General features: G+C 42.2%; 2 protein-coding genes across 7 annotated transcripts; both read left to right on the top strand.

Annotated features, from left to right (window-relative positions):
• Nucleotides 1-27,288: 27,288 nt before the first annotated feature.
• Nucleotides 27,289-40,345, top strand: TOP3B (DNA topoisomerase III beta). 3 transcript variants are annotated; one of them, XM_065646061.1, is made up of 18 exons: nt 27,289-27,326; nt 27,587-27,752; nt 28,502-28,633; nt 29,636-29,742; nt 30,123-30,197; nt 31,075-31,271; nt 31,695-31,851; nt 32,932-33,045; nt 33,922-34,012; nt 34,326-34,480; nt 34,720-34,825; nt 35,593-35,739; nt 36,445-36,618; nt 37,404-37,532; nt 37,779-37,928; nt 38,376-38,476; nt 38,721-38,922; nt 39,824-40,345. In XM_065646061.1, exons 2-18 carry the CDS (start codon nt 27,683-27,685, stop codon nt 40,303-40,305), a joined length of 2,589 nt encoding a protein of 862 aa, XP_065502133.1. In that variant the 5' UTR covers nt 27,289-27,326; nt 27,587-27,682; the 3' UTR covers nt 40,306-40,345. The 3 variants fall into 3 exon arrangements, with proteins under 3 accessions (XP_065502133.1, XP_065502132.1, XP_065502134.1); XM_065646060.1 differs by having other exon boundaries at nt 27,297-27,752; XM_065646062.1 differs by lacking the exon at nt 30,123-30,197 and having other exon boundaries at nt 27,297-27,752.
• A 2,733-nt stretch (nt 40,346-43,078) lies between these two features.
• PPM1F (protein phosphatase, Mg2+/Mn2+ dependent 1F) lies at nt 43,079-69,501 on the top strand. Of its 4 annotated transcripts, XM_065646065.1 has the most exons (9): nt 43,079-43,334; nt 53,843-53,973; nt 57,240-57,439; nt 58,052-58,240; nt 59,415-59,558; nt 60,020-60,113; nt 61,240-61,364; nt 61,815-61,906; nt 65,250-69,501. In XM_065646065.1, exons 1-9 carry the CDS (start codon nt 43,159-43,161, stop codon nt 65,365-65,367), a joined length of 1,269 nt encoding a protein of 422 aa, XP_065502137.1. In that variant the 5' UTR covers nt 43,079-43,158; the 3' UTR covers nt 65,368-69,501. The 4 variants fall into 4 exon arrangements, with proteins under 4 accessions (XP_065502137.1, XP_065502138.1, XP_065502136.1 ...); XM_065646066.1 differs by lacking the exon at nt 61,815-61,906 and having other exon boundaries at nt 65,250-65,359; XM_065646064.1 differs by lacking the exon at nt 61,815-61,906 and having other exon boundaries at nt 61,240-61,641; nt 65,250-65,317.
• The last annotated feature ends 1,033 nt before the right edge of the window (nt 69,502-70,534 follow it).

Raw genomic sequence — 70,534 nt, 5'->3', positions numbered from 1 at the left:
TCTGAAGCAGCAGCAAACTTGCCCTGGCTGTAATCTGGGGAAAATTTGAGAAAAATAGTGAGATCTGGTCAGTTAAGGGCAGCATGGTGCTTGGGGACAGAGTTGTGTTAAACATGAGATGCTGTTCTGGGCTGACGAGACAGCGGCTGCCCTCGTCCGCTGGAGCAGAGACCCTCAGGCTGCTCTCTCTGGTTGGCTCTGCCTCGGTTTCTCTCTTGGGAAAAGCAGGGGTGACATCGGAGAGTCTTCATAAGGTGTAATTAATGAAGTGCTGTAAGATACATGTGCTCCAGGTGACCCTGGAAGGTGCCCGTGTACGTTAGTTGTGGGGATGGCAGGAAGAGGCAGCCGGTGGAATGAGCGGCGCAGAATACTTGGATGGAGGAGGCGGTGGGAGCGCCAAGAATGACTGCAATGCGAGTACGAGCCTGCTCGTGCATTGCTCTTTTAATAAAGCTGGCAGCGTGTTATCTGGAAGCTGCAATGGGTTTCCTAATAGATTCCTTGGAAGTCTCAGGTTGGAGAGCTCTTCCAGGGGCTTTGCCAACAGCACAACAAAGTAGAGGATGAGCTCAAATGTTTTTGTAATTAGGAACAGAGTATTTCTTGCAATTAAAAAGATCTTCTAGGAATACAGGAAATAAAGCCCGTCTTTGAAGGAATCGTGCTTTCTAGACATTAAAAGGGTAAAGGTAGCTTTAATCTGGACTTTGCTATGAAGAAACTGAAGGAGATTTCCCCACTGGAAGCCTCGAAAAGAGAACTTGCTCAGCAGTACAAATGAATAAAACAACAAGGCTTTGTGCTTGAGGATCTCAAAGCGTTTTCTGCTCTGCACCAGGAAATGTAATACCTCCTGGGAGCTGTGCTAAATTGGAAACAGGGACCTTCTAAAAGCCAGCTCAACTCCGCTCCGGCTGAGCACAGCCATGCTTCCATCAGCGTTGGTGGAAAAGACAAGTGATGTTTTGACAACTTGAGTCTTCAGTCGTGACTTTTCTACAGGGATGCAGGAGATTAGCAGGCAGCGTAGATTTAGTGAAGAAGCAGTTAAGAGAATTAAATTTGCCACCTTGGATTCTGCCAAGCCAGAGGCTTTCCTTGGACTCAGAATGACAGAAAAAATCATCACTTCAGGTGTTTGTTAACAGTGAATCTCCTTGCTTCCAAAAAATGGGGGTAACCTTGAGATGGCAGTGAGGGAATGCACTGGTTGAGGAGGCTCTGCTTTGGACTGGCACTTTCTTCACTCTATTTCAGAAAAAAAGGTAGAACTGAAGGAAGTTCTAACCCTGGTTTAGCTTGTATGAATCATCTCCTCTGCTTCTGTTTTCTTCTAGTCACCAAAGAGGCATTAGGGAAGAAATGACTGAACAGTAGCAAAGGGCAGGCAATGTGACTGTGAAAGTGGAGGGGAATGATTAGTGGAAGAGGCAAGTACTGTAAGCAGCAACAGCAACCTCAGCCTTTCATTTGGGGGAGGTCAAACATTTCCCAAGAACCCATTTGGGTTCAAGTGATGCTGAACAAAGAAAGCCTGGGAGGTGGCTGCTGGAAAGGAGGTGTCTGTAACAAAGCAGATGGATTAATGGAGGAAGCTGTACCTGTATTGTGCCCTCCTAGGTGAATGTAAATGGTTTGTAGCTTTTTTTGGTCTACTTTTGCAAAATAATTTACTGAAACTATTTATTTAAAGAAGTCACAACTAGAGTAAGTAAAGGAAGGTAACCCAGGTGCACTGCCAGACCTCCTGGTAACCCGGGTTTTATCCAAACTGGGCACGGCCAAGTGGTCATGGTCCTGTGGAATTACCCAGAGCACTCGGTGAAGTCTTTGCCGGCTTTGCTGTGTGACACCTGGCACAGAAACAAGAAAATGGCACAGACAGATGTGGTGTAAAACTTCTCAATATGAGGGCTGCCCTGTCAAACTGTTATAAATTAAGAATTCTTAGGCTGAGTTTATATCAAAGCAAAGATTTTTATCTGGTTGTGGCTTTTCTGAACCAATGCTAAAAACCTCCTAAGTAGTTTCCACTAGATTACTGACTTATCTAAGGACTGATTAGCCTTTGGGTTCTGCTATAAATTTATGTGTTCAGAGGTACATTACATCATCTCAGTTCTCTGCCACGGAGATGGTGTGAGGGTGTACCAGCTAAGGTGTGAGATTGTGACTCATTACCACAGTGTTTTTGTTTGTTTTAGCATGGAGAAAAAGCCTGTTATGCTCTTCCACAATTTGGAGTATCCACACTAACGAATGTAATTGTGAACAAGTCCCAGCAGTGTGTCAGCGATGCGTGTGTTTGTCTCCAGCCTCTGATCATACACCGTTTGTGACACATGCAGGCTAACGTGTCCCTATAAATCGGTCCTCATATGACTCAACTCACACCAGTCAATAAAAGATAGTCCATAAATCTGATGGGTGGGAGTAACAGAGCAATAAAGAAAGGGAGAAGAGGTGAACCAAGACTGATTCTGGTATTATTTTTTTGTTTCCCTTTTTCATGAGTGGGTGAGCATCAGAGGGAAAGAGGTACAGTCTTTGGGATGCAGTGATGGAAAGATTCTCCCATTGTCTGATTTGACTCAGGAAACAAAATCCTTCTCCACATGGAGCCATGGAAAGCAGAGAGCACAGAGGGAAAGAAGTGATAGTAAAGCTGTGCTCAGCCCTCTAGCAGCAGCAAAACCAGATACAGAAATTGTTCTCTGAGCAGATAGAACCCAGAGTTGTTCCTTTAGCTTTCCTTTGGCTCCTTTAATTTTTTCTTGCTGTTGGGAAGAGCTGGGTGAAAAGGGTGGGGAGGCGGATGATTTGTGCAGTTCTTCCACTTGAGCGTAGAGAACAGAGAGCAGAAGGTGTGGTAAGAAGCCTTCTAAAGTGGCCGTAGATGTGTGGGGTCCGATTCTGTTTTCGAAAACGTATCTGCTAGATGTAAGTGCATGGGAGGTCATCAGACCTCTGCTGCTTTTTGGGCGGTGCGGCAGGAGGGAGCTGGGCTGCAGAACGGGAGGGCAGCAGCATCGTGCTGCCGGCAGCGAGAGCCACTGTGCGATCAGCAGCTCTGGCAACAGGGACTAGAGGGGAAAGAGGCTGGTTTTTACTCTCCGCTAATGTCATCGCTAGCCACGGCCGGACGCTTGTGTTTAAAATCACGCCAGTTGTTTGTGATTATGCTAAGGGTTACTCTGGAGATGAGTACAGCTAGCTGGCAGGGTTTTAAACACAGCAGTCCCCGTCTTTGGTGATCACCTAACATCCTGCTGTTTACTGGATCTAAAAATAAATTGTGTTTTCCCAGAGCAGAGAATCTAGCCTGTACAAAGACAGGTATTTCCGAATTGCTTTCCTAATGGTAGGTATCCCTGGTTCATCCAGCCACTCTCACTTCTTCCCTAACCCTCCTCAAATAACTGCTCACCTTGGATGGATGGGGGCTGGGGGCTTGTCGTGTAGTTTTTCATGCAATAGGGAAAAACATACTAGTAGCTGTGTGTAGATTTATTTCTGAGGGAAAGACAGATGTAAAAGTCTGTGTGATAGTTTTCTGAGGTTATAGGAATAGATATCCCCTTGGACAGAAAGAAATGGTCTAATGCTCACCCTGCATGGACATAGTGTCTCACCAATAACCATGCCGCTCACTAATATTAAGATTCTTGTTGCATCTGAACTAATTCATGCTGCGTCTGCAATGGGCCACAAGTGAAGACAAAAAGGGACAGATATGAGAGATATGATAGTGTCTCAGTTTAAGGCTGGCCATGGACTATATATGACACTTTTGTAAGTAAACTGACAGTGTCCAGGTTTATAATAGCTGAACTCCTCAGTTTCCTTTACATAAACATTTCACTCTAATGGAACATTATACCCAGGACCGTGCTTCAGCAGACATGCATGTATATGAATTGCATAAAGATAGACCAATAGATAAATAGATATCTGGATTTAATAAACAGTCACATTCTAACACTAATAGGCTGGTGAAATCTTACAGAGAAGGAGAAAGACTGAAGGAAAATACAAAATACCATTGAGAGTTTACAGACTGGCACAACTGGAAGCACTCAGCATCAAAGGCTGAGGGGAGGGAAAGGCCTAGATGGAACAGGCAAACTCTGCATTAATAACGTTCTCCCATCTTGCAGCGAGGGATGGTGAAGGAGCCAGTGGGGTGGGCGCCTGCTATTTCTTCAGAGGTGAAATCATCATCATCCAAATCAAAGCATTTCACTTATGAACTATGGAAGTAGAAGGATTCAGATATGTTTTTCCAGAGCCACAGGATCTCTAGAAGTTTATTTTCCTTGCAAGTCAGGTAGGTGCTTTTGAAAATGTTCTTTGACTTCTCTTGAAGGCAAGATGCTTTTCCAGAAGGGAGAGATGTTCTTCAGGTTGGTTGTAGCCCTGTATACACTTCTTGATGTTTTCCCCACTATCATTCACCAAAAAAGGTGGCGGGGGGGAAGGCATGCAAAAATATTCCTCCATTCCCTATTCCCTCCCAAACAAATATCTCTTCCAATTTTTACTCTGGGAACCAAAATCCTATAACAATAGCAGCTCTCTACAGAACTTGCTGAAATGGTGTCACTTGACAGAATATGGCCCTGATGGCCAGCATGGAAAGCAAGAGGCTCCTGCCTCCAAGAGCCTGTGTGGGAGGGCTCAAATAATCCCTGTCAGTTATTTCCCGTGACTTCAGAATTCAAGGTAACTAGGTGAGAAGAAGGAAGAACTTTCTGACAGTAAATGAGCAATGAATCAAACAGACAAAAAGATGGACTTAAACTGGGAAAATTAGGTTGTAAGTTCCAGCTTGCCCATTCCGGACTGTCTTTTAAACTAGTGTTGTCTGTTACCCAAGTAAGGTCAACGCAGCTATTACCTCAGCCCAGACACCCTTTTTCGCTCTGTTTTTACAGTGCCTGGGTTTATTTTTCTTCCCTTTATTTGGCTCTGTGCCACTTCGTTGGCTAACGTGCACCTTGGCTGGATACACCGAGGCAGGGCTGTTGGCCGCTCCATCTGCGGCGTGTCCAGCGAAGCCCACTCTTCCCAAATGGCTCGTGCCATTGATCCTGTCTGCCACCATGTCAACCTGCTGCATTTTGGGGAGCAAATGCCTTCAGAAGCAAGCCCCCTTTTTGGCTGTCTTTAATTATTGTTCTGAGAAAAGATTTCCCTCCTTTGCAAAGAAAAAGCGATAAAATAAAGGGGGCGGTGCAGCGCAAAGCAGCCAGGGGAAGAGCCCAAGTGGAGCCCCCCCACGCGCGGGCGCCGCGTTCTCTCCCACCAGGGATCTGCAATCTTGCATGCATGAGTTGCCTTGCAACGGCCACTCGGCTGTCATTCTGTCAGGCCCATTTACAAATCGCATAACAGGTTTAATTTTGAAATCTCTCTCTCTCCCCTCCCTTATTTTTGCTGAAATGGATTTACAATGAAAGTATTTGAAAAGGAATAATTATCTATATGAGCAACCGCAACACAATGCCTGCAGTGTGGGGGTGGGGCACGATCTGAAGAAATGAGTCTTAAGTCTGAAATCTGCTTTTATACATGTCTAGATATTTACAAAGAGCTAGATATTTGTAAATACCTATAAAATATTTTATCGATACGACATGATTTTAAATTGTATGTGTATACATCAGGCATGCGAAGCCCGATTTCAGCTTTTGTTTTTCTTGTGCTAAACATCACATTTTAAAATAAGCCTCCAACCATCTGATTGTGTGCGTTTTATATCTGAAGTGATATTCATCAAGAAATTGGTTACCAAAACCTTAGAAGTGCTTTCCAGAACATTCCAGTGCAATTTATATTTTAAAAAGGACGACCAACTCGCGCTCTCAAAGTGCAGGAGAGCCTGTTTTATGCAGTAGTGGACATGAAGCCGAAGCTTTTTCTATAGTCTCTGTCCATTTCTCTCAGTGAATTGAATCCAGTCAAAGGTCAAACTGGCCAGAGGCACTTTTATTGTCATGGTAACCATGACTTAATCAAACAATCCTGAGATTCCAGGTTTGTGGGAACAGGCAAAGATCTGAAGAGACTGGAATTAATCAATCAAAGGGGGCAGGGAGGAAAATCCTAAGATATATGACTTATCCTTCCAAATCTATTACTCTGTCCTTAAACACACAAGAATTATGCCTTGGACAAAGCCTCTTTTCAGATCGAATACCTCTGATTTTTGTTTTCTTGTCCTTTGCATCAAATTTCCTAACATACCCCTGTCCTACAGCATTCAAACCTCAGCCCAGATTTCACCAACAAGAGAGAAAGAGGGAAAACAACTATTTAGGAAAGATGAAGATTATTTTGTGAAAAGCTACTTAAAGGGAAAAAAAAAAAAAAAGAGGGAAAGGAAAACCATGGGCAAATGCAATCAACCACCTTTGATTTGAAAACCTATTTATCTTGTTAGTAGTGTTCTAGTGCAGATCTACAGGCAATAAATGCATTTTTAAGGTTGCTCTGATTGATTTCTGGCCAATTTCTGCGTGTTCTTGGGATCCCAAGGCTGTGGGACCTGCTCACGTCTCGGGCCCTGGAGTCACTCAGCAGTGCCGAGTTCATCCAGGCCCTGGTCTTTTCTGAGAGTCCAGCTGCTTCCAGACTGTTTTGAGGTACCTGGCGAGCACTGGGGGTTGGTTAACCTGGAACTCAGCTCGGGCTAAGGCTCCTCTTCCAGAAGGATATTTTGTCTATCTTTGTTTTTATTTTAGAAGCCATTTGCATATGTCTTACCTCCTGTATTTTGCTTGTGAGTCTAATGGCTGTTTCTTGATTGGAGAACAAGGTAGACCTGTAGGCTCTGCTCCACCACCATACTAACGGAGGGAATGTCTTGTGGTTTTTGGGGCTATCCAAGCTATGTCCACGTGCCGTTAAAACCCCCAAATAATTCTTGCTTTGGCTTCTAATGAAGTTAATCTCCTGCTTTGGCTTTCTCTGCCCAGAGAAGTGATATGTAACATCATGGGAGTATGACAGGAGCAGGAGGACTTTGCTAAAGCATTAGTCGTAGTAGGTTTGAATTGTTATGCCTGGTTAAGTGGAGGCATCACATGTTGTTTTCCAATTTTAGAGAAGAATTAGCAAGAAACCTGAAATACATTTGCCCTTGGAGACTTTGCTGAAGTCGGGTATCTGGAGGGTGGGATTGGTTGCATATTATGCATGCTCATTAACACACTTACAGTCGTGGAAGGACTGAAAAGCTGTTGGCTGCTGTGCCGTACTGGAAGCCTTGTTTTGTAATGTCATATAGAGATGTTCACCTTTCTGCTCTGCTCTCAAATGCAAGGCAGGCTGAGAGGCAGCTGCCTATTATCTGGTGACTGCTCTGTCCTAGGGACATTGCTGCTGAAATTTTGTTATATGAATGTTGTATAAGGAATGCAGGTAATTACTTGCAAACCCCAAACCTAATTATTTTATTGGCATTCAGAGCATGAAGAGAACTGATTCCATCTTGGTGTAGAGGTGTCCTTACAACAAAATGTATCTTCTCAATGCTATTTGGGATGATCTCAGCAAGGAGACTAATGGGTGAACAGGGGCTGGAGCTAAAGATATTGGTATCAACAAAATTGAGGAGAGTTTGGATGTTTTTTGATGGGGAAAGGCTTTTCTTCATTTCTTGTCCAGTGTCTCAAATAATCTTTAAAGACCAGGGCAAAGAGCAGCACTGATAGAGATGAATTGCTGCCTCCTGCAGAAGTGCTGAGCGCCCTTCCTATCAAAACTGCTAGGAGCCGCAGGCACTCAGCACCACTGTGAAAGAAGCCTTAAATCCTCTTTGCTCTTAATCTGTTGATCCTCTCAGGACAAGACTGAGGAAATTGGTGAGACGAGGGACCACGGGCAGGTTATACACAGAGCCAGCACCGCACGTGACCCATGCCAAAATGAAATGCAAGTCTGGGAGGTATAAGCTCCTGTAAACTCCTTCCCCTTTGCAAAACTACACTCCAAGCTAGCTTTAACACTTGAGTACCATGGATCCTGAATGCTACCTTTAAAGGTTAAAGCATTTAAACTATAGGAACAGCCAGGGGCAAGGAGAGGCCCATTTCAATTTGATATGTTGAAGTCCTGCAGGAAAGACAGACTGGGGAGGTGTCTGAGCTCTTTGTGCCTTCCTTCCCTCCTGAACCTGAGATGGCTCTGAGGCCCAGCCTGGGCTGTCGTTCAGTATCCTTCTTTCTTTCTCTCTCTCTCTTTGTAATAGTAAATTAGCCATTTCCAAAAAGCCCAAGCAGAGGGAGGAATTCTCTATCCCTGACTTGCATGCTGCACAGGGCTGCTTTGCAGGAACAGGAAATGCGTCAGGAAAGACTTTGGTGCATGAAGAGCTGCACTTCTGCCGGGGGTTCAAAGCTTTGTGGAGATAAGCAACATCCCTCTGCCCCGGTGGGCCCTGCCAGAGGGCGGGGGCTGGCCACAGGCAGCATTGCTGTCTTCTCAGGAGATGCTCATCTGCCTTTTGTGGTAGATTACAGGACACTTGCTTTCTCTGGAGGGACCAGGGTCTGTCCCGGAATTCTGTGATGGACAGCAGTTTTTTCCAATTTCCTAACTTTTGTCTTGTTCCTGTTCTTTGAGGCAGGCGCAGGCCTGACTCTTGCTGTTTGACGCTGTGTTTAGCAGAGGCAGCCGCGCTCCCGGTCAGGCTGTGAGGTGTTACTGCAATACAAATAGCAGAACTGTCCTGGTGTGCACTGAATGTTTAGCTTGCAGAGATATGAGAACACCCCGTGGACTTTACCTCACACTGTAATCAAAAGAGTACTCCTCAGTTTACTCTAGCCTAAGCCTTTCTGCAAGCTGCTGCCTTTTACTGAATTATCTGGTACGATAGCAATGATATTAATAGCAGGAACCTTCCTTGCAGAGAACCAATTGCAGCTACAGCATGGCTCCCATTGCCTCCTTGCCTGCACTGCTATCTCTCTGTACAAGAAAACACTTCCAGGTTTACTCCAGCGGTTACAATTAATGGAGATCTCCATCCATTTATCCTGCATCCGCATAAACAGTCCTATCTATAGGTGGTGCCTGCTGTCAGCTCCCAGCCTCTAAAATGGTGCTGGAACTTCCTTGTACTCAGAGATGCGAGCGAAGGTCTCCAACACTTTCTAGGCAAGGGCAAGGCTGAAGGTGACTACTGGGGAACAGAAGTATAAAATCTGGGAGTCCTGCCATGGAGAGGTCTTCTACCATTGTGCTTCACTTTTTTAAAGACATCTCTTTAAAAACATTTACAAATAGCTGGAGGGATTTGCAAGTGATCATTTAAGGGATCAGGAAAGCCCAACTACTTGATGAAGTTCTTTTACCTTTAGTAAACGAATGTTAATACTGGAAGGGGGCTGTGTGCTCTCACAGGGTTGTCCTTACAGAGAGATGTCTTTGAATAGCTGCTTTTCAGGAGTGAAGAATAGCTGTGTCTGACCAGGAAAGCTCTCTGAGGGTCTCTTCCAAGGCTTGGTCTTTTTCATAGAAGGAGATAAAGCTCTTAGAACAACTCCTCTGTCACCATGGTAGACCTCACTCCTGTTGTTATAGCTGTGCAAAGACACATGGGCAGGCTTCAGTCCTTTGTGAGGTAGGTGAGTATTTCTGGTGGTGAGAAGTCTGAATAATGCTGACTATTAATGCTTAATAGCATACTTTCTGGATTTTTTTTTTTTTAGGGAAATGTTATCTGCACCAAGCAAAGCCTGTAAACTGCATGTGTACCTTAAGAAACTTATTGTCCAAGAACTTGGAAGAGACCACTTGGAGTCCTACCAGATGAGTTTCATCCTGTTCTCTATCAGACATTCAGTATCTCTGTTCTGCCCTCTGTGCAGCTGGGGACTGTGGCTTTGCCAGGGAACTCTTGAGTTCCACAAGCTTCTGCTTCCAGGTTATTTCCAAAGTGATGTTTCTCAATAGCATCATTCAGAACAAGATCATACCAAGATATGCTTTTTTTTTTTTTTGGTCAGTCTTCATTTGATTACCAAACTAGTTTTAAATCACAACAAATTCTGATATATAGTGTTGAATTGTCTCTCCCAATAGATCCTACAGAAGTCTGCAATGGACTTTTTGTCAGATGTATGAAGGTGTAGAAGCATCATGTGAAGATGATTAGAAAACTTTGGCATGGAGTTGGTTTTTTTCCAAGTGATAGATTTGCAGAATTTTCTTGTTGTGAATCTTGAACTCCCTGAGAAAGGACTAAGTGGATATGTCCAAGATGTCTTGTCAGCTGATGTAAGGAGAAAGCTCTAAAACTTAGTTCCAAAACTCTTGTGCGTGAAGGCTGAGGTGGGAAGCACCTGATTTAGTTCAACCAGAGGAAAATGACTGATGTGTAAATATAAATAAATTCATCCTCTTAAAAAAACCAAAAACCCCAAAAAAACCCACCCAAAAAAGCCCAAAACCAAACCAAAAAAAAGCCCAAAAGAAAACAAACAAAAATGCATTAAATTTTTCTAGAAAATAGAACTAATTAAGTAATTCTATCTCTCTGCACTTTTAATAAAAAACAAACAAAACAAACAAAAAAGCCAAGCCACACACAAAACTAAAAATACCTTCCAAGCTCCCAGAAAGGGAATCATATTGCTAAATGAAGCCCAAAGTCTTATTCCGACCTCACTTTACAACATCACACGAATATGAAGTTCTGTAGAAGTGTCCACTTGTGGAGCATGCATGTATCGAATCGGAGCACCAGCGGTGCGGCACACGCAGGCAGGAAGCTGCATCAAGCTGCTTTTGAGGAAATCACATTTCTCAGATAAATATCAGTCAGCTGCAAACATTTTTCTCTCCAGGATGTGTGTGCTTTTCTAATGTTTACAATAAAAATGTGGTGCTAGGAATTGGGAATATAGTTTTCAGATATTTGATTACTTCAGCATTTAAGCAGCATGATAATATTAGTGGTAGCCTTTAACATGAACCTTGTTCTGCAACTTCCAGGCTTCAAAAACTAATGAGGAGTAAAACCGGGGAAAAAAGAGTCTTCCGACAGGCTGGTCTTCAGCACCTTTTTAATGGATAACAGATCTGCCGTCATCACATATCACTTGGAATACGTTATGACAAGACACACAGGCTAATATGCATTGCCTACAAAAGGCTACAATAAATGAGGGAATTTCTCTTTCACTTGATAGAGAATAAATCAGTTCCTGTTACAGAAGGTTTAGAACAGTTTTCTCTGAAGAACCTCATACCCTAAGTCTCCCAGTGCTGTAATCAGACAGCATCAGTTACTTTGTTACAGAAGTTGCAAATTGGTCTCTTCGCATCTGTGAAATCTGGAAAGCAAAGCATGAAAAGAGTTTCTAACTTTCGGCACTTAAGAACACGTTTTCAGGAAAGCACAGGACCCAGGTAGGCAATAAGAAACACCAGGTTTTCACTGTGCCGAATTCTGTTTCCAGGGGTACAGGGAGTTTGCACCCTGAGTCTGGCTTATTTTCATTCCTAGTGTTCAGATGTGAATTCTGGATGGGTGTTTCTCAAATCTTTTGACTGGCAGACTGCTGGATGCTTGCCACTGGCAGGGCAGTGCTTTAGAGAGGGTAACAACATAAAATGTTCCTTCCCATACAGGGAAAACAATGAAGAGATGTAAACCTAAAACTTAAAACCAAATACTTTGTGTTATTAAAAGACTAGTACATGCAAAACATTTTTTAAATTAAAAAAAGATGTTTGATCACCAGAGCAGTGTTAGTTGATGTGAACGCATGCTTCCCCTCAGCAGGCACCACTGTTTCTCTAATCAGCTACTGCCAAGACTCCCTCTTCTGCTCTGTTTCTTCCCCAGCTGTAAAGAGCAGTTCTAGAAATATATCCCACTTCCTTGCCCTGGTTTTGCCTTTTCAGTCAAGAAAGTATAGTGCACACTTAAAACATTTTTTAAAGTGCTCTTCAAACTTTTCCTGGTGGGTCGATGGGTAGCTGAAACTGGAATGACCCAGGAGCACTGAGTCATCTGCTGACTTTTTTTCCCCCCATCTCCGCTTCTATAAGCAATGATTTGTTTTCCTCCTTCTTGATTAGCTCTGTAATACACTCAGATTGTAAAGTGAACTCAATTTTGTGTCTCTTATATTATCTGTAGTGTCTCATTAGTCTTGGTACCATTATAACCCCTCTCTGAATCATCATTTGTATGTGGATGTTTGACATATCAGCTGATTGTCCCCTTTTCTCTCTCCTTTCCCATCTCTTCTGAAAAGCAATGAAGCTATTTCTGTTGATACTTAAACATCGCAATTTCTCCCACTAACACTAACAGCATAATGGCATTATGAAGAACCTTCCTGCAGTACATTTTTGTGTGACATAACGCAAACAAGGTGGAACTCAATGAAAACATCACTAAAGTTACCCTCTTAAAATTCATTCAAATAAGAATAAGCAAGAAGTTTAGATCAAGCAAATGCTGTTTTTCAGGGATTAAGTGTTGAACAAAGTATTCCCAGAACAGTTTCAGTTGGGGCAGATTTGACAGGGGAGAAGGTACCATAATGTTGATATGCACATGACCATCCAATAGGCTCTAGTGCACAGAAAATTGGTGCCTACCTGCCACTGCAGATCACCATGTCACAAAACTTGTCCTGTTTTCACCATTTGCACAGGCTGTGGTGAGAATAATTTCCCCAGGGCTAATAAACTTTTCTCCAGATTTATGCTAAAATGGGATTTAGTGTCTTTTGCTCCTGTATATCGGACAGTCAAAGTACTCTTAAGCTCCCTTGGGCTTTCTCTGCTCTATGTAATACAGCATGAGAGTCTTGCATCTATATTGCTTTATTTTTGTTTTATTGACACTCATAGTTGCAGCCTGTTTTTTTTTCTTCTTCTGGAAACCTTTGTACAGGGAGCTGCCACTTTTTAAAAATAAAATAATTAGAAATATTGTTACTTTTTTTTTTTTAGTTAACCCAAGATAACAAATTTTGGCAGGTTTTCAGTACTTGATATCCCACAGGAACAAGCACTGTTTTGCAAACATCCTCAGATTTTCAAGACCTTGTTCCACCAAATATGACTTGCATTTTTCTAACATTTTTCTTTGCTCAGCTTTGCTGTTGTCTCATTCCATGTGGTCTCACTTGTCTCTTGCTTTAACTATGATCAGTTATTTCGTTTTCCTATTCATATTATCTTCACAGCCACATTTATTTATCCTATCCAAAGCCAGGCAAAAATTTCTTAGTGTTACAGTGTTCATGGAATGGTATCCAGAAAGCCAGAAAGTGCTTCTCAAGAAGCATGGCTTACATGTACAAGCGGAGTTCTGTGCACACACAGGTGGCACTTGGTTGAATCGGGGCTCTTCCTTGATGCAGTTTTGCAATGTGTTGGAGCAGTTGTTTTGCTGCAGCAATGGGATGCTGAGCTGTCAGGCTTCCCTCATTCTGTGGGCTCCTGAAAAGCTGTATGATTAGGAACCATTGTAGAAAACTACAGTTCTTTGCTCTACAAGTCTAGCGAATGTTGTGTTCAATTGGTATCCTCGATGCAGAAGTTTGTTCTTGCAAGTAAAAAAAAGACGTCTCTAATACTTAGGGCTCAGTTAGGGGCTTAGTTGAGAGAAGTAATGCTTGGGGATGTCAGCCTGCCTGGGGTTATCGCTGAAAGACCTGTTGGTGCTGCAGATCTGCTGCAAAGCAGCTCGGTGGCCCCTGTCAGGCTCTGCCCCGTGCTGGCTGGCGGTGCCCGGGCAGCAGAGTGTTGGCTGCTCTGTTGGTGCTTGGGGAGGCAACGGGCACCTCTGCAGAAAAATGTACTGCCCAGCACCTGCCAGGCTTCATTTTCCTCTCTGTGTGTCCTGGAGAAAGGAAAAGCACTGACAAACAGGACAGTGGAAGGCGGCAAGCAGCTCATCTTCCTTTGCGTGCTGTGAAAGCGGGTGGCGGGCTCGAGTCCGCGCTTTTCCAAATGCAATAGTTTTGTCAATGCATCCCCTAGCAAGTAGCTCATTGGGGAGACACGTGTTCTTATTTGGTTAATTAAACATTAACACGCAAGTGTTACGTTGCACAGGTAGGTCAGGACTTGCACAGAAATTAGAAGGCTCCATCAATTGCTTTATTTTAGCTTTTGGAATGGGTGAGGATTTGTTTTCCTCTCCTGAGTAGTCACGCTGTTATGACTGAGCGGCTGAAGGGCCTAATTACCTGCCCTGTGCTGTTGTTTGTGAAGCCATTAGAACTGACAGAGTGTGATTAAAACCAAGAAGTTATCACTTTTTTCTTGAGGCAAGAGGGGTGACTGTTTACAGATGAATACACACCAAATCTACAATGGGAATAATTTCCTTACCCACTATGTAATCTCCTCTACTTCATTACTGGCTGAATGTATATAGCTGTATAGGGGTTTTTTTGTGCATGAATTAACACTTGTAGCTAATAGCAGTAAACTCACAAATGGACTATTACTTTTTATAGCCTTTTAGCAGAGTCAGCCTAATGGAGCAAAACTGTTAACAAATTAAGATACATTTGACAGGACTTCAAGCAGGACTCATAACATGGTAGTCACTGTTTGGGATGCAAATGCAAAGCTATTTGCAGAAATAGCCTGTATCTCAGCTGGTGTGTGGTGGCAAGTGCTAAACCACACACACCCCCCCAAAAAAAGAGTTGAAGCAATAGTTTTCTTGGTGAGATTTTCAGAGCAAGGAACTGACTTCCTTTAATGTTTGTAATGAGCTTGTCACATTTGTAGTGCTACAGGATATAAAATAATAACAATAGTAATAGTAAATAGAAGTAATATTTGCCTACTTATGGGACTGTGTATATTTAGATATGGTACAATTTTTAGCCTACAGGAACATCTGATCTTCTGGAGAGAGTGTTTAAGCCATGGACAGAATGTATTTGACAGTGTGAATGAAGGGCTTGTGGAGTTGGTTACCTGAGCACAAAACAAACTGGAGTAAGAATGGTTCTAAGAACGATCAAGTTTGTTCAAAACAAGAAACCTGCTGTAGCCTAACGGGGTGTGAGGTTTCTGGGCTTCAGCTCCATTTGGTTTCTTTACGGAGTGCAGAGGCAGAGGTGGCCGGGCAGAGGCGGTGCTGGCGGAGCGGCCGATGTGTGTTGGCTCCACAGAGTAGCCGCCCACCTCAGAGCTTTCTGCTGCTTTGTGGCTTTCAGCCCTGTCATTCTGCTTTTTATTAGAGGTTTCACAAAGAATCTAATCTCATTTACCTCATCAAGCCCCATCTCAAAGGCAATTTTTCAGTCAGCTTTAGCTCCTCCCTTGTTTTGGAGCTGGCTGATGGGTGCTTCCAGATGACATTAGTTCATTTTCTGCTTCACCTTTCCACAGCTCTACAATGCATTTGGTAAGACAGAGATGCAGCATGTCTTGAAGCTCCAGCATAAGATGTACCCCACCAGAAGGATTTTCTCCAGTGCATTATTATTATTGAAGCTTGTTGACTATATGCAGCATCACATCATGCACCTGCATATATATGCTCCTATTGAGGAGTTCAGTCTATACCACCAGGTCCCCAACTGCTATGCTAACTAGTAACTCAAACCTAGAGACATTCAGGTTGGTTTTACTCCTCTGTCTTGAACCTTTGCCCCCCCTGCCCGGGTTTGCTAAAACTTCATTCAACGTAACATGAAGACTTATTCTTCTCCTAACACCTTGTGATATTTTGCTAAGAATATCCAATGTTACAGTTCCAGCATAATTATATTTCCCCATAGGTGTAAAATGTGTCTGCATCAATAACTTTTTGAAAGAGTGTAATAAAAATTATTACTCCCCAATTCTGCTATTAATATAACAATTCAGAGCCAAGAAAACTCCCTGATCCTTCTTATGCATCTGCTGTAACATGGTACAAGAACAGAACACCTTAAGCCAGTTTAATCCCTTCTTTTCACCCTGTAGCAATATACATTGGCCCAAGAGAATAACATGAATTGAAGGTTTAATTTATTAATATGCAACAGTGATAATGTCAAAAGAACAATATATAAAACGCACACAGAACAGGATTACACAGTACATAGGTGAAAGCCTAGAGCTAATATTTAATATAGTAAAACACAGCCAAAAATAACTTCACATTCAAGGGGCAAAAGAGGGAGAACTCTGCAGGTGTGAGAGTGGAGGAGCTGCGACAAGCGGCCTCTGCCTGCAAGCGCACAGCTGGCCCCAACCAGCTCTGGCAGAGCATCCTCCGTGCTGGGAACCCACGGGGATCGCGGTGCTTTCCAGGAGCACCAGCTGTTGGGGCAGTGACTGAAGTTCCCAGCTATCACCTCGCCTGCCTTAAAGTCTCTCGCCATTCCAATTTAACAGTGCACACAAGAATCGGAGCAGCAGACACAAGTGGCACACGTGGAGGATGAGCCACAGCAACCTGCAGCGGAGAACCTCACAGGTCAGAGCATTTCAGTAAATGAAGCATGAAACCAAATGTTCAGCTAAACTGTTCACTTACGCTTGGATGATTGAACTTTCACCATCCGCCAAAGGACCCTGTAGCCTTAGCAGGGGTACAGACACATTAACATTCCACTAGCTTTGCCATAAATGAGCAATTTGCCCTATAGTCTTAAACCAGTAACACTTGTGTGAGTGGAAAATGTTTCAGCCTCCAAGGGACTGGCAGGTTTCAAACACTTTCTGGAGTTTGCTTTCCTGACTCTTGCCTATAAGAACAACAGGGGAGGAAAGAACAAATGTGAAGGAATAAAGCTCAGTACTTTCCTAGCACTATTGTGCACGCAGTGTATGGCCTCTATCAGGAGAACAGAACTCACTCTTAGAGGGCAAGCTGAGAGGGATGGGATGGGGGGTTGATGCCAGCCAGGACTTGTCTGTCCTGCAGGTTTCCTGCTCTGACGTGCATTTTTTGGGTGATGGGCTGAGGTCCAAGCTGACCATCTAGCCTGCCTGCTGCTCAGCACTGGCACACCCCTGTATGCACACTCCAAAAACTGCAACAGCTAAGAAGTAGGTGGTCAAAATATGGGACTTACTTGTGTCTGATTGAAGAGTCTGAGTCTGGCAGCCAGGGCTCTGTTAGCTATTGTGTCTGTAGACTCATCCCCCTCTAATTTCTCTTCTAGCATTGTCCAGCTCCGATCTACTTGCTGCCCTTCCTTTTGCTGGAGTTGTTTGCTCCCTTCATGGCACAGTCTAAATTAGAAGAGCCAGGTCAGCTCAGTAAAGCTCTGCTGCTTTAAACTAACTCATCTCCTCTTGAATGCCACATGAGATACTGAGCTCTCAAATAGCAATGATCTCTAAAAGGCAGGAGGAGGCTGTGGAGATGAGAAATGAGGGCAAATCAGGAGAGCTACCTCTTGGCTGAAACACTGGCAGCTGGAAGAGTTTGTGTGCACACAGCCTGGCTCTGCTGTGTATTGCGGATCAGAGTCCACGAGCACAATGGAGGAAGAAAAGCAGAAGAAAAGCAGTTGAGATTGCCCTTCCAGCCCCTTCTTCCCTGAGAGAGGTAGATAGAAGAGGATGCTCATAGCAGCAGTTCTCTTATGAGTTAGCAGCCATCTCTCAAACTTTCCTCACTGGCGTTTCTCAAGTGCCAGAGCCTGGACGGGTTAATGCAGGTCACAGCTGGCCTGTGCCGAGGTTTCACATTTTGCTGCCTGCTCTTACACGTGGGGCTTCCATGAGTTATTTGATAGTTCTTTCGAAAGCTTTACTTCCAGCTAGTTGGCTAAATCAATGTATGTGTTGTCATCCAGAATGGGTGACTGTCTGCAGGCTGGGCCCCCAGCTGAGCAGAGGAGGCACATTTTCCTCCTCCTGTGAGGACGGAGGGTTCAGGAAGAGCTGTGTCCTGGCCTGACCACTGCAGCCTTTCAAGGTCTTTGCGGTAATCTCCTGCTTTTCTCCTGTGGTTGCCATTGCTCTGCGATTTCCTGTATTGTGGTAGTTTTTTTGAGTTTTATTTTGATACTTGTTAAATCAGTGATTATATTTTGCTCCACTCAAAGCTTTGCGTGGTGCACGCCAGGGATTTATTAGCAATAGCCTCTGTGTTGTGCTGCCACTTACCCAGGGGAAAATAGGGGCTGCGAGGGCAAGGTCTGCACAGGGTTTTGCAGGTGGGGTGTGGGCCAAGTCCCAATGTGGCTGTGGGCCACCACAGGACCAAGTCACCTTGAAAGGGCAACCGTGAGTGTTGTGTTCACAGTAATGCAGTTCAGAGCAGGATGAGAGGTCGGGCAGCAGAGATATGCCCAACAGCAGAACTGTATGGAGCAAAAGACAACAGATCCCTTGGCCTCTGAGCCCAGGCACTCTTAGGTGACATGCCCAGTCCCCGCTGTGACCTTATACAGCGGGTGAAGCAGTTGCTGGAGTGCAGACAGAATGGTTGCACCTGCTCCATGGCCTCATTGACCAGAGGAACACAAGGCTGGAGACAGGTAAGTGAGTCTCGCTGGTAAAACGAGTTTTACGTCAATGTCTCCCGAGCTGGTTTCTGCTCTGCTGTTAGGTAAGGGGGAAAAAAATTCTGGTTTGCACAGTTTCTGTGGTTTTAAATATCTCATTGTACTACATCAGCCAAATCTGGGGATATGATAGATGGGGTGAAAAAGAAAAGCGAGAGACAGAAAATGAAGAAAGGTACCATCCTGTTCAGTACAAATGATTCTGCCCTGGGCTGAACAGGGCAGAAGGAGAGAATGACAGACAAGTGCTCAACCCGCAGTTGGAAGGCAAACCTGAAAAAGAGCTGAGAGGAAATAGGAGGGAGTGATTCTGCAGTAAAGGAAAAAAAGATTAAGATCTGACCTAGATACAAAGATCACTCCCGTCCTGCCCCCCATTTGCAAGGTCAGGAGAGGTGATGAGGAGAGGGAGGTGTCCCAAGGATTGCTACCAAATTCCTCCCAGCTTTGGAGCCCACATAAGGAGGCTCAGCAGGAAACACAAGGTCTCTGCTGCACCACGTGGGAGCTGGTGTGTACCTGGGTGCTGGTGAGGCTGAGTGCAGGGGAAATGATCTTGTTCATGGTGTGTCCCAATTCCTCAACTCCTCACCACATCATATAAAAGCCATGAGATGGAGGATGGTGCATGTGGAGCAACGGGCGAGCATCGTGTTAGCCTGTGAGATGCTTTTACTCAATGCCTGGCTTTGCAGCAGCAGCTCAGCTCCCACTATATGCAGAATCTGACCTCCTCAGTTCTTTTTCCGTGCTTTTCTCCTGCCCTGTGAAGGGTCAGGCTCTTGCTGTCGTCCATCTCGAAATAAGTGGGTGTAGCTCAGCTGAACAATGTAATCTAATGACAATCTGCCAGTAGGTGAATGGTTTAAAAATATCAAGAGGTATCATGAGAAACAGCAGAAGAGTAGAATTAGGAGTAATAAAGTGAGGTTGATAAAGGAAGAGTCACCTGAAAAGTCTTCTGGGAGGTCTGCTATGCCGAGGCATGGCCTCTTGGGGTAAATGTGAGCCTTCCTATGAAACCATTCATAAATTATGCGAACTGTTTGCTTTTAAAAGCCTTGTAGCAGAGACAGCCATCCATATAAAGTCACCTGTTAACTCTTGATATTTCCAGCCTCTTTTCTTTGCCTTTTTCCAGTACCTTGATTACAAGGCCTTCTTACACTGATGACTTTTACAGTCTTATGCCTGCCAGCAAGGCTTGCTCTGTGTGGAGCTTACTCACAAGAAATTCAACAAAAATATTTCTTGCTCAAAAATCAAGCTATTTCACTTGGACACTGATGTCCCATGTTTGTATCCTGGACTTGCAGTAAATTTTAAAAAGTGTTTGAAGTGACTGTTAAATTCTAGCTTAATTTTTAAGAGTGATCTGGGCACCTCACTCGTGGGGAGTTCAACCCATTTGAATTTGTGTCCATTTAAATTCTGGACAAAGTTCGGATGACATTCCTGTGGCCAGGCTTGGACCTGTGATTGTAACTGAATCCAGACCTTTGTGCTCAAACTCTTTAATGTGAACTGTGAAGGAAGAACACCCATGTGGACTCTGTTGATAAAACCTTTGTGTACTTGTGTGAGATATACTTAAATAATGTTAGGCGGTGTGTTTGTTTTTCGTGGAAAACATATTTAAGGTTTGCTTTTTACTGGTCTTTGGAGACTGACAGTGAACACAAAAAACACCACACGTAACATGAAAATAAATCTTTTATCTGCTGGCTTTCATAACCATGGCACAAAATGCTTTTTTCCACTTCACAATTTGAGAAAACGTTGATTTGATCCATTTAAGTGATGAATGCTCACAAAATAAAACCTTTTTTTCTGGAATGATGACCTTTGGCAGATTAAAGCAGCTAGGTAAGAAATCCGGCAAGTATTTATCAAAGGCTTCTAAGACAGTGCAAACTCTAGTGAGTTCAAAAGCAAGAGACTTTTAGTCTTCATACAACTGACAGGGTCATAACGTCTCAAGAATGCCAGGAATCCGTGTGGCTGTTCCATTAAACACCCCTGATTAGTGAACGTGCTGATAAACTCCGGGAGTCAGAGGTCAACATTGTGGAGCCGAAGGTACCCCAGGTATCTGAAAATGTCTCCAGAATTCATGCTTCTCTCGCCCAGTTAACCCCTTCCATCACTCCACTCATGGACACTCAAAAATGGAGAGTGTCTTGGACACTATTTTCCAGATAATTCTGCAGAGATGTTGAATAGTTCTGAAAACTACGGAAAAATGACCTCTGGCACCTCCCATGGAAATATTCTTGACAGCTGGTTGTTCTTTGATTTCAGCTTGAGCCTCATAGCTAATATTTGTGTATAATACCACGTTGCTACTGGCTCATCCAGCCTCTCTCTCCTCAGCTCCAGGTGATGCAGTGACAGCAGCAGGCTGTGCACTAAAATACCTCCAGAGCTCTCAAACTGCAAACACAACCGCGGTTTCAAAATGCTCAGATAGGACCAGTCGCACCACGTTGTCACGGCGCAGAGCTCTCCACTTTGCTAAGGTTTTGTTGCAAGAGCTACAGCTCCTGCCAAGTGCCTGTAGCGAGCAACTGGGAAATCCATGAAAACATGGGCTGTGTGCCCGATTGTTGCTTCTGCAGGGCGTTGGTTTAACTGCAGCACAGTCCAGAGGGTCCCAGGAAGGCTGAATTACCCCAGCAGCTCCTGGGGGCTGTAGCCCATTTTTCAGGCAGTTGCCCTAACTGGCAAGTCCACCCCAATGCAGTATGGACGTTGCTTCTGCCTCGATCTCCCAGGCAGCAATGCAAGGCTCAGAGTTTAACCAGTCCTGCAATATATGGCTTTTCATTCCGTGCTCTGATTATGAGCTGCTGGAGGTACTGAGGATTCATTTCTGTTGGGGGCCACAGCATGACCCCATCAGTTTCTTTGAAAATCAATAGGAAAAATGTCGGAGAATGCAAAGGAAGCAGGAACAGTCAAAGTAAAGACAAGTGATGTCCTTTAATGGCTGTAATGATTCTGAAACATGCAAGGTCACAGATAATTAGGAACCTAATTCTCCTTTGAAAGAATCTGTCAAGTTACTTCCCTACCTCAAAAACCATTGCTGATTGATGTTATTTCTGGGCTAATAAACTCATTGAAGGTAGTCTGAATGGAGGTTGTACAGCCTTTACTAGCCAGGTGGAGTTAGGTAGCCACAGCTGTAGAAGAAAACACAAGTAAAGAGTTTTTCATTGTTGTAGTAAAATAGTCTTGATGGGACACGTTTCGCAAAGGTGCCAATGCTGCTGCAAGTGACAGCCACAGTGCAGCAGTTTTGTGACTCAAACCCTCCACATTTCCCACTATAGAGCTCTTCCCATTTGTGTGCTTTACTGCGCTGCAGTTGTTCAGAAGTGCTGTGAAGTGGGGAGAAAGGACATGGGAATGGTTGGAGCTGCCTTGGGACCAGGCAAAAGTGTGTAGAGAGCCCAGAGCAGGTGGGGAAGCTGAGCGGGCACTTACATGAGTTTTACAGCAGGTGCCAAAGTTCGGGGACTCTTTCTCAGTGTATATCATAGTTAATGCTTCAGGAGGAGGATGTGGAGCTCTCTAGGCTGCATCTGGTAGGACTTTGAAGCCAGTTCCTACCAATGTAGACTACAAGGTCCTGCTTAGAGCTGCAAAGCAGGAGAGTCAGTAGCTAACACTAAATGTCACACTCCTTCCTCTAGACCACATTTTTACCTGAGTGGTTTTGGTTTTCCTTCTAATTGTGAAGAGCAAGGGAAGCGCTGGTCTCCTGTAGGAGAGGTAAAAGGTTTTCTGACAAGCAGTTGGTTGAGAAGCGAGGCTCTTTTCCCTGGACTTTGTGTGCCGGGAGCTATGGCATGGGTCCAGCCCCAAAGCAACTTCCAAACAGCAGAGACACAAGGCAAATTTGGACTTCAGCACAAGCGTAGGTGTTAGCTCAAAATGTACAATGCAAAATCGACTCACAGCTCAAAGGCCAGGGCCACAAGCAGTGAAACAGCAACCCCACAACTCACAGACAAATTTTTGGTATTAGGCTACATGGCTAAGACCACCAAGAGAAGGAAGAAGCTATATGAGGCTCTCGTGTAGGTGTAATTTTAAACACACTGTAACTGCGAACTACATTCTGAGAGGCTTCTGATAATGGGGGAGGTCTTAGTTTTGTTTGGTTTTTGGTTTTTTTTTTTCCGAAGTCGGTTATTCTTTTTTTTTTTTTTTTTTTCACAGCTGCTTCAGCCTCAGTAAGGTCCTAGACTTGAGGGGAGACAGGCTGGTCCTTCCCAAAGAAAAAGCAGCAGAGCTACAATTGTTTGGATCATTTTGACTTTAGAGATGTGGGATAGCAAAAAGCCATCAGAAAATGTGGTTGCAACAAGGAGGATACAACATATAAAAATATGATTAAATTTTCAAAGTCCTGAATTCTGCCCTGGGTTGAGTGAGATGTGAAATTCAGGCGAAGATGAGTTTTTGGCTGGCTCCACCTGCGTTCACCTGGCGGAGCGCTCTCAGCACTGAGGGTTCAACACAATGCAAAGCAGAAATTCCAAGTTCCACACCCAATAAAAACTCTGGTTCAAAAACCAGCTGAGATTTCTGCATAGTGAGAGCCAAGAATTTACCTCACCCCTAATTTACACAACTCAGACATTTAGAAAGCAAAGACATGAAAGATTAGGTATACAATAAACATGACAATGCTGTCTAAACCTTCCCACGTGGTTATGAATTATAAATTACATATTTCCTCCCATCCAGGTATTATTTTTGGCAATGGGGATGTTTATGGCATGCTATTTTGTTATCTAGATTTGTATCATTTGAATGAGGACTTCAAAACTGCAAATATAGTCAATACCAAGTACAGACACGGCATGGCCGGAGCACATGTGAGTCTGTTTTGCCAGACTACTGCTGGTTTTCTGACAGGCCAACTTCAGTGTCTCTGTGTTGCAATATTATAGTTGGGAGTACAGTGTACTGATAGGTGAGGGGACATGGAGCAGACACGAGCAACTCTGTGCATGATCTAGTTCAGCTGGGCAGTTATGGGCATGGTCTCGGTGCCAGCCCTGCTTGAGCTCCTGTGAGGGAGGGTGGGCAGCAGTAGCAGGTCCTCAGGGTGGGAAATCAGAAGCTGGACACAGAGCAGGGTGGAACAAAGCCAGTTTTCTCGAGTGAAGCTCAACCACAGCTGGGACACCCTCTGCAGAAGCTGAGGAGCTAGCTCAGCTCCTGGGAAGCTTGCACATCAGCGTCCCTGTGCCAGAGGCTTCATTGATGTGTGACATGAAGACAGCGTCACCTCCCCCAGGAGTGCTGGGAGGACAAGCGTGCTGAGGCTGCTGATGGCAGATGATCACAGGGCATGTCTATGCCAAAGTGGTGAGATTGCAACCGATGCAGATCTTTCTACTCAGATAGGCTCCCACATGGGCTGCACTAATCAAGTCTCAGATACTTGCTCGGAGGTTGGGACTTTGTGTGGTCACAGCTAAATTGCTAAATTGCTGTTAATTTGCAAGTAACCCCATGAAAGCAGCTGAGGTCTGTTCATCCCCCAGCCATACTCATGTGTCTGCAGTACAATTACATACACATGGGGACATCGGTTTCAAATGGTTGCCATCAAGTTGCCTTCAAGTTTCTTTCTGTCTTTTTCTTTTTTTTTTTTTTGTTATGGCAGACTGCATTTGGACAGGGACTGTGTTATCCTACCTGGATCATGGATTATTGTCAATGCCAAAACTGGGCTGGATTATGCAGCGGCTGGTGCAAGACCAAACCTGAGTAAAATGCATGTGTTAGGTTTCTCTTGTTCCATCCCTATGGATCCGCTCCCATTCACAATGAACCCTTCCACATCTCTCCTTCAATTTAAGGTGGCCTTAAAGTGAGAAGAAACGCTGTGTATGATAAATAGGCGCTTTAACTCCACATTCTTTATTTTGATATTTACCCCTCTCATTTTAGTAGGTGATCTTTTGTTTCTAAGCCATACTGTACTAATTGGCAGATGTATGTTAGATATATATGGGACTGAAGTCTGGATGTTTTCTAACACAAAGCATTGGTTATCTGTGAACTTTTGCATTTTCCTTTGAAGAAAAGGCTACTGCTTGTAGAGAAGACAGAGTCAAGATCTAATGATGTCATGAGTCATGTGTATGCCTGTATCTCAGCAACTAATAGTAACCTGTTTCAACAGCATTAAGCCTCTTCTCTCCCTTCTATGATTCAAAGATTATTTTAAAAATTTCTTATAAGAGGCACAGGCATAACTTTCACTCCAGCTCGAAAGACACCAAGTGCTGTTGTTGCTCTGTATATGGTGAGCTCTGTCTTGTTTTTCTGAGCACTGAAGTATCTGGAGCCCAGATTTGTAGTCAATATTTCAGGCACATTTTTGCGGCCTCACAGCTCTTGTCTGGTTTTCAAAAAGAAAAAAAGAAAAACTATTTTAATTATTTGACCTGCATTTTCATAATTTCTAATGTCCTTCCAGATGTGTTTCTGCCTGCCTGATCCCCCCTGTCAATACTCATTAATTTCATGGCAATCTTCTCAAGCATGTTTGGAAACAAACAGGAAAAAGTTACTCTAAGGTCAAGAATGAGCCCAGGGAAGCAAAACAGGAATGACCATGCTCCCTACAATAGTTCATATTTCTGTAGTTTTTGTGTCTTGCTCTTAAAATGGGCTTTACACACGCAGATCTCTAAAACATCCCTGAAGAGGGAAGTTGCTGCTTGAGTCCTGGAGGCGAGAGGAGGCACCAAGGTGTTAGTTGCCAAAGTGATTCAGAGAGTCAGTGGTAGAACAAGGAGGTCCAACACTCTAACCACTGCGCAAGCTCTTCTGCTGGAGAAGGAAGACATGGACATCTCAGTCAGGGTGAGAGCTTTGGCTGCCTAAATAACCATCCACCAGAATAACCTGGATGAAGCCTGCTCCAGCGCTGTGGGTAACTGGTGTCCTGGCAAACATGGCCTCTTTTCCCCAGAGTTTGTCCCGGTGGGAATGAAGACCCTCCCAGACCTTTGTACTTGCTGCAGAGGTGATGGAGTCAAGCAAGATAATTTTCAGAGCCACCTCAGTGCAGTGACAAGTGCTCCTAAAGAAAGGGTGGCCAAACCTGAAACAGCAGTAAGGCACAGAGGAGAAAAGCCCTGTGAGGAGGTTGTGGTGGGACCTGGCTCTCCAGGGCCATTCCGGGCTGTCGCAGCGGGTGTGAGCCGATTCCTGGGGGAAAATATGGTGCGAATTGGAACGAAATGAATTTAGAAGGTCCTGAGCCACAGCCTAGGGCTGCGCTGGAGAAAGTGAGGGATGGTGCAAAGTGCTATAGCGAGCTCCTGCCCAGGGACCCCGCGGGGTGGCACAGGCTGTGGGCACCCGTGTCACATCCCATGGGTCCCCAGCCCGCCTGGGTGATCTGGTCCCTTCGGCAGCCGTGGGACTGCTGCAGCTCCACGCCGGAGGATTCGGAACGGGGCGAGGCTTTCCCAGCTGCCAAGGGCTTTCCGAAAGTGCCCTCTCCTGGCTGTGAGCGCCTCGGAGGGGCTGCGGTGACCTGGTGTCCCAAGGCGCTCCGTGGACCAGGCCGGGGAGGGCTGGTCTCCAGGGACTGTCCAGTGAGCAGGGGCTCCTTCAGGCTGGGAAATCGTTGGGTGACCCAATGAACCGGCCCCAGAGGAGTCGGTACCAGCACAGTGCACAGGGGGACTCCAGCTGCCCAGCTGCATATTGCAGAAACCTGACTGTGCTTTCGCAGGTGAGTATGAGCCTGAATTTGCATGTTACGTTGCACATTCAAAAAAAAAAAAAAAAAAGGTTGGAATTTGTAGAGGGCTTTTACTAGAGGAAATTGAAAAATATGTATCTGACATATCTGAAGACTTGGTTTTAACTTGCATCCTGATTGTTCCAGATGTTCCCCAGATGTCAAAGGGAATCAGGCATTGAAACAGCAGAACACATTTGTTTTAACAAGTTCTAACTTCAGTATTGCCAAAGAATTAAAAGCCCTGCGTTTGTTTTGATTTTTCTTTCACTGGTAACTCTAGTATCTATAATTTTCTACTAATCTAACTGAAGGTGAATTAGTTCCTCTTTTTTTTTCTTCCCCCCCCCCCGACAGTGTGAAGTTGATATACATCCTGATCCTGGCTGCTTCCCAATCTTTTCTTGGCTAGGTGCAAGGGAACTGGGTGTTCCTGACAGTCCTAGGACAAATTTATTTGCATTGAAGGGGATGCCATTAGTGGCAGCGACTGTTCACAGCATTTTAAGCCTATGGAAACTAGAAACTGAATTATGGACTGCGCACAGGTGCACTGCTTAAAGTTGCTCGAATAAAGTAGATGCAATTTGCGTGCATGGATTTTCTTAGAGAAGTTTGATTGTATCTGTTTTGTGTGCACCTTTGACGATAACCAAACCTAAAGCGAGGGGAGGTGCGTGCACAGCTGGCCTGATGTGCGGCAGCGAGCGCAAAACGTGTCCAGTGCTTCCAGCGGCAGAACTTTGTGCATGGGCTTTCGGCAGGGAGCTCTGCCGGTAGCTTTTTCTGATGTTCCTGTGTTCGGTGACATATCTAATATCAATTCCTACCGTGAGCTCCGGCTTTGTTAAAGCCTTTGGAATAAAACAGGCGGGGACGCGCCCGCGCCTCCTCCTGCTCCCCGCCGTTCCTCCGCGCCGCCAGGGGGCGGTCGCGCAGGAGGCCGGCGGTTCAAGGCGGCGGTGCCGCCCGCCCCCTGCCCGCCGCTTCCGGCCGGGTGACCCGGCAGTGCGGCGGGGCCATGGCCGCCCGCTGAGGTGCGGAGCGGAGCCGGGCCGGGCGGTGCTTCCCGCTCTCGCTCAGCGCGCCGGGCGGCTCCCTCGCCCCTCGGGGAGCGCCGGGGCGGGGGCTCCGCTCGGCCTGTCTCTGCCGGCGGGCCCCGGCTGTCGTTTACCCCTCCGGTCGCAGCGGTTCCCGGGCCGCCTCTCGGCCCCGCCGGGCTCCGTCCGTCTGGTTTTCGCAGTTACTGTTACTGGACGCGGTTTCGCGGTAAAGCTGTTCTGTGCTCTCTCTCCAGGCTGCGGACCGGCTTCGGCTCAGCAGCCCCTTGCCGGGGCTCCCGTGAACCCGAACGGCGGCGCCGGGCCTGTGCCCCTCGTCCCAGCGGCTGAAGATGAAGACTGTTCTGATGGTGGCGGAGAAGCCTTCTCTGGCTCAGTCCATCGCCAAGATCCTGTCCAGGGGTAGGAGAAGAATTGTGTTGGTTGGGTGCTTGTGCTCGTTGTCCTGCCAGGGGCAGAGTCAAGTGCTCTGGAGTGCACAGCCCGGCCGGGGGGACACCGTGGGTCACACAGGCAGATGTGGGATGTGGGGGTTGCCGGACTTTGCTGCGGGAGAAGTGAGGTTGAGAAGCACCCTGGTCAGTTCCTTGGTTGTCCTGGGGCAGCTGCCACCTGGGAATGGTGTCTTAGTTCATAAAATAACTGGAGGGTGCCTTTTTTTTTTTTTTCCTTTTTAAAAATGTGGTGATGCCTATTCAATTCAGGAATAAAGGAATCTGGTTTTGCTATTTTACATAGCTGGAGTGTGTGCTAGTGCATGTGGTTTCTAGAAAGTGCCAATCAGGTAGCAAGCCGTCATTCTGAAGATTTTCGAAGCGATAGTCTATATTTCATACATCATGTGGAAAACAGAATGAGTTGATTATAACTGTACTGGTCTAAAAAAACTAGCTGTATTTTCATAAGGATTTCTTGGTGGGAGGGTAAGGGTGGGAGAGATGATGGGTAGTTTTAATTGAAAATGAACTGTGCTTTAAGAAAGGTGTTAAGTGATAATTAGCTGAAGTAAAAACTTGATCAATGAGTAGAATTTTGTGATCAGGAAGCTCCTGTTTCTAAGCTCTAAGAAAATGGGATGTCATTTTACACCAAATACCTTATTTCAATATTTTTTTTTTATCCTGTTGACATCTATGATCTTATTTTCACAGGAAACATGTCCTCTCGCAAGGGACTGAATGGTGCCTGCTCTGTGCATGAGTACACGGGATCGTTTATAGGTCAGAGTGCCCATTTCAAGATGACATCTGTGTGTGGTCACGTCATGACTTTGGATTTCATAGGTATTTGTTCACAAAATATTTTAACTGATGCAGGTTGTAAAATCATGGAGGACTTCGAATAGAAAAATGCTCATGGAAATAATTCAGGAAGAGTGTTAGAACTACGGAGGAAAGGAGGATGAAAAGATCACTTGTGATTAGCAGTTCTTGATTTCTGTTGCTAGTTCTCTGGCTGATCTCTTGCACAACTTTGGGCATACGCAATTTATGTTTTCTGTGCCTGAGTTACGTTCCTGGAAAATGAGGGGAGAGGAGACTCAGTTTGCTAGCCTGTGAAAGTGTCTCGGTACTTTGGTTGGAGGGTGTTTAAGGAGTGCACAGTCTGAAGGGATATTCTCTGAAGCACTGTAGCATATTACTGCAAAACAGAGCCATGGTAAGGATCATGTGTAAGGAATCCTGTCACTAACTGGCTTTGAAGTGTGGGATTAGTCATGCGACTGCTGTACTTGTTCTAACAATAACGACTGAATTTTGGGTTATTTACACAGTGCTTTGAAGAGGTACGGTTTTTCGTGTAATTGCTAAGCAATATTACTCACAGTTACTTCACAAAAATGGAAATGAACGCATGCATTGGTATGAGAAGGTGACAGAGAGTGCTCCATGGCATAACTGGCCCTAAGTATGAACAGTAAAACAGACTGCAATGTGCACATTATATGTGCACTGTGAAAACAAGGAAAAATAGCTCCCTCCCCTCCACCTGTTCAATTAATTGTGCAAACTGGAGATGTTTTAATAGCTCATGTTAAAATTTTTGAAAGGTGTGTCATATTTTTTTTTCCTTCATACGTTTCGAAGTGTTACCATAATTCACGTAATGCTAAGGGGTCCCTTGATATACAGTAAAGTAAGTTGTGTTGTGGTAGAAAGCTTTCCAAGACATAGCTCGAAAGCCAAACGTTTTCCAAAGTAATATTGTTTTCTGTTGTTTGGGTGGTGGTGGTGTTGTTTTTAATGTATATGTAGAGCTCTAGTTAATATACTTCGGTTTTTCAGGAAAATATAACAGCTGGGACAAAGTGGATCCAGCAGAACTTTTTAGCAAAGCTCCCACAGAGAAGAAAGAAGCTAATCCAAAACTAACCATGGTGAAGTTTTTACAGGTATTCTGTCTTCTGAAATTTATTTGAGGTGTATCTTTTTTTTTTTTTCTCATTGGCATTCTTTTTCATTATTTCATCTGGAGCATATTCCATCTTCACAGATTCATTGTTCCTATTCTTCCTCTGTTGGAGGAAGCAAGGAGACGTACTTCTATCCCGTCAAGAAAAATAAGCGAAATTATTCTGCTTCCTTCTCTTTTCAACCATTGTTCAAGTACCTGCAGCCATCCTGTCACTTCTGCTGTACTCTTCCAATCCTTTTTGCACCAAATAAATTATCTCTAGTACTTTAAGACAGAAACAAAAAGTATACAGTTAGTGAGGAGATAGGTGGGGGGTTTTTTTGAGTTGCTGAAGAACCGTGGTAATTTTTCTCACAGGTGGAAGGAAGAGGCTGCGATTGCATTGTCTTGTGGTTGGATTGTGATAAGGAAGGAGAAAACATCTGTTTTGAAGTAAGGTTTCCATTTTTAGGACTTACTATACCACAATGTATTTGTGACATACAATACTGTCAGCGTATTGTTTTATGGATAAACAGTAAAATTCAAACTAAGTTGAATGAAGTTTTAAAGGCATGGAGGGCCTTGGTGGAAAAACGTGTGCTTTTGAACTCCTAACAGGTCAGTTTGAGTATAAATCAGTTTTGCAGCCGTTCATCCCAGATGAAGAATAAGGTCTCTTAAATGTTCAGACATTCCAGTGCTTTGAGAATTGGTCTGTATTTCACAGCTGGAGTAATTATTTTGCTGTCCTTATAAAACTTGATCTCTATTACCTTTTGTATGTTAAGCAATTAGACATTTTTTAGCATAGAGGCTGCTTTTAAGTGTAGATTTACCACAGGAATTTGGACTCTGCACATAAAAGGTATAGAACTAAAACTTTGGTGTGCAAAGATGTAATTTTTTTAACATCCTATTTCCAGAAGCCTACATCAAGAGTATTTTATTGTTTGTTTGTTTAAAGAAGCACTTTTAATCAAGTAATGGTTTTAAGTTCTTTAAAACCGCCTGTATCAAAACTGGGCCCCAGAAACTGATACATATTCACCAAAAGGTTCTGCAGCTGTGCTGGTGAATAGCGCTTCACTTCCAGCAGTTGCTGTTTAATAAATAAGTCATTCAGTTTTGCTAATTCTTAATATGCTTCTGAGTGGATAGACAAATACTGCTCTTGCTTATCAGTTAGTGTATTGACATGACATCTTACTGAATTAAGGAAGTAGTAACCTATCAGCAAATATTTCGTGACGAGTATGGTTACTTTCTTTAGAAAAACTGACTTAAGCCCTTTCAAATACTCTTAAAATATGCTTCTCATCTTCACCAGGTTCTTGATGCTGTTCTTCCTGTTATGAACAAACCTCGTAGCACCGAAAGGACGATTTATAGAGCTAAATTCAGTTCTATTACTGACACAGACATCTGCAATGCCATGAATCACTTGGGAGAACCCAATCGCAATGAAGCTCTTTCAGTGGATGCCCGCCAGGAGCTGGATCTAAGAATTGGCTGTGCGTTTACAAGGTGACAGCATAGATTACAGACTGTTTTATGAAAGGTTCAGGAATACTGCTGTGTCTGCAAAATATGCCTCAGAACTCTAGTGTCTAATTCTGCTCGGCACCAAACTGAACAATTTGATGCACAGACAAAGAATAAGAAATAAAAAATCGTGTTATGGCTTTGAGCTAGCCAAAGTACTATCAGCAACTATGGTGTGATCTTATTTTATGATGTTCTCCCACATTTCTTTGGGAATAAATGGGATTCAGTGAGGCAAAGTAACTATGACTCAATTAGCTTTAAGAGATACTTCTCAGAATGCTTTTTTCCTAATGCTTGAATGATTTAATAGATTACTCATATTTGCATGTATAAAAACTTGCTTTTCATGGGAACGAGGATATTAATGTACTTGTTCCTGTTTGGTTTTTTCCCCTCTCTAAGGTTTCAGACTAAATATTTTCAGGGGAAATATGGGAATTTAGACAGCTCCCTCATCTCCTTTGGGCCGTGTCAGACCCCAACACTTGGATTCTGTGTTGAAAGACATGACAAAATCCAGTCATTTAAGCCTGAGACTTACTGGGTGCTGCAAGCTAAAGTAAGTTTTACAATGCTTGTTTGTGTGTGAGGAACATATATTTTTACCAAAGAAATGCATTTACATTTTGTTCATTCTTAAATTTGTAGCTGCTGACAAGAATTGACAATGCCTACAATTTACCCATGTGTTCCCATTCAGTTCACATGTATGTCACTGCTCTCAAGAACAGATTCCAGGATGTCAGTTTTGTGTTAAAGTGGTTATTGTCTGCTGCTTATGAGAATTTTTCAGTGCTAACCATCTAAGCTTAGACTCAGCCAAAAAGACTACTTAACATGGTATTCTTTTGTTCCCTGGGGTTCTTGGACTGACTGTGTTGTTAATTTGAATCCAGGAATTAATTAGGCTGCCAACAAACATTGGCATTGCTGAGTATTGGAGTTCTAAAGCAAATAAAATGCTCATTGTGTTAATTGGCAGTTGAATCCTCTGAATACTTTGGCAGCTTATGGCAGTTTTGCAGCTTTGCTGCTGTTTGACGCTCTGAGAGGAAACCAACATGGTTTTACTGCTTGTGATCACAAGGAGTTTTTAAACAAATATGGGATAGATGGTAAAAAGTTGCGATTTTTAGATTCTAAAATAAGAAAAATATGAAATCTGGTGTCTACTGTCATCTGTTTTCTGATGCATCTTGTGTGCCTTACTAGGAAATATTTGGTGCCTGTTTTCAGAGAGTTTTGTGCTCTCTTGTATTGCTTGCTTCATATTTATTTTTGTATATGGGACTTAAAACACAACCTGATTACAGTTTAATACAAATTATCGATTTTGCTAAAGCAAAATGGTAAACTTTGAATTTCTGCCCATTTCAGCCTTTATTGTTTGCAGTACTAAAATAAGAAAAGTATTTCAGGTAACTGCAGGAACAATTCCAGTCATTCCCCTGACCCCAGAACTCAAAGTACTCCATCCTTCTCAAAAGCCCCTGTGAAATAGAGTAAAACTGCATGTTTGAAGCATTTGTGTCCTACTACAGGTGTTATTAGGATTTACTTGCTGGATTATTGTTGGAAATGTGGATTCTTGTGCTTCTATTAAGAGTGTTGGTGGGATTTTTTTATTTTTGTCCATTAGGTGAACCCTGAAAAGGAAAGTTCTCTCACTTTGGATTGGGATAGAGTGAGGGTGTTTGATCGTGAGATTGCTCAAATGTTCCTGAATATAACAAAGATGGCAAAAGAAGCAAAGGTAGGAATATTCACTAAGTGTCAGTAGAGGCATATCTCACATAAAGGAAATACCATTTAATATTTTATTTGCTGCACTTTGTTTATTAAAGAAGGGTATAGAATATCTGTTTCTTGTTTTTTACTCCATTCAGCTTTGTGTAAATGAGAGTAAAGGGCAAGAGAATTTTTTATTGTAGTTCATGTTATGCCAGTGTGGTCATGTCAGCAGAAGCCCCTTCTTAATGTTCACTTTGGAAATGATCGTCACTCGTGATAGAAAGTCTTCATTACTAAGAAATACTGTTTAGATCTCTCCAAGCAGACTTCTTATTTCCCACGAGACATTGTATAAATCAGAATTTAATTGCTTATGTGGCAATATTCCTTTAATTAAATTTTTAATCATGTGTATGGTACAGTCTTTATAGCAAATTAACTTCTAATTCTGCTCTGTTCAATACTTGTTTGACAGTATGTTCGGGTTTAAGTGCTTATAGCCATCAAGATTCAAAGACTGAATGGAGCTTTTAAAAATCTGGATCCTTGTAGTTAGGACCATTACTTGGAATAAGCGCTAAATCCTTGTAGCACTGAAACTGCGCGAGGTAAATGGGAAGTGAAGGTCACAGTTACCTTGCTGCATTCCCAGCTATAGGCCCGATCTGTTCCTTAGCACAAAGAAACCTTAGCACTATAACTTTAGAATTTGGTAAAATTATCTCCAGTCAGATTTCCTAAAGTAAAAATATAGTGGTGGTTACTGTTTTAAGAAAACACATCAGCCATGAGAAGAATGGGTAATATTAGGTATGTCATGTGTTTATAGGCATAACGGAAATTATATGTTTACCAATTACCAAACTTCAAAACTTACTGGGAAAATGCTGTTTTTTAGGTAGAATCTGTGAGTAAAAAAGAGAAGGTGAAGCAGAGACCACTGGCTCTGAACACGGTAGAAATGCTACGAGTGGCCAGTGCTGCTTTAGGTATGTGTAAAAGTTCAGATTTTCACTCTGTTTTAAGGCAAAATGTTTTGGCTTCTCAGGTGAAATAATCAATGATGTGTCATGTATGGTTTGATATCCTCCTCTCCCTCTAATATGTCATTTGAGGGAAGGATCAAGTTTAGAAAGCTTATAAAAAGTGAAATGTTGGATAAGATCAAGGTGATGAAAGTCTTATGGAAGGGACAAGTGATGATTTATTTAAATGCTTTGATAAGGTATACTTTCAGATGCAGCAAAAAAATCAATCACAGTGATGTGTAGTTGATTTTTGTTTTCTCCTATTGCATCTTAGGAATGGGTCCACAACATGCCATGCAAATAGCGGAGCGTCTTTATACTCAGGGTTATATTAGCTACCCTCGAACAGAAACTACTCATTATCCAGAAAATTTTGACTTGAAAGGATGTTTGAGACAACAAGCCAATAATCCTTATTGGGCAGAAACTGTGAGTACACAAAGCAATACCTATACTGCTTAATAGATCACCCTCTAGTTTGTGTTTTAGAACGTATCTTACTTGGTATATTATGATCTATTGGTCTTTAGAAACAATAAATATATGCACTTCCTTTTATTTATGGATGTTTTATTGTTACGGATTTGATCTGAAAAGCTTCTTAACCTGTGAAGAGAGACATGTTATCCACTTCAGCCAGCCTATTTTCTCTCTCTTCCTTCACCCAGGTAAAAGCATTGCTATCAGAAGGCATTAATCGTCCAAGGAAAGGCCACGATGCAGGAGACCATCCTCCCATCACGCCAATGAGAGCCGCGACAGAAGCAGAACTAGGTAGAGGCAAATTCAGTAGTGTTGGAACACTACGTGAGGAAGTTAGTTCATTGAGGTATAGGAGCCAGTCTGAAAATGCCCGAGTTTCAACAGAAAATACGGTTATTTGAATGACAGGAAGTGAAGAGAGAACAAACTTTATCCCAACTTAAACTTCTGGTGACAGTGAAGTTCAGAGCTGGTCTGCTATTCAGTATTTGGTCCTAGGGACCATGGTACTCCTAAGAAAAAGGAATAGCCAACTTAAAAAGTTAATGCCTGCTTTCTCTGGGAGAAATTTGCCCCAGAATAGGAGTTTCCAAGTATTGAAATTTTACTATATTTCTGTACTTGAAAGTCGAGCTTCAGCTGTGTTTTAATTTAGTCTCTATGGTTTGTGTCCCGTTTGAGGGTTTAGATTAGAGTGTGGTCTCCAGCGGCACTAAGCAGTATAACATTTTATTTGTGTTCATCTGCCTTTTTTTTTTTAAGGAAAAAAAGAAAAGTCTTTTCTACTTCATTCTCTTATTCAAACACATTGCAAAACTGAGAGACAGGCTGGCTAAACTGGCAGTCCTTCTCCAAAAGCGTCTGCATGCAGTTCATGCCTGTATGACATGGTGATTCTACAGACAGGAAATTTTAAAGGGGATGGACTTTTGAATGTTGCTTTCTTTTAGGTACTACTTTTTCCTGTGATACCTGTGGAAACCTGGTACCTTTTAGTGCAGATTTTATGTAGAGCTGCAGGACTTGAGTTTTGTGCGTAAGATGTTGTTTGTCCTCAGGTGGAGATGGATGGCGACTGTATGAGTATATAACCAGGCATTTCATTGCCACTGTCAGTGCTGACTGCAAGTACCTACAGACCACCATTGCGTTCAGTATTGGCCCTGAACGTTTCACTTGTGTTGGAAAAGTGGTAACTTCACCAGGTAAGACTAACCAGGGGGTAACTTGATACCTACAGATTATTTTTTTTCCCCATTAATACATTGAATGGTACAAAAGTGAAGTGCTGGGAACAAGAACAATTTTGAAGACATTTTTTGAGCTACCAAGACCAAAGACCAAATCTTTGCCTTAATTTCTATACTTCAATTACAATAGAAAACTCTTATTTTTCATGTAGTATTCTCAAAGATTTAATATAATATTTGCTAGTGTGAAGACCAGTCTTTTTATAGACAGCAAATGCCTTTTGAGGGTTAAATTATACAAAGGCAGATTTTTTTTTAATTGTAGCACCCCAACTGAGATTTTTATTGTAATCTGACCCAATAGTCCTTATTGCATTAATATCACTTGCTATTTGTATTTCCGTTTTAAGAACCTCTTCCTGTCCATTCTGACATTGTGCTTTCATTCAAGGAGAGCATTTACTCTTTTTCATAGATCAGCCTGACTCAAGTTGTGCACAAAATAGATCTGATGCAGTGTAGTGGGAGATACCGTCTTGTGATATGAGATTGCCTCAGTATTCCTAGTCTCAGATATTTTCTGCATGGTATGGCAGACAGCTCCTTAACTTTGATCTGTATAATGCGGCCCATGTTAAAATTAGAAAGGTAAACCTTGGTCTGTTGAAAGCTGTAAGATAAGCTCTCATTATTTTTGTTTGTTTGTTTCTTTACCTCCAGGATTCACAGAAATTATGCCCTGGCACAGCATCCCATTAGAAGAGAACCTGCCCCACTGTGAGAAAGGAGATATTTTTCCAATTGGAGAAATAAAACTGTTGGAAAAGCAAACCAGTCCTCCTGATTACCTGACAGAAGCAGAACTTATCACTCTGATGGAAAAACATGGCATTGGTAGGAACTTGCTTAATTTACATTATCTTGTAATACATCCACCAAGAGTGCAAAGAATCTGAATTGTTCCTCTGAACTACCTCTCGTAATGACCTTTCAGTATTCATTTGAATAGGTACACTAACAATCTCGTTTTTTTTCCTGTTCAAACCACAGAGCCTGTAGTACCTCTTAGGTGGTGGTTTGTTTCTTTCTTCACATTTGTTTGCCTTTCTTATCCTTGTGCCTGGTTTCTGGCCAAAGCAGTATCCTTGCATAACACATCCTCTGTCAGAAAGAGATGATGTCGTGTGGAAGAATGTGCCTCCCCGTTCTTAGGAATGATTTCCTTGCAGCTTGCTTCAGCTTTGCTGCCTCCAATAGTCCTTATGTATCTTATTATGGAATTTACCACAATACTACTCTTCTTTTTTAATCTGACTTGTTTCCTTTGGTGCATTTTCATAAATTTGTCCAGTCAAAACAAACATATTCTCTTGCACCACTGTGTATTTCCAGAATAAGTGATTGTGAGAATAGGTGTCTTCCCAATAGTAATTCATGGGAAGAATTGAAATAATTGTTAAATTAAATTGTTTCAGACTTTTCTCAGAACTGCAAAGGACACAAGAGTCACTAGAGAGATAAGTTATCTGCTGGAAGTTGGTTAACAGTAAAAAGGTATCTGAATTCTAAGCAGTCTCAGGAGCACTATAATTTGACATAAAACCAGTGAAGTCAGAAATGAGTAATTTAGTGAAGACTTTTTGTTGAGGATGGATGTATTGTTTTCCTTTGTGTGGCAGGAACTGATGCAAGTATTCCAGTCCACATTAACAACATTTGCCAGCGAAACTATGTCACAGTGGAGAGTGGTCGGAGACTAAAGCCTACAAACCTTGGCATTGTTCTGGTTCATGGCTATTACAAAATAGGTCAGTTCAGTGTTCTTCCCTTTCCATGCTAGTACCTTTTCCCTTCAATATGTCAAGTGCTGTTGTCACTGCATGAGTAGCATTTCTGTCTGAAATAATGCATCTAGGAAAATATTACTAATTCCAAATACTGTAATAATTAAATCTTGTTTGTTTATTTTGATGTCAGCTTATGTATGGACAGTTTCCTACCCCCCTTTTTTGATCTTTCATTGCTGCTTCTCTGTTGCCGTTGTCTCTGGTTAGATGCAGAATTGGTTCTTCCTACGATTCGCAGTGCTGTAGAGAAGCAACTCAACTTGATAGCTCTGGGTAAAGCGAATTATCATCAGGTCCTGGAGCACACCCTCGACATTTTCAAGAGGAAATTTCACTATTTTGTTGATTCTATTGCAGGTAATTTTTTTTTTACATGTGTAGTTCCCTACAATTACTTAATTGTTGCAAAGATGCTAGTAGAAAATACTTGTATATTAGGTGCCTTTCAGAGGTTTAGGCTTACTGAAAAGTTATGTCAGGACTGGAAGTTTCCATTCAAATGAAGTTGCTTTCCAAAAGGAGATGGACTAATTCATAGCTCCAAAACTCCACTTCAAATTTATTTTGTGACTGTGTAGTGGTGAGTTCTCGAAAACTTCAGACTAGCTGAAGTACTTACCCTTGTGTGCTTGTGCATGCTAACTGCAAAATGCTGTGTTTTTAAAAAACACTTCCTTGTAAACAAGAGTGTTGTGAATAAAATATTTTCATTCCCACTTCTTCACAGGCCCTGCATATGATTTTGTGGAAGGTTTCCCCTTAAGAACTAGAATTCTAACATAAATGTGGTTGTCTCTTCTGCAGGTATGGATGAGCTGATGGAAGTGTCGTTTTCACCTTTGGCTGCCACAGGTAAACCTCTTTCCCGCTGTGGCAAATGCCATCGTTTCATGAAGTATATTCAGGTAAGTTCACCTTATGCTTGTAATTTAAATTTCAATTTCTGGGGGACATTGAGTAGAAACCCCTTTTCTATCATTGAATTTGGGTTCATATGTGGTTGTCAAGAGTGCACTTCTAAAACAAAAAGCCTGATGGAGATTTTCCATGGGGAACAAACCAGAGAGCAGTCATAGTTGGATTTCCTGCAGGTTTTGAACCCCATTGACACTACAGTTTTTTTTCTGGAGATTTGTATTCTATTTCCAGGCCAAACCAAGTCGTCTGCACTGCTCTCACTGTGATGACACCTACAGTCTCCCACAGAATGGTACCATTAAACTCTACAAAGAATTGCGTTGCCCCCTAGATGACTTTGAGCTGGTGCTGTGGTCATCTGGATCCAGAGGAAAGAGCTACCCACTCTGTCCGTACTGTTACAACCATCCTCCCTTCCGGGACATGAAAAAAGGTAGGAATTCTGTAAACATGCATGGATCAGCCTCACTTGAAATAAATGAGGTGCAGTCTATACAGTATGGTTTTTAGTAGTTTTTAATCAGTGTTTCTTGGTATAAAGTGCTGTTCAAATTAGATTACGGATACCTAAAATTAACATCAAACTCGCTGACCAAGACTTACTAGTTAACTCATTTCTGAATACTTTTTTTTGTTTTATAAAATAAGTAAGAAATTACGTGCATGCAAGAAATTAATTATGTGCATGCACAGTAGGTGACCTTCCTAACAGTGTGCAGTGAAAGACACTTGAGATTCTGACATGTTGCAAACTGGAGTATATTTGGTCTGGATGGGACTATAGATTAAGACCAGGTCTTGGGAGTGTTTTGATACTGAGATGGTGTGTCAAAAGCCGTTGAAGGATATAAGAAGGGGTAAAAGTTGCATTTAGTTTGTTAGCCATGGGACAAAAAACTTACTTAAAGTAGTGCTTTGAAGCTTTGAGTATCAGGAGCTTTTTGGCATATTTTTATTAGGATTTTTTTATTAAAAATGTTTTGTACTAACAGTGTATAGTGCAAGTATAAAATAGCAATAAGTTAGGAGCCATACATTTAATTGAAAACATAACTGGATTTCATCACTAGTGTGTCCAAACTGCCTGTAATGTACAGTGACAGTATCCGGCAATTCTGAAAGCCATTACAGAAGAAATTTTGAGCAAGGGGTTATTGTGAGTCTGTGAAAATGCAAGGTGCCATTTGGGGAGCAGTTCCATTCTTTAGTGATTTAGAAAACCTATAATATACTAAACTGTCTTCAAATTCTGTGTCTCACCTCCTCCAAACTGGGTCGTGCGGGTGGCGATCCAAAGGGTTCCTCGTGCTATGGTTTCACTTTTCTTCCACCAGGAATGGGCTGTAATGAGTGCACCCACCCCACGTGCCAGCATTCCTTGAGCATGCTTGGAATCGGGCAGTGCGTTGAGTGTGAGAATGGGGTGCTGGTGCTGGACTCCACGTCGGGTCCCAAGTGGAAGATGGCCTGCAACAAATGCAACGTGATCGTGCACTTCTTCGAGAACGCCCACAAAGTCCGCGTGTCACCGGAGACCTGCGACTTGTGTGATGCGGCCCTTGTGGACGTAGATTTTAACAAAGCCAAATCTCCTCTGCCTGGCGATGAGACCCAGCATGCAGGCTGCGTGTTCTGTGATCCTGTGTTTCAGGATCTGGTGGAGCTGAAACACGCAGCCATGAGGCACCCCATGCACCGCGGGGGACAAGGAAAAAGGCAAGGCCGAGGAAGAGGGAAAGGCCGGAGGCCTGGAGGAAGGCTCAATCCAAAGAAACCCAAGGACAAAATGGCAGCTCTGGCTGCTTACTTTGTATAATGGCCATACAACAAAAAAATAAACTTCTTATAAAAAATCATTTCCCTTCAAGTTCATTTTTAAGTATTTTTGATCCTCATTGCTCTTCTGTTCTTGGAAAAGTTTAACACCGTAGATTGTTGTATGCCTTGATTTAATCACTGAACAATTTCTTCTGGAAGAATAACTGGTAAACCTTTAAGCTTTTAATTGTAATTCATTGGTGCAAGTAGAGCTCACAAACAGTAGGGAGACTCAAGAAGTCTACCTAGACTGTTACCTGTAGCTGACAGAAATGAAATGAAGTTTCCCTTTTCTGCTGTTTCTGGGGCCTTTGTTAGCAATACAAGTACCAGGAATATAAGAGCTGATTAAGATCACTGTTATGCTGCTGTAGTCTTTAGGTGTGGAATGAGACTTGTTTCATTTGACTTTGAATCTTCAAAAATAATAAATGATTAGTAGCTGTCAGATTTTTAAATTACATCTGCAATAGCAGGAGCAGTACTTCAAATCTGTCACTCTGCTGCATAAGAGAATAATGCCTAGAGACATACAAAATGGAAATTATAAATGCGAAGGGGAATATCTGCCTTGAGCAGTGATTTCCAAATTATGGTCCGTGCAGCCAAGTTAGTGTCTTTTGGTCAATGGGCCCCAGTTACGTGTGACCTTCTGCAGTTGGAGGTCAGATAGAGTACCTCTGCTCTTCTTTTCCTCTGTGGTCACTTAACGGATCATACCTGATCAAATATAGTTTGTGCTGTCTGTACCACAAATTGTCATTTCAGTGTTGCTAAGTTGTCAAAAGGAGGGTTTCCTCTTGTTTTTATATGGAGCTGTATCTAACTGCTGGGTGCCACATTACAAAATCTAATCGTACAAATATATAATACTCTCTCCTTTCCTTCCATGTGCACATAGCTGGTCATGTCCGGTCATCTGATCCAGTACAGTTTGTGTCATCTAAACCCCCAGAACAGTTTCAGCACCCGTGGCTGGACGGGAAGATGCCATTGCAGTTGTATGTGGTACAAAGGCTGCTGCGTTGAACAGAATATACGGAGAGCAACTTGGCAACACAAAGGAAAGACAAGTCCCTACAAAAGGTAACACACAGCTCTGCTGTTTTATTTGGCACAGCGCGTGCATTTACTGAACAAGAGAACACAGACAAAACACCACAGCCCCAAGGCTGTTCCTCTGATCAAATGTTTATGCAGTTACAGCTCAAACATGAACTATGTTTTAATAGTGTTGCTTAAAAGACGCAGCCATAGGTCAAAAGTTTCTTTCTGTAGTTCTTGTTTGGTTGTTTTCTTCAAAATATTGTTTTTTTCTGGTAAAAACAAACCATCTTTGCATCTGCCATAGCCCGGAGTGAGTAGCTTTACATGTTTTAAAGATGATCTTGCTGCAGTGTCTCAGAGCCATAGATCTTAGCATAAACCGTAACAGCTTTTAGGGTGCTTGCATTGATTCAGTTTTTTTAATTCTCTCTTACCTCTGTAGCCTGCAGTGGTACACTAGGATGGATGGATGGGTGGATAATACTGAAGGGATGATCTCACTTGTAGCTGGGGTTTCTCTCGCCTAAATCATTCAACTATTTTAAAACTTTTTGTTCCTGGAACTGCCGGTAGGGAGTGATCACAGCAGAGATGTTGCAGGGTACAGGCTGCTGCAGTTGAGCATGGGGATGCAAAGGGTAGAGGTGGGATACGAATCTCCTTAACTTCAATGCGTTAGAAATCTCTAAAAACCTCAGCAGTGTCTGTTGCTGAACACAGTTAATGTTGTGCTTGATGCGTCAATCTGTCTCGAATCCTAAACTTGCACGAGGTTCAGCAGGAGTTGAGAGCACTCGAATTCTTCAGGTAACTGAGCATCCAACCACTGAATTAAAAGCCTGCTTAAAACAGTGTAACAGTGGCCCTCTCTTTGTCATAGATAACTTATTTTATGGGTTCCTCTGTGAAGTATCTCAGTATAAAAAATAAGCAAGTTTAGAAAGCATTCACCATGCTTCCCCTTTCTTTTCAGAGATGTCTTGCAGTATTAAAAAAAGCGGGAAGTATATCGTGTTTGCTAGTATTTCAGTAGAGTAGGGATGGAACATGAGCCAACAGCCTATTGAAGTGAGAGTATCTTGGTTTTTTGCCTGTGATAAGGTTTTTATGATAGCACAGGTGTTTTGCAATGAATTATGCACAGAAAAAAAGAAGAAAAACCTGGCATGGCTACAGAATGGGGACTTGTGAAGCTTTTTTTTATAATGGGCGTTTCAGAGGGAATGAAAACGTAAAGGGATTATGAGTAACAAGGGGAGGATTGTCTCAGGGAATAAGTTTGGGTGCCTTTGCGCCTACCAGCTGCGAGTACTCCCGCGTGTGACTGGTCAGGGCGTGTAGTTCTTTACAACGTGCTGTAGAACAGGTCTGTGTTTATTTTAGGAGGGAAAGGTTCTGTTGGGGGAGCGTTGAGCACCCGGAGAGCTCGGTGTAAAGATGTCCCTTGTGAATACGCGTCTGGGCGAGAGACGGGGGAAAGGCGGCAGAATTTACTCTCCGGAGCCGGCTCGGTCCCCCGGGCTCGGTCCCCGCCGCGGGGAGGTGGCCCCGCCCTCCGCCCCGCCCATCCGGCCACGTGGCCGCCCAGCCCCGCCCCCTTATCCCAGGCATTGTTTCTGGCTCCGCCCTCGCCCCGCAGGCCACACCTCCCCCGCCTGGCCCCGCCCCTGCGCTTCGCTTAAAGGAGCCGTCACCCCGCGTCCTACCCCCCGCTCTCCCCTGCCCGGCCGGCCCCTGCGCGCCCGTCCCCGCCGGCGCCTGGCCCGCTCCCGGCGAGGCGGCGGCCGGGCAGCGCGGCGCCGCCATGGCGCTGGAAGTGGAGGCGTCCGCGGCTCCCCTGAGCTCTTTCCTGAAGGACTTCCCGTCTCCGCTGGGCCCCGGGGAGCCGCTGCCGTGGAGCTGCGCGGGGAGCGGCGCCCTGAGCAAGGCCGAGGTGCCGGGCGCGCTGGCCGAGCGGGCGAGGAGCCTCCTGGGCGGCAGGTGAGAGCCCGGCGGCGGGCGGGCGGGCAGGGGGCCCTTGGCGGCCCCTCCTGAGGGGCGGCCCCGCGCTGACACCGGGGGGCTGAGGGAGCGGGGCTGGGGGGAGCGGGGCTGGGGCTGAGGGAGCGGGGCTGCTCCCCTGCCCGCCGCGCGGGGCCGGAGCAGGTGCGGGCGGCGCTGCCTCCTGAGGAGACCGCCCGGCCTGGGCAGGGCCCGCGGGGCCTGGACGTGCCGTCCGCTGCCCGGCCAGGGCTGCACCAGGGAGAGCCACTCAGCCTCTCCTGGGGGTTTTTAGCTTTCTAGATTATTATTACTTCTCCCTTCTTAATTGTTTTTGTGAGTACTGTCCTGCAAGTAGGGCTTTTTCTGTCACAGGCCTCCTGCCGAGGTCTGTGCCTTTATAGTAAATGTTTATGTGCTCTCAAAAATATTTCTCTCCCGCTCTTGGTGCGCAAGAGATGAAATTACAATCCTGCAATTATCCTGATAGGGCGATTCTTGTGGTGAAGTGCCAATAGTTTGAATTGAAGTCCCTAAGGGCACCTGTGCAGATCCACTTGCAAGTCTGAGGAGGGAGGGAGGCAGTCGGTGAGTTTGCAGCCTGCCTTTGAGGGCTGTCAGGTGTAAGCAGCAAGCCAGCTAGAAAAGAACTCAGCTCCTTTGCCACTGTCGCCAGCCCTGTGGAGTTGTCCTGGTGAGCAGGATGTGCTTGCGTGGGTTTCTCAAGTTGACGTTTTTCTCAAAGCTTCGAGAGTGTAGTCACAGCACCATCGGAAAACACAGCTCCTCTTTCAGTGGTGTTTCTGTCATCCCCTGAGTTCAGGAAAGACATCTTACAACTTGCATCCTTATCACTTTAAACTTCTTCATTAACACTGTTAAGAATTTGGATGTGACTTGTTTTGGCAAGTTAGTGCTTCACCAGGAGCAAGTTGCCTTGCTCTAACCTCTTGTATCTTGATGCTCTTCTCTCTCCATGTCTGCTCCCTGAAGCACTTCAGCATTAGGGCCTGCGGGTTCTGGGTGTTACAGAGTTCCTGCCGTGGTCTGCCTGATTAAGGTGTTTGTTACCGTAAGTCAAGAACAAGGATTCTGGATGGTCTAAAAAGAAAAAAATCTAAGCAGAGAGCTGACTTTGTGCTGTGGTACTGGGGGTAACTAGTGAAGAAAGCAAGTTAAGGGAGACTGGTTCTGTTTAAGTCTGTGTTGAATGTTACCTGGTTACTAGAGGAATTTGATGAAGATGCAGAAAAGTTTGAGTTACTTGTCTCTCTAGTTACTGTCTGGTGAGTTTATGAACACTTAATAGATTTTGTTGTTGTTGTCAAAAGGGTATAGGTGATTTTTATGTACTTAAATTGCCTTAAAAATCAAGTTACTTCTGTGCTTTATATTACATAGATGCTGTTGGACATAACATCATTCAGTTAAATGGTGTGCCTAAAACTAAGGATGAGGAATGCGTACCAAAACCCCCTAGGTTTTAGGCTGTAGTTGAAAAAGACGCAGATGATCATTGCATTACTTAATTGTGCTTTGACTAAACTGCTCTTGAACAAAACACAGCTGCTGCATTCCTAAAAGATTGTAAATGCATCGCGTGCACTGAATCTTTGAACTCTTTGGAGCAAGAGTGGTTCTGCATGAGCGCTTTAAACAACAGAGTAATGCCAGCCTGGAACAAAAACCTATCATATGGCAACCCATCTGACACGTGGGCCAGAATGATGTTTTCTAAAGTTGTTTTGGAGATGAAAGTATGAAGCTGTAGGGATTTGGGAGAGGTTCTTCAAACTGTAGTGATTTTTAAAACAGTGTTTTTCTGGGTAACAAATCTGCTAACATTCTGTTGTTCTTTAGTGGGCGGATGAACAAGTGGAAGCAGGAGTGCTGGTTTTGCAATGCTTTCATCTCACCTGTCACTTTTGGTGTTTACACAGAAAGGAGCCTCCCCTGTCAGAAGCTGCATTTTTCACATACCTGCCCCACAGCCAGTTCTGATTAGACAGCCCGCTTTGTGGAGCTTTCTGAGGCCCGAGCTGGCAAAAATAAATACAAAGGAAGGGAAAGATAGCTAAAGAAAGCAAAGCAGAATAAAAGTGCAGCAATCAACTTATTTATGCTTCTTTTCGCAAAATTTACTTGGAAAACAGAAATACATAAGGAAAGTGTTTTTATGAATTCTTGTGGCTGCCTGCAGGCAAACCAGTGAAGCAACCCTGTGCATGAGGTTGTGTGCTCGGGCATAATGCAGCATACCTGAAGCGTCCAATGTTACGGATCCCAGCAGACTTACAGCTCAGTCTTGGACACCTATGGTGAACAGAAACCTCATTTTGCAGTTGCAAACAGGCTGCAGTTTCCTGTTGGATAGGCTGGGTTCTTGCATGCGGAGGAGAAGACTGGTAGAGCCTAAAGCCAAGACAGGAATGTAGTATTTTGAAAGCGCAGGCCCTCTTTTCGTGGTCTGCGTAACTGAGGACCAAAACTAGAGTCTCGGTGTGAGAAATTGCCAATTATGCTTTCTTTCCCGCATTCACTACTACGGATCAACTCTAAGTGCAGTTTTGAAGGTGAAACTTTTCAATTGATCTGAATCCCCCACATCCTTAATAAAATAGATGAGGGAATGTAACGAAATAGGAGAAAGAAAGAAAGATGCTAAAGGTTTTAAGAATAGGAAAAATAAAGGAGTGGATGACACAAGATGTTTAAATGTTTGTGTAAAAGTTGTTGAAGATGCAGAAGCAGTGCCCAGTTAGGAAGCAAGTTCACGAGAGGTCCCTGTAGTTTAGATCTGGTGATCTGCTGTTGCAGGCTGTCACAGTAGCATCCCCAACACACAGGTGGCAGCTCAGTGGAAAATACGCGGATTCAAATACGGCAGTGTCAGTATAGCCAGGTTTAACACTGTGAAGGTGTTATTTGGATGTACCTTGCTGACTTCTGGCGTTGATGCTTGTTCTGCATTTCCTCAGTTTGAGACTTCTCTAACACTCCGGCATCACAGAACGTATTTTACATGATGATTAGTAATGATGAAGGATTTCTCAACAGATCATAGTGTTATTGGGAATCGAGTGGTTCTGCTTCTCATTTCTGCATTGTGAGATACTTAATCCACATCCACACAGATGCGTGTGTCATGCCTTGAGGGGCACAAGCCAACAAAGGTCCAGCAATATTCTTGGCTCATGAGACAACATATGGTGATGTTTAGATTGTCCTTCCAGTTGCTTGGAGGCATAAACCTTTGTGTCTTTGCAAGGAGAAACATTCTTCCTCCACCACCAATCAGCATTGCTGTTGAGAAGAGAATGGAGTAAGGAATAACAGTTGTTAGGTCCAACAAGGAGTTTCTGGACACTGTTGCTTCTCTAAGGCTCCATACTTTTCTTACATGGAAGCAGTTGGACACTTCAGGCTAATGCCCTTAAATGTCTAAAATGAACTATTTTGACAATCTGCAAATGCAGTTAGCATAGGCAAACACCAGCTAAGATGGCCAGCCACTTTTGCTTACTGGCAGGACTTGCACTTAAATTCCTAATCCGGGGAAGTTTTGCAGATGTTTCTACTTTGAACAATTCATTTAAATCAGTGGAACTGCCTGACTTGTATAGAGCTAAATACATACATGAAATTGTGAAGAATTGGGGCAGGCTTAAGTAATCTTGCTTTGCAGAATTTTAATTAAGATACACTTTTAGGTAAGAGCTTATGCGTTCCAACAATCTGTGTAAATGGGTCAATGTGAACAAAGAGTCCATTAGTTACTTCCAAAGCTTTAGAAATTACCCTGGGATTTTACTAACTTATACCGTAACAGAACATGAGATGAGATCAGACCCCCAAATACAGAAATTTCTCCTTTTCTAGGAGCTAAAAACTTATGTGACCATCCTGTGACACAGCCAAAGAACAATGTGAAATTCCAGCAGCCTTCCTGTTTGAAGAGGCTTTACGACAATAACAGTTGTGAGACTTGGGCTTCCTGTTGTGCCCCCTCCCAAACGATTCACTGTGGTTCAGTTGCCTCAGCATCCTGTTTTGTGTCTGTTTTACACTGTAATGCTTACAGCCAAGGTGTGGCCCTGGCAGCTTTATTTTCAACATTTCCCTGCTTTTAGAATAGTTACTTCAGCAGTTCTGATATTTTGACATTTTTATGTGATGTAAGCATGAAGAGGGGAAAAAAAAATTCTTATCTTGCCTTTGGTTTACCCAGTCTCTTCTTAAAATTCCCTTTAGTTCCTTCCTGTGTGAAAGCTACTAATACCCTGACTACCGTGACCTCTTCTTTTAATAAATCCCATAGAACTTACTCCCTTATCCCTAATTTGTACCATTTAGTATATGTTATTGTAATGCACTAGTACTTCTCTTTGCTAGGAACATGCTTACAGCATCAGTGATCCATCAGTGAATTTGGAAGCAAACTTTCTAGTTTTCATGGGCCCAATTGTGCTTGGTAGCAAAGCAAGCATTGGATTAGCAGCAACAGTTTACTCCTTCAGGAACACCAGTGTTCCCACAGGTTTATGATTAATAATTGTGGAATTAGAAGCATTGGTAAAGTTAGTGCACAAGAGGAATGTGGCACTTCTGCTGTTTACTAGTTAATTTAGCAAATGGTTAACAAACTGACTCGTTATTTTTTGTGGTGGCCAAAACTAGTCTGTTTTCTGTTGTGTGTGGTTTGTCCACTGCTGCTTCTGGAGCTGATGGGAGGACGATATGCAGCTTGAGGGAAATGATGTGCAGCTCACACTGTACATGTGTCTGGATAATAAAGGTTTTGGTAGTTCTGACCTGCCTACAATAGTATTTAGAGGCTGAACAAACTGCTAATTTTGTGATCAGTAAATTGCTTTTCAGAAGATATTTCTTAGTTTGAAACTCCCAGGGAGTTTCCTCTGTTAAAAGATACTCTCAGTAGTAATTTTGGGAAAGAATCACTTTGCCTTTGAAAAGAAAGTGTGTGTATAAGGACACCTGCAATACAAGAGAGAAAAAACTTGATGAAATGCTGGGAAAAAAAAAATCAAATCTATAGTGATGAGGAAACTTTTAGAGCTGGCTTGCTGGTGTTTATATCAGTTTCTTTGGTTCTGCTTGGAAAACTAAAATTCTCTTTCCCCAGAACTTGCATATTTTTCTCTCATCATCTGTGTGAAACACCCTTTCTATTGCTGTTTGAATTTGGCATCAAGGTAAGAAATACTCAATTTTGAAACAACAGGTTTAGGGCTTAATTGAAAAGTGGCTTTTTGTGGAATTAAGCCTCTCCTGTTCTGCTGTGTGGTTTTTCTTCCTGCTGAGAATGAAATGGGAGTAGCAGGTGACTCTGCATGGCACGTTTTCTGTAAAAATTGTTTGATGGTGGCTGAAGGGCCTCAACAGATGGATTCTGGATCTGAAGCTGCTGCTTCTGATAGTTTCAGAAGAAAATCTGGAAAAAGCTGCTTCATGTAAAGATGGAAAGATAAAAGATTAAAATTCTGTGTGGCATTGTTTATATATCGGTTTTCATTCCATCTTGTTCATCTACTTGTAAAGATCTGATGTCATTAACTAAAGAAGCAACTTCTATGCATTGTAGGATGTCAGATGTTCTCAACAGGTATATAATTTGTACTTTTTCGGTCGCTATCACCCTGGGAGCTCTGGGTGCTGCTGTAATAAATACTAATGCTCAGAGCCACTTGAGTGGAAACATTCTGTAGTTGATTGTAAGAATAAAAAGGGTGGAGGGAAAAAAAAGTAACAGATTGGGGAGAAAATACTGAATACAAGCAGCTTTTGTTTATGACGAAACTTGTGACCTGCTATCATTTTGGCAGTACGAGAGGATCTTTCACTTGCTGGAGAACTGCTGGCGTTTGCAGATCTGCACTAAACCCACTTTGCTGATATAGCTGTAATGTGCTAGAAACACACTCGCTATGCTGGGTGTGATCTGGTGTTACCGAGCCTGGGTAGCAAATAAGTGCAGAAATGTGTCTTCCCTCTTGATATAAGTGAGCTGCAGCTGACTTAGCTAGAAGCTTCTGCTAGTACATATAGCACCTCTTTGTTTCCCAGCATATATGTGTGTGTATATATATATATGTGTATAGACATATATATACGTATACACGCACTCTGAAAGGAAAAGAGGATTGTAGAGTGGTGCTCTGGCCTGCAACTGCTGCCTTGTTGCTGTGACTTTAGTAATAATATTTAGAAAGAACATCATGTAACCTTTTTAATTTGAAAGGTGACAAGTGATCAACAATTTGGACAATATAGTTAGTAAACACTCTTCTCTTCATACAAACAGGTTTCCTGACAGTACTATGGGAGAATGTGTGTGTTTGGGGTGGGGGGATGTGAATTATTTTCCTTCAAAAAACCAAAAAAAGTAAATACAAATTCAGAAGGCTTTGCATAAACACTGGGTGTTTGGTATGTCCCAGTGAGGCTTTGTACCACTCTCCACCAGGTTACATTGCACTTGCTTCTCTCTGCTCAGGGCGCTCAAGAGCGGCTGTTCTGAGTGTGCCATCTGCTGCACTGCTCTGCTTTGTCGGAGCTGCTGTAGGCATAGAGCACAACAGAAAGTCTGTCGTCTGTTTTCAAGCCTTTGGAAAAAAGTGTAGTCATAGTTGAGGCTCTGGACGAGATGTGGTGGCCTGACCTCTGATCCGGATGCTTCCTTCTTGCCCACAAAGCTGTTTAATTCTGAATATACCCTCTTAAATTAGAAGAAGAGGTGGGGGCATCTTTGAACTGGTGACTTTGTTTGCAACTCTCACTGCAAGTGTACGGGGGATTTAATGCCCCAAATAAAACCAAATACGAAGTGATCTTACTAGTGTTTCTGCCCCCTGAAGGAACTTGTATATATTCTCTTTTCTTTCTGAAAGCTGATACTTAAGGGGTCAGTAACAGTCTTGTGATTGATCTGACATATGTATATACTGTGGCTGTGATGGTATGCCAGCTGGGCTTTTAAAGTGAAATAAAATAGAGAACTGAATTGTATTGCAGAAGAGAAACAAGGTGAACAAGAAGAGAAGTAAGTTCTGTTCTGTAACCTATGCTAAATCTGAAGTATGCAAAATATCATAATTGCTTTGTACGTCTGTGTGTAGCTTTTTTTTGGCCCACGGGTATGTATATCAACAGAAGCTTTGCATAGCTCCTTTTAACAATATTGCATGTGTCCAGTGGTCCAGAATTTTTCAAGGAGAAGGATAGAAAATACATTTAAATGTGTTCTTTATTAGCACAAGTATTGCTTTACTCTTGACGTTACCACTTTTATCTATACTCAAGTTTTTAAAATGAGGCTTGTATTTTCCCATGAAGTGTCTGGAGGAGATCAACTCCATGCTCCAGCCACTGGTGATCTGACTTTAACTGGTGCTGAAGCTGCAGTGCCTCATCTGCACTGTAACAATATGCATTCATTCCTTTTAAATGTTTTTATTGTGGTCAAAACACACCCTTTTTGTTAACAAAGAAATAGTCTGTAGTAAATAAATGTTAAGTCTGCTTACTACTCGTCTGTGTATGCTGAGGCTAGGTAATTAGTGTTGCTTGTGTCATAGAAATGGGGCTGACACGGTTCTTCTAAGACTCTCTTAAGAGAACATAGCATCCTTTTCAGGAAACACCCCACCAGCTTCCCTCTTCTTCCCAACATGGCTGTTTTCCTACTTAGGAAACAACTACAGTATTTCTTCTGATGCATGAAGATTAAATTATGTTTGGTTCAGCCTGTCAGCAGGGTGTCTTGGGCTTCTTTGAAGGGAAGATTTGAACAATAAGTGACATTCTTCACTTACAGAAAAGCTTTGAAATCTGTTACGGTAACTGCAGTGGGCTTCTACTTTTACACTGGTTGCCATAGGTACTGTGCCTGCTTCCAGATACTTTCTAGCCAAGTGAGACCTTGTAGCTCTCAACTAAAGAAGCAATTCTTACTCTTTAACTGTATATTTTGTTAACTCTTGAAGCCTTTGATCTAGAAGATGAAATTAGAACCAGTAAACATCTAAACTGAATGGAAGGTGCCATTGCTTTGGATGTCCATTTACCTGAGCTTGAGTAAAAAAACAGGCTTACCAATATGGTAGTACTACTATTAAGAGTTTGTAAAGTAATAGAGAAAATGTTCTGTTTGGAACTGAGGTTGAACTAAATAGGTAGGGTCATTTTTTAGGCTTTTATTTTCTTTTGTCAATGTGACAGAATCAACTGCTCAGTGTTGTTGTTGCTGGCTGCATAACAAATAAAATCCCAATAAGCAACCGTTTTCTTTGTATAGATTTGCAAAACTGTGGAGAGAGAGGAAATGCACAGGAAGCAAAGCTGAATGAAGCAGATCTGTACTGAGGAATGTCTGAATTTCCTTTTTAGGAACTGGGTGGCAACTGGAAAAAGTTGAAGGATGTGACATAATAACTTGTAAACCTTTTCTTTGTTACAGGCATCCTGTAAGCAGAGGTTTATACAGGACTTGTGAGTTATAGCACTTAGCATATTGCCTTTTGTTTGAGCTTCTTTTTACAGACCCGTTTCAGCAAGTCAGAGCTCTAGAAAGCAGAAGTCTGCCAAGTTCATAATCAAAGCATTAAGCCCTCTTCTGATGGTGAGCTGGAAACCCAGGCTAGATTTGAATTTTTCCTCCAGCATTGCAGAGAAATTCTGAAGATGACAGAAGCTGTGGCTCTTGCTGTGTATTTAAATGCATAGTAGTTTCACTTAGTATTTTTTGTCTCTGTTTGTGGAGCTGAAACCTACTTTAACCAAAGCTTTTGACTTTCAGCAGCATCAGCTACACATCTGACATTGTTTATGTGGCTTGTATTTTCTTATTCCTTTCTCTTCCACCTATACAAACACAAACAGGAAGCAGGACCTGGGGGGAGCTGCCGTATCCATTTCAGATTTCGTTCTTTCCTGACCTTTTAAAGGGTTGTCTGTTAGTGTCAGAGTGATTATAAGCAGGCATTGTTCCTTTTAACTTGGGTAGGAAAGGAATCAACTCCCCTAAACATATTAGCCTTAAAAAGAAATAAAAAGCCAATTTCTGGCTCCCCTTGATGTGGTAGGACTGCAGCTAGCACTGAAAGGGCTGCAGACACACTACCATCTATTTGAAGTACCGAAGTGACTCATTAAAGGAGCCCATCACCGCCACAGAGTGCGTAGCATAAAACACGCTTCTGTTCACAGCCTGCTGACTAACACAATGCTTGCTGTTTGCTGCTGCAGGAGGTACTCGGACATGGCTGGGAGGGTATGACAAGGCCTCTCTTTCAGAAACACAGTGGTAAATGCATTTCAGCTTGTCGTCACTGGGACCTAAAACCTCACGGTCTTCCGCTCCCCACTCTTCTGTACCCACAAAACCAGTCATCTCTGAACCTCTGCAGAGACCAGTTGCTTCCACCATTTCTTACTCCATAGCCAGCCAGTTTTATGCAAGACTTTCTAAATGTTTCCTGGCAAAACAAATCTTGTCCTTGACTTGCTGCAGGTGCCTTAATGTGTTATTTGCTTTGGTTGCATAATTTGATACTTTGTGGGTATCAAACACTCAATGAACAATGGATAAAATGCTTTTTATAGACGTCCACGCTTATTCTTCATTGTGCTCATAGAAAATGTCTGGAATGTGTGTTATTTACAGTAATTGTTAGTACCTGCTGTGGAAATATAGTGACTATAAAAGAGTCATTTTCTAGTAGCCCCATTTTAAATTTGGATGGGGCTTATTTGTTTACAGACTCTAAAGCAGCATAGCAAGCATGTGCTTCCTATAAAGCATGGAACTTGCATAAAGTGTTGCGTAAAAAGGAGAGGGTGTGTAGATCATGTAGCGTTATTGTCTTCTAGATGCTTACCTAAAAACTTCAGTTGAATCACAAGTCTTGGAGTCTTTTCTTAGCCTACTGCCCCGTACCAATTCTTTGCATCTTCTTCCCGGGCGATTTCTTTGGGGAACTTCAGTCAGGAGAAACTGGGTGTTAAAGGGCTGCAGGTTAGTACGAAGCATGACACCTTTTTTGAGATTTGTGTGTACCACACTGCAGACATCCTGATACTGTCTGTGGCAGTGAGACAGTTGACTGCAAGCAAGAAATGTTGTATAGTGAGTAGAAACAAAATGTTTGCATTCAAAAGGTAGAATTGAAGGTAGCAGTTCCCATCAGAGAGCTCAAGAGAAGTGGGTACCATCTGCGACTGGAGTGTGAGGCAACAGCTTGAAAACATGATTCATACGCTTCTTCCTCTTTGCATTTTTGAGAAAGCAGTTGTCTAACTGAAGACCTTACTAAAGATTTGTATGAATAAATGTTGAACATATGGTTTCTTCTACTGATTTACTAATGAAGCTGAAATTATTGCGTTTAATACTTTCTAATTCTGAGGTCACCAGCCATAAACAGTGAGGTTGTAGCTCAATTTAAACTAATGCAGTCTATTTTGCTTTCCCTTCCTTTTCTTACCAACAGAGGTGTTTCACCACTTCTTGCAGCATCGTTGATCCATGCTGCAGTTGATGAAGTTCTCCAAATAGACTTGACTGAATTTAAGCAGCAAAGTGTGGAAACAGAGAGAGAAGGAGATGAGGAAAGGTTCACCTGTAAGTATACTTTTTTTCATTCTGTGGTTTTCCCAGAGGCTGTCTTTTGGAATATTCAGTGTTTTGAAATGTTTCCCAGAATATTTGGTTAGGCTGTCTGACAGTCAGCAGCGCTCAGAACTTTATTTGTTCCTGCTGGGTATCTGTGGGATGACAGGTAGCTGTGCTGGTTTTGCAGGCAAGGTGGAAGTGTGGTGTCGGGAGCCCTGGGCCTGGGTTGGTGTTCTAGAAAAATTATTAATGACTGTGTCCACTGTGTTTCCTGAATTGAACTGCTTAAGAACTCTTCCTCATTTGATAATTTCACTTAAATTGAACTGGTTCAGTTCCTATCTTAAGTTTTTTTATATTTTCAAAGTGCTCTTTTCTCTTTGGTAGACTAACCTTAGCTAATTACTATGTTTTGACATTGACGTCATCACAATTGCTGTTGTGCAACCACGCTGACACCTTGAATTCATCCATATAATCCATCTTGCTTATGTCTGTTCTTGAGAAACAGATTTTGGGACCTGTGGGCCCTCCACAACCTGAATATCTCGAAACTCCAGATCTTTCTCTTGGCAAGTTTCTCAATCGTCTCTGTCTTTATTGACTATTTCTTCTCTTCCCACCCTCCCCCATAAAGGTGGGATGCTGGAGGATGAAGAACCCGATGCATGTGTGTTCTGCTTGAAGCCTGCATGTTCCCTTATCTGAGTGAATCTGAGGTAGCAGACCCTGGTGACTGAGTACTGGGTTTGAGCCTCGTGTAACAGATGGTCCTGTTGCATTTACATGCTGAAGTGTTTCACATTAGACTTCACCAAACCTTCAATCCCAGTGCCAAGAATTTAAATGGAGCGGGATACAGGCAGTTGAAGATAAAAACGGAGTAGAGGTGTCTTAGGCAAACTAGTCTATCCTGTAAGGGGAAATGCTCACCCTTTCATTTCGCTGGGGTGACTTGGAAGGCCATTCAGCGTGCCCCAGAGGATGCATCTCCAAGCAGAGCTCTGGGAATGGCCAAGATGTGACACTTCCTGAAGCCTGTTTCAGTATTCGTCTACAAGTCTGAAATGGCAGGAGGGTCAACAAAATTAAGTCTTGTTGCCCCCTGAATCTTTCACCCCTTGCCTTAATGTTTGTAGCCCTCATATGTCTGGAGAGATGTAGCAAGTTTCCAGCGTTTTGCATGGGAAGAGTTGGCTTCATATCAGCTTGGCCAGGGTCTGAGCAACCCGCCCTGGCTCTCCTCCTCCGACGCAGGAGAAACAGTTCTGCGGTGGCCGTTCAGGGCAGTGTGAACAGCAGCCCCTGGGACATAAGCAAACTGGCCAGATCGCACCCTCTGCCTCCCCCTGACAGAGCTACAGGTGGGCCCAGCCCAGCTGGGATGGAGCCTCCCAGCACCTGGCTCTAGAACTGCTTGTGAGGAGATTCCGCAGGGGCCTTCAGAGATTCTCCAGGGTGTCTCTTCCAGTCGTTTGTTCTTGTGTCACCATTGTCATTTAGATCAAGTAGCTATTCACTATTTCCCTGTCAAATATTATGGAAATCTGCTTACTATTCCGGTACTTGCATTCCCTCATCTCAGCGAGGAATATCTACTTTAAAGGCATGAATTTCTGTGCATGTTTGGACTGTATTTGTTTTCTCTATTTTGTAATTGCTGTTACATGGACTCTCCCTGCATTGCAATAATAATTCTCTGGCAAAAAAAAAGCATTCTTGGAATCATAGAATGTCCTGAGTTGGAAGGGACGCATGAATGAAAGAGGCAATGATTATATAAAAGCAAGCTATGTATGTGTGCCTATATGAGTACCACTGTTTGATGTGGTAAGCTGTAGAAGAATTTCTGGTGTTAAGGTTCTGAGCCTTATGTCAGATTTCACAAGCTTAATATTTAAACAGTGTGTGTCCAAGTCTTCTGGTCAGTAACCGTCAAGACAGTCATGAATATGTAAACTAATACCTGTAAACAAGGCTAGGATGCTGTCCTATTTCATTGTATTTGTAAATGGGATGACTTAATATTTGAAATTCTTAAAATCTTGCCCATTCACACCTGCATATTAAGCAAACCAAAAGTCATTTTGGCTAATATGTAGTGACTGCTAATCAAAGATCTATGTTTAAATCTGAGCTTTCAGTTCTCCAGGCCCACAGGTGCATCTGAAGCTGGCTGTCCAGTGCTGCTGAGGAAAATAAATGCTTGACAACCAGGAGTTATAAAAAGGAATTCTGAGGAAGCTTTAATGCTAACAGTGTCAGCAGGAGTCAGGATAAAATTGAAGTAGGAAAGATAGTTCATGCATTGCAGTTTTATAGGAAACATGTCAGTGGCCAGCAAATTATTTTTGCTGTATAGATGATCTTTACAATGCTTTTTGAAGTTAGTTTATTTGGCAGGGAGGCAAGATTCTTACTCAAATAACAAAACTTTCACTTATTACCTATTCTGAGAGAGACTGCATTGCAAAGCTAGACACAATGTCGAACCAAACCGTTCAGTCTGATGAACAATAAGTTTGGATTAATTGATCTTTGGAACCTAGCCAAAAAAAGGATTTGAGTGTCTGGCCAGAGCTTTTCACACTGTGGTCAATGGGTGTTTACAGTTCTGCTCTGTAATGACAAAGCAGGAAAGTGACGGAAGTGTTCTTCTGTCCCTCCAGCTCCTAGAACCATGTGTATTTAAAAAGATAAAGACTACAGCTTAAAATTGTGATCTGGTCAGCTCAACTACGAGTTGAGCTATTGACCTCAGCCAAACATTCTCAGACTTCCTTGTTATTTCAGTGTAAGTGGTTCAGTGGGACATAACCTGACCCAAAGCGAGGCTACTGCTTTTTCAGCCGTTGTGTCCAAGACAGCAGCAGTCTCTTATCTATTTATTTATTTAACTTTCTTTGGTAGGGATGCACTTCTACCACTGCATTTTGTGCGTTTTACTTACGTAATAATAACATTTCTGTCTAATATTCCAGACAGATTTTGGGGGGTTTTGTTATGATTTTTTGTAATGTAATCACCTACTTGATAAGCCTCTGTTTTAAAAGGGAACTAGTAAGTAAAGAAGCTGCCCTTATCCTTAATGTCATACTGTTTTACATTGCAGCTTTCTCTCCACATTATTCTCAGGAGCTTATTTTAATTCTTGCAGAACCTGTAAAGGCAGAATGCTGAATGTGTGTATGTAGCTCTGAGGAAAGAAACTTGAAGAAGGGTAAGCCAAAAGATGGGCTAAGACAAAGCTTATTGTTTTGGTTTTGTGCTGTCAGTGCTAGATGGAGAGTCATTGCAGCGCTGCTTCTTTAACAAGCTTCGGGATGTCTGCTTTGAGTGGCAGAAGCAGTTGCCACTGCTGAGACCAGTGAAGCGGTTCCTGCTCGTTTCCACACACGCCATCCGTAACACTCGGCGGAAGATGGAGGACCGGCATGTTCTGCTCCCGGAGTTCAATCAGCTGTTTGGATTATCCGTAAGTCTGGACAAAATCGGGAAGGCCAGTTTGTTAACATTTCAGCATTCTTATGAACGCAGTGACCTAGTGATGAATGATCAGTGAAATGGTAAGAATTTGTTGCCACAAGTTATCATTTCTGTGCTGGAGCAAGGACGTACTGGCTCAGATTGCTCAGGGCTAACTACTGCTCTGATAAAGAAGGATCTTGTGACCCTGGGTTTCATGTCATATGTTATATAGGGAGACAGATGTTGCGAGAGTTATAATGTTCTTGTGACTGAGGTAACTGATATATTAAGAAAATAAGGGAGGAGAACAGCAGTTGTGTTCAAGTGCCAATTAATGAAGCTGCAGTGGGACTACGTAACTCGCTGTCTGCTGCTTCAATTCCAGTTTATTTTCAAGGATATTAAATGACTAACAGCAAACAAAGAAAAGTAATTCCCTTGCAAAGCATCCCTTTCATCCATTTTGCACACAGGTAAACTGACTTAAATTGCCCTTACCTATGCAACATCATGTAGAAGAAAGCCCAGAATAAAGAATCTTTGCTTGCTGGTACCAGTCTCTGGGTTATTTTGGTTTTGAACATGGATATGTCTTTCTCTCCCTCCCTTCCTACAAAAGGATGACATTGATCGCGCTTACTTTGCGGTATTTGATGGCCATGGTGGAGTGGATGCTGCCAATTATTCAGCAACCCACTTACATGTAAATGTTGGGCTACACGAAGACATTGTCAAGAATCCAGCTGAGGCCTTGAAATGCTCTTTCCAGAAGACAGATGAAATGTTTCTTTTCAAAGCCAAAAGAGAGGTGAGTGGGTACAGATTAATTCCATGCTATTTAAATAACACTGAGAACTGTTGGACAATATTATATTATCCAGAAAATTCTAGCAGTACAGTTTCTTTGAATCACTGGCTTATTTATGAAACAATGCTCGATGTAAAAGTGTTCTTTGATCAAATGATTTCTTTTTTTGTGAGGAAAAACAAGATGACAGTACTTGCAAGTTCAAGATGAGTGACTGAGAAGAAGCGTTAAGTGATTTAAATGGTCCTGACATAACAATTATTTGAGAGAACGCTCTGCTGCCTCTTTGGCTAAATTAGGCAGCCTCTAGATGTTCTGTTGCCTTACCTCTTACCTAGAGAAGATGTTTCTCTCTTCCTGATAATACAGTCACGATGTTCCTCTTTCTTGTTCCACCATTCATGTCACAGGTGGTTGTAAGATGAAAAATGTATTCTGTCTAATCTATTTAAATCAGACTCTTCAGTTCATTAAGCTTAAGCTTATTGATCAGCTTTGAATCAAGTTGGTATGATGAGCATTCTTTCTTCAAGTCGTACATAATGGGAGGATGGTTTATTATACAGTTTAGTGATAACTCTTACTATAGCAGTAACAGAATATGGAAGTAGTCATTGTTAATATCTTCATTTCTGTCAATGAGGTACAAAAGAAGGACCAGCATCTTCACGAGGTCTGACTCTCACTAATCTTTACAAGAAATCTAGGACAGTCAGGTTCCTGCCTTTGACATCCTCTTTTAAATAACTGAGGATAAGGGGATGTACGCAGCACAAGGTGTCTGTAGTTGCTAGTGGTAGAGTGGAGGATGCGAAAGGTTTGGGGAGACCTGTGTTTGTTTGTGAAATGTTCATACTGCTGAAATTCAGATCCTCTTTCTTTATCTGTATTTTTCAAAACACAGAGACACATCTTAGACTCCGAGATCGATTGCGGAATTAATAGCAGAGAAGGAAGAACATAAGAGAGGCAGTGTTAACCCTCCACGTGTTAGAATGTGTAAATACTTTATTTCAAGTCTCTCTAATCTTGTACCTTTTTCAGGTACTTGAATTATGATTGGCAGGTCTACTCTGCTGCATTTAAGTGTGATTAAACCTAGATTTACAATATTGCCATGTAACCTAGTAGGACTTGTTGAATATTCACCTAATATACCTGTTTTGTTCTGTAGAAGCTGCGGAGTGGTACAACAGGTGTAACCGCGTTGATTGTAGGGAACAAGCTACACATAGCATGGCTAGGAGACTCGCAGATAATGCTTGTGCAGCAAGGAAAAGCTGTGACGTTAATGGAACCTCACAAACCAGAAAGAGAAGTAAGTCTGACTTGTTTTTTCATCTTGTGCATGCTGTAAGAATCTCTCTTGAAACCTTTTGGAATCAAGCCTTCTTAAGTGTTTGGTGCTTTACACAATTACATCTATTGTATGGCAGGATTCAGAGAATTAAGAGTTTCTTTTTTTTCCATCTGCTCCTGTATCTTGAAAAGGTTCTCCCTCCCACTATGCCCCCTTGAAAGTACTGGTGGTACTGGCAGTCCTGACTTCAGTCCCTGCCCAGACTGTCTTTTCAAAATTTGTAGTAATAAAAGGCTTTCACAGGACTTTTTGTGTGCGTGAATTTGACACTGCCTGCTATAAATTAATAAATTGAGTTTACTGACATTCAAAAGCTAATGGTGATCTAGTATCCTAACTGGCTTAAGTGTATGGCATTTTGTATCTATTTTAAATAGTCAGGTATTTTATTATTTTATTTATATTCCACTGTTTTGCAGGACGAGAAAGCACGTATTGAGACTCTGGGTGGTTGCGTAACCTATATGGACTGCTGGCGGGTTAATGGTACCTTGGCTGTTTCCAGAGCAATTGGTAAGATAAACCATCAGAATTAGTATAGTTCAGATTAAATTTGATTTGAAACACACCACCTGGGATTGTAGGTTTACTATAAATGACATTTTGCTCAGCATCAATCAAATATTAAACCACTCTTACTGTCTTTGCCATAACGCTAGCTGTAAGCTAGATGACTTGCACAGCTTGCAGCTACATAATCTTACTGGTTTTACCATAAGCATAGAATATTGTTTTATTTTACATACTAGCCATGACAGTCCTAATTATTTTATACTTCTAAGTCTTCTACTTCTTGTAAATGTCTTTGGTACTGTGGTGTCCTACAGTAGCTTAACAAAGGTAGAGTATTGAATTTGTAATAAGTGGAGGAAGTAATAAATTTTCATCTAGCCTTTATGTGGTTTTATTATGGGATTTTTTTGTCCACTTTAATATTAATATATCTTTCTCCTGACTGCAGTTCTTAAGTCAAATTGCTGCATCCTCTTTCAAGTCACACATATCCAGCAAATTAGGGCATTTTAATTGTAGTATTCCAGAATGTTATTAAATGAGCTTACTTTACTACTGGCCAATTAGGGCAAAAAAAAGAAAAGATCCTGGGCAAGTACAGTAGATAACTGTAATGTATGAGTGGAAACAAATTAGTATAAATGTGTAAATACTATTTCGATCAATAGCAACCCATGTTTAATAAGTATGTCCATATGAAACTGATTAACTAAACACAATGAGCAGATTTTTCTGGCATGGTACTGTACATTTTCATAGCATTCTGAAGGCTGTACAAGAGGCACACTTGCAAAATGAAGGCCAGACTGTCTCCTTGCACAAATGTATTTCAGAGAGGAAAAAAAAAAAAAACTTCAAAAGAATTTCCTTAGTTTCCCTGCAAAATTAGGAAAACATGAATTAGAGTAACTCCTTAGGAACTCACTGGATTTAGGTAGGTTTGAAGCATTCTTAAAGAAACAAAGGCCTTCCATGTTTATTCCATAGCTTTTCACTCCTCTTGTCCTGCATCAAGTACCTCTGGAATATGGTCTGGCTGTCCTTGAGGATGCCAAAAGCAAGTGGTGGGTGAAGTAGCTGTTTACATTTGAAGTAATAAAGCGTTTGTTTTGATTGTTTGTCTTAGGTGACATATGTCAGAAACCCTACATCTCTGGTGATGCAGATGGAGATTCATTTGAGCTGACTGGTTCTGAAGATTACTTGCTCCTAGCCTGCGATGGATTCTTTGACGCGATCAAGCCATATGAGGTTGTAGACTTGGTCCTAGATCATTTAATGCAAAGCAAAGGAGTGGGTCTCAAAGCAGCAGAAAGACTGGTGGCTGCTGCGAAGGAAAATGGATCCAGTGATAACATCACTGTTCTAGTGGTGTTCTTGAGGGATCCTCAGGACATCTTGGCAGACTGTCTCAGAGACCCTAAGAGCCTTGGGGCCGGTGAGGATGCTCGGAGCTCACCCTTTAATTTCCTCAGCTGTGAGGCAGCAGCCACACAGTGACAAAATCTGCCTAGTCCCGAACGTTCAAGTAAGTTCACGTAAGGAACTATTTTCCACTGAAGAAGCCTCTAATGCAATAGGCAAAACATATTAGAAAAAAAATGACAAATGGACATACTGTTAACAGAAAGGCAAGACTACTTACTGAGTTCCTATTTGTCTTTTCCTTCCATCCCCCTCCCTTCAAAAAACACTGAGCAGATGTTGGGATTTGTACAGCAATTTCATCTCTGGGAGCAGACTTCTGAAGTGTGTCCTGGGGCTGCTAGTCATATCCCTCTGCCCTGGAGGTGGTAAGAAACCATAAGATGTATAAGCTAATGGGTGAGAATACCCATTTGTGAATTCTGCGTGAAAATTTAAATTAGCGCTTAAAAAGAATGCTGTATGTTGTATTTAATAGTGATGTTACTTTGGGAGGAGAGAAGCTGTTGCCATCGCAGAAAAGTTTCTTGCTGCGTGTGGTCTGTAGGAGCAGGCTTGGTGTGCGAGAGGCTGGCTGATGCCGTTATGCTGTGTAACTTGCTTCAGTTTTGTACCAAAGATAATATTACAAGAATGGTGTGGTCTCTTTATTCAGAGGTATCTAGTTTTGTGTGTATGGAGCGGAGAAAATGAAGCTGAATGCTCCAGAAAAAGAGCAAGAAAGCTAACTAGACATATCCCAGGCAAAATGATACTAAATCAGCTGCTTTGGGGGATGTTCTGGTTTATAAACTGGAATCCAATATTTAACTGCACTGGATTATTTCTCCCTAACAAACACTCTTTATTGGCTATTTGACAGCCTGAAAAGAAAGGACCCTTAGTGTTGTATTTGACAGAGATGCTTACAGTATGTGTGCTCCAGCAGTTAAATATGCTCTGTTTCTGCCACTTTTTTGTGTATTATAACAAAGGAGAATTTTATTTTTATTCTAAGGGTTTATTTGTTTATTTACTGAACTTTACAGTTGGAGTAATTTTTTGCAGTGTTACTTTATTTTGTTGTGGTTTTTATTTAAATTAGAATTTTAAAGTAGTTGTGTCTTTATTATCTGATTTTTAAAACTGACTACCCTCAAGTGCCTTAAATATTTCACCCAAGGATTGCTGGCTTCCTACCGTATTCTGGTGAGCCAGTTTATAGCGTTTTTAGAATGTGACTTTTAAATTTCATTAATACTAATGTTTAATGCACTTAAATGTTTCATTTTTGTGAATTATTTTAGTGGGAACTAGGTTTCAAGAAAACATCTTGTTCATTGTTGCCAAATCTTGTGGCTTGTAGTAAAAGCTTCACAACATTTACTGTGACTTACCCCCTACCCCATGCAAAAAGCTCGAGTTACTTAATCATAAAGTAACGATCTGAGTCATCATGACTTTCGTTTAAAAACAAATACACATCTGACCTTCGCAAGAAAATTTAATAGCACAAACTAGAAACAGTTTAGTAACAGTTTTTGATTAATAGATGGTTAACTGGGCCATACTTTGTGAATAACTTTCTAAGGAGATGTGAAACTAAGATGAGGATGAAAGAATCTTAATGAACGTGTATGTTGTTGTGTGACTGTTATATCCATTACATGCTATAGCCTCTGGTGGTGTTTTATCTTGCTCTGCTGACCTGTTTCGCAGGACTCAGCAAGATCTGAAGGCTCAGTGGTAAATGTGTTAGTGATTTCTGTACCTAAACAAGAAGTGCTTTACATCTGGCAGCAAGATCGTATGCCTAATTTAGAAGCACATGGCATTGCAATATGTCAGTCCTGTTGATTAAAATGTGTTGAATGCTAATGTTGCTTAGGGAGAAGATTTAGGTAAAAGAGTTGAGATGGCTAAAAGGAAGAACAGAGCAGGACCGTTTATGTCCATAGTGTCTCTGAACCGTTAGCTGGTGTGTGGCAATGCAGTTAACCCAAGCGACTTGATTTTTTTTTTTTTTTTTTTTTTTTTCTCGATTACTATGGTTGATTGTACGGTTTGACATAGAAACTCCTCAGTGAGCTGCCATCTCATTACACAGCAGCTCGGACAGTGACCCCCTTGTTTTGCTGTGCAACAATGGGAGCTTTTCCTCCAGGAAGGTTGCAAGCACTTTTCTATCCTATATTTTGCTGTCCTAAAATATTTAGGAAGGGCTTTTAGTGATGGCAACCTGGTAGGGTAGGTGTTAATTTTTATAGTGAACCTACTTCAGCTAAGGAAGCCTTGAGACTTGCCAAGTAATCCCTTTGGATTTACCATCACCCATGTCTTTGATTTCTAACCCAGATATTCAGTGTTATGCTAAATTCTTATAACCACTAGTGCCTCTTTGTGTCTTGGAAAGAGTTCTCATTAATATAGTAAGAATCATACAGAATTGTTTGATTTCTGCTATCTGAGGTTTATCAGGAGAGGGGGAAGCTATTGTATTCCTGAAGAAAAGTTTGAAATGTTGGTAAATTCATAGTATGGTTTAGTGTTTGAAATTTGCCAAACTTCCTGAAACATGGAGGGAACTGAATGAGCCAAATTCCTGGTAATGATCCTTTTACTTCAACCTTTCTGTGGCAGATCTGCATTATGGAGGAAAAAAAGTCTTAAGTCTTTCAATGAATACTTAAAGCTGTGTGAGAATATCCTTATTTGTTTCAAATTTGATAGTTTTTTGGGTTTCGTTCTTTTTTTTTTTTAAATGGGAGCTAAGTGAAATGACCTTTAGAAAGCTCTCTGTTGTAATTAAAAAAAGAATTCAAGCTATGCTGTAGGGAAGAAATTCTGCATTCTGAGGAGCTGTTCCCTTACATAGATGTTTTCATTCTGAATGACCTAGTGCCTCATTTCTTTGAGATGGAAGTGGAGAGGAATAGTCTTTGGGAACTTGTACAAATTTCAGAGGAGATACAAAATATTTCTCTAATTTTGCAAGACCCTCTTATTAGCTTTAAAAGTTTAGTCAGGTCTATAACAGTTGTAACTAGGTTAAAATCAGCAGTTTGTATCCTCTCAGTGAAATAAATAAGTCTTAATGTGTCATCTATAGTAAAATTTCACATACGATTTTTGGGGAAAATTTGTTTGGAGATGTCTTATCTATTCTTGAATTTTCCTTTTTTTAAACTGAAAGCCCAACATTTCGACTTTGATGTTAAATCAGTCATGACACAGGATGCAGGAATAGATTTTGGAAGTGCACTTTGAGCATTCAATTGAAAATGGTCATCAGGATGGTCTTACCCTTGGGATGGCAAGGCAGCCTCCAAATTCTGTTTCACTTGTGACCTGGATATTACTTTTAGAAGCCACGAGCTACAATGCATAACACTGTTACAAGTGTCACCAGTGCGGGTAGGGAGGAGGGAGGGAAAGGGGCTCCAGCAGAACGTTATGAAGTTCAACTAAATAGTCCAAAATATGGAGTGGTGCTATGCTTTGAATTTGCAGTACTAATGTGCTACATTAGCTTTTCTTATCTTTCCTCTTTTAAACTTCCTGGCTTTCTTGTGTTGGCTGTTCTGTTGTCCTTCCCTCCTTTGGCTAAAAATAATATGTAGTTGTGGTGAGAGAATCATCTTGCCTCTCTGGGCCTTCTCAGTGCCATGTATTAACGCTTGTCTACCTATGTCAAATTGACTAATTTGCCTATTTAATTGTTGCCTTTCTCAGGGGCCTGCAGCAAAACCAATTCTCTAGTCCAGCCAAAATCTTCGAAGCTGCAGAAGTTAGCTGGAGGATCCAAGACAAACGTTCAGTGAAAAATGAAAGTATTTTCATATTTTACTAAACTCCAAATGAATGTCTGCTACTGCATTTTATCACCCGGTGTCAAAAAAATTGTTCTTTAAAGGAGCCTGCATTTTTAAAACAGAGCACGCTTAAATCCTTACATTGTGCTTCACTGAAAACTAGCTTTAGTCACACTGCTTAGTGGGTATCCAGCATCTCTTTTACTTATGGGTAATTCATACTTCTACCTTTCTTTCCCTACCCACCCTCTCCTACAATGAAACATACCTAAGACAGTGAAGTCTTCTGGGTCTGACACAGACAAGATTACAATTTTACAAATCACATTTTTGGGGGGTTTTGGGTTTTTTGAGAATACAGAGGATAGAAATGTAGGAAAATTTTTAGAACAGAGGGAGATTAAGTAAAATCCACCCTCTTGAGTGATGGAGGAGTGAAAGAGAGAGACAGGAATGCATTTAAGTATTATTAATGCCTATTTTAAAAGGCAAGTGGGCTGGAAAATAGCACTACAAATGTCAGTTCTAGAGAGTGAAATACCAGTGCTTGAAAGAATTAGAAACACACCCATTAAAAAGGCAAAACTCAGATATGGTAACTCTGTCTTCAAGCAGCCAAGGAAGGAATCACAGTAAAAGCATCTGAGGTGACTTAATGTGACCCCTCAACACTCTCTTGGAAGCTAATGCTACTAAATGGATTTTTCTAAATGTCCTTATGTGTAAGGTAGTGCTAAGAGGGGGGAGCATTCGGAATACACAGTTACTGGTCACTGTGCAACTGCTGCCGTGAGCAAATGCCGTGAAGCATGTTAATGAATCGATCCGGCTGGTGAGCTCTCAGAAGATGAGTAATTGGGCACCAAGTGGTTACAGCAGAGTTGGCAGTTGAATAGTGTTAATCACAGTGATGACTTTAATAGCATTTAATAGACACTTATCCGAATTCAAAGTCAGATGAGATACTGCTCTTTTTATAAAGCATTTCCAGTGTTATTAGCTTTCTGTCATGAAAAGCCACTAAAATTTCCATTTTTTTCTTGGATGGTGGGAAAAGTGCTTCTCTTGCTTTTGGAATTCTGGAGATAAGTTGGCTGTCTGCACTGGAAAACCCATTTTCAGTTGATAGTTTAAAACCACTGTTTGAGGTTGAAACTCCCCTCCCAGGCAATCCTTTAAAAACCAACAAAAAGGGGCTTCCAAAACAAGTGACCGAGGAACGTAGCTGTTTCTAAATGGCATTGCACAAAAGGCCATAGCTTTAAGGAATTGCAACTACCCTCAATGTGTAAAGGAGACAGACAGTTGAGCACCTTAAAGTCTAGATTAAGATTGCAGCTTCACTCTTTGTGTAAGCGATACTCTGGTTAGCGGATTCCTGTGGATGCGGGTAGTTACTGCACAGCACCAGCCATGGTCTAATTCTGTTCTTACAGTGAAGTATCAAGCAAATGCTTTAGGGAGAAGGTAGGGAAATGTTAGCCACAACAGAGCAGATTGCAGATGATTCGCATGTGACTGAGCTCTAGTTAGGCCTGAATTAAATTTCCCTGCTTAATTCTATTACTGTCTCTTTTACAATTGAGCCTGTGCCATCAGACAAAATCCTACTAGGAAATAATGGCTTATTCCTTTTTTTTGAGGAGCAAACAACTCGTGATGGACAAAATGTTGTTCAGACAGGAGTGGAGAGGGAGAAAAATGAGCTTTCAAATGAGTGCAAAACTTCCTAATCTATGCTAAGTTATGTATTCTGTCTAAACACATGTTTATAGCAGGTTTGATTGCATTTGAATAGTTGTGCTGGAACACAATGGCTTTTCTGCCAAGTCAGTCATGACCTGTAAAACTGACGGCACCAAACCCGAGAGGCTGGTCCTGCCTGCCCGCCTGAACTAGCCGCTAACACAGGAGCCCTGGCGAGTGTTCTGCAGTGCTGACAGCTGTAAGGGCTAAGCCAGCCACTTTCTGCATATGTTTTGGTTGGTTTTAATGTATTTATTGGATTTTACGTTATCTAAAGTTATGTCTATTGATTTCGGTCATGTCAGCTGAAAAGTAATCAAATGGAGACAGGAGGGAATGAGCGGATCTGAGCAGGTACCTGTCATAGACACTTCTTAAAATACTACCTTAAAATGGGCTGGTAGGCCCTTGTGATAACCTTATCTCTGAATAGAACAGGAAAGCAAAATCTTACAAAGAATCACTCAAACCTTTATTTTGGTGTGACCCATCAGAACCCGAACGCTCAGAAGCCTTTCCCACAAGCTGTTCGCTGTTGCTGGTTTAATGTGTTTTCCAGGCTATGCGCACTGCTGCTGGGGTGTACGAAAATAAACAAAAGGCAGCTGTGTTGGCAGCACAGAAAATTTAGCAAGATGCAGCTTTTGTCAAACAGAAGAGGACAAAATCAATAGGAAAAGAAATGTTTTCAAGCTTTTTGGAATGCAAACAATTGAATAAAAAAAAAGGCAACCTAGGAGAGTTGGCAGTGCACTGTCAGCTTAAAACCACTGTTTTAAGCAAATTAATTTGGCTGCTTTGTAACGTCTGCTTTATTTTGTTAACAAATTCCTCTCAGCCAGGGTTTCATGTCTTGTTGTTGATATGTACTTTTTAGTCTGAAGGTAGAAGATACGTTTAACTTTCTAAGGAGCTGAATGTATCTAGGCTTTGTCACTAGTTAGATTATGATTATTGAATTGTCTCTCAACTATTAAGCTTGATCACTGATTCCTGGGAGATATTAATATAGCAAGTACCGAACTTATTAATTATTAAATGCTTCTGGATTTCCATGGACAAGAACTTCCTCAGTCTTTCCTGATCTAGCGGATCACTTCTCGAAGTTTATTATCATTTGTGTGGCAATACATTAGGCATGTGGAAGGTTTGTCACTTTGGCAAATGGAGCTGGAAGGTGTGACCACCAGTCCCTGAAGGAAGTATTTATCCTTTTATCTAAGGAATGGTGGTTCCTTTTGGATGTCTAAGGATAAAGAGATAATCGCTAGGAAACTAGAGAGATCCTATGGGGACATTCTCAGGGCAGTTAAATACTATGACTTCCTCTTTTTCACATTGCCCTTTCTAACGTCGTTAAAAGGCATTCTGCTTAATACTGGATGATTAATGTTGCTGGTGTTTGTTTTCCTATTGTGTCTTTGGCATTGACCAATACTGGATGTCTAAGAAGAAAATCCTGTTAGTTGCATGTTATTCCATAGGAATACTTAAGCTTATTTCAGGTAACAGTAGCTCTCATCCTGAATGCAGGACTTCAGAAATATTCTTGTCTCTGTATTTCCTCGTTCTTGCAGATTGTTTGTGTTTTCAAACATTTACACTGTTTAGAGTGGGGAAAAAAGCGTTCTGACTTCCTTCACCTCTTCAGTTCTCTCTCTTTCTTGCCCTGGTTGGCTGAACACACAGGTTGGTAGTGCAGCTCACCATGGGGCTCCTCAACCTCTCAGTCTGTCATTCTGCAGTGTCTGCTCTGTACGATAACTTCAATCCTGTGCTTATTTAGTGGTAAGTTAGATCTCCATAACTACTCCTGCCGTCTTAAAGTGTGTGTTCTTATCAGTATTAAAATAGTACAAGAGCAGAACTGTTGCTTTAGGCACGTTTCTTGCCACTGTGTTGGCTGATGAACCTTGAATGAAAGTAAGAGGGCCAGTGACTTTGAAATAGGAACTGTTAGCCAAGTGTTGTAGAATCGTAGTCCTTATTTATTTTGTATGCTAATCTGCACTTGTGACCCTGAGCAGAAAAGCTGCAGTACAGCAGGTTTTATAAGCTGTGGCTTAACCAGTTATCTAGTATCTTAAAACTCTTATTTAAGCTGACTGGTTTTGTGCACAGGTCAGAAACCTGTTGTCATTGATCATTAAATGCTGTGCATATTGTACACTCATTTACATGGATTGTTCTAATAGTGCTTGTGTGTATTATGCTACATTACCATATTTTTATATATATGTATGTATGTATTGCATGAGGTTTAATTGTTGGGATTTTTTTGTATTGTCACTTTTGTATTCACACGGTGCCTCATGTATCTATTTGCATATTGCAAGAAGTTGTTTCAAAGCAGTGATTGGAAACAGGTGGGGATGAGAACTCTCCACTGTAGGATCTGACGTTTCTGAAGTATTAATAAAGTATAGTGAGTTGAAGCATTGTTCGTTTCTTTTCTTAAATGTATTTTTCATCCTAATACTACAAGTAGCTGGATCCACATTGGTCATATTGCACATCTTTGAGTGGTTACCCTGTCACCAAATATTACTTTCCTCCATAGGGCCTTTCTGGGAAAAACAACCAGTGGAAGCACTGGAAGGAAACAATCACTGGGATCACAGAGCATGCTTGCTTGAAAAGATGATGTCACCAAAACCACCTTAGAAACGGACGGCGTACCTCTAATTCATTGATTTGATCTAAGTTTTCTGTTATGGTTTTTACCAGCTAACAACAGTAATAATGCAGGTTAAGTTTGGTGTACTGGATAATGATGTGAAAGTCCCTGTTGCAGCAGAGATCATGACAATTTGTTGTTCACTTGCAGACTTGTTGAAGAAGCGGTCTTTAACTGCTGAAGTGGAAGGATGGACAGTGAATTATTGGAATACGTTAGGGTTAATTTACTACATAACACAGAGGAAGTTTTGAGAAGGATGGTAACTTTCAAAATATAAGGATGGCTTGGAAGCTAAACTAATCTGTGTGATTGTTTCTGGAGTGCTGGTGTTCATATCCTCAAGAAGGGAAGATGTAAGGAATGCTGGACAGAGGCTCGACCAAAAGTAAGCCTTCAACAGTCTTGGGGATCCAAGAGATGCAGGTTTTTAGGCAGTTTGTCTAAACACTGTTGTATTTATTCAAGTGAAGAAGAAAAATTAAAATCTAGTAAAAGCCCAGAATGCTGCATCAGAGGGAAGCAGATAAGGTATTTCTTGAAATACAAAAATAAGAGTAACCATAATCAATCATCAGGTAGATTCTGTTCAAGATGCTGTGGGCATACTTGAACTTACTTCAGATTAAACCTCAAATCTCTTGCAAATATCTTCTATGTCATTGTTCTAATTGTTTTGTTGGTGCTGGTTTGATTTTTAGGGTTGGTTTGTTTGTTTGGGTTTTTTAACAGCAAGAATTCCAGGGTTGAAAATTCACTTGTAATCATCTCTAGAAAAGTAG

This window comes from Caloenas nicobarica, chromosome 16, assembly GCF_036013445.1.
Source record: "Caloenas nicobarica isolate bCalNic1 chromosome 16, bCalNic1.hap1, whole genome shotgun sequence".
Taxonomy (NCBI): Eukaryota; Metazoa; Chordata; class Aves; order Columbiformes; family Columbidae; genus Caloenas; species Caloenas nicobarica.
Note: the sequence above shows the minus strand (reverse complement) of the source record. Positions and strands in the feature narration are given on the sequence as shown.

What these genes read in the sequence shown, in the direction of transcription:
- TOP3B (XM_065646061.1), top strand. Translation starts at nt 27,683, where the DNA reads ATGAAGACTGTTCTGATGGTGGCGGAGAAGCCTTCTCTGGCTCAGTCC. An exon ending in CCATGGTGAAGTTTTTACAG is followed by an intron (nt 29,743 to 30,122) that starts GTATTCTGTCTT and finishes TTTTTCTCACAG; the next exon opens with GTGGAAGGAAGAGGCTGCGA. An exon ending in ATTGGCTGTGCGTTTACAAG is followed by an intron (nt 31,272 to 31,694) that starts GTGACAGCATAG and finishes CCCCTCTCTAAG; the next exon opens with GTTTCAGACTAAATATTTTC.
- PPM1F (XM_065646064.1), top strand. Translation starts at nt 43,159, where the DNA reads ATGGCGCTGGAAGTGGAGGCGTCCGCGGCTCCCCTGAGCTCTTTCCTG. An exon ending in AGGAGCCTCCTGGGCGGCAG is followed by an intron (nt 43,335 to 53,842) that starts GTGAGAGCCCGG and finishes TCTTACCAACAG; the next exon opens with AGGTGTTTCACCACTTCTTG. An exon ending in TTTTCAAAGCCAAAAGAGAG is followed by an intron (nt 58,241 to 59,414) that starts GTGAGTGGGTAC and finishes TTTGTTCTGTAG; the next exon opens with AAGCTGCGGAGTGGTACAAC.